General features: G+C 37.0%; 6 protein-coding genes across 11 annotated transcripts; 2 read left to right on the forward strand and 4 right to left on the reverse strand.

Annotated features, from left to right (window-relative positions):
• The first annotated feature begins 2,491 nt into the window (after positions 1 to 2,491).
• On the forward strand, positions 2,492 to 3,475 carry LOC137936794 (glutathione transferase GST 23-like). Its single transcript, XM_068781678.1, has 2 exons — positions 2,492 to 2,817; positions 2,891 to 3,475. Exons 1-2 carry the CDS (start codon positions 2,503 to 2,505, stop codon positions 3,245 to 3,247), a joined length of 672 nt encoding a protein of 223 aa, XP_068637779.1. The 5' UTR covers positions 2,492 to 2,502; the 3' UTR covers positions 3,248 to 3,475.
• A 6,070-nt stretch (positions 3,476 to 9,545) lies between these two features.
• Positions 9,546 to 21,941, forward strand: LOC137936448 (chaperone protein dnaJ 1, mitochondrial). 5 transcript variants are annotated; one of them, XM_068781125.1, is made up of 19 exons: positions 9,546 to 9,712; positions 9,810 to 9,970; positions 10,050 to 10,112; positions 10,247 to 10,326; positions 10,968 to 11,051; positions 11,140 to 11,178; positions 11,266 to 11,427; positions 11,533 to 11,577; positions 11,662 to 11,749; positions 12,027 to 12,091; positions 12,180 to 12,242; positions 12,331 to 12,403; positions 12,523 to 12,614; positions 18,434 to 18,505; positions 19,130 to 19,186; positions 20,467 to 20,515; positions 20,613 to 20,682; positions 20,882 to 20,968; positions 21,365 to 21,941. In XM_068781125.1, exons 2-19 carry the CDS (start codon positions 9,820 to 9,822, stop codon positions 21,459 to 21,461), a joined length of 1,437 nt encoding a protein of 478 aa, XP_068637226.1. In that variant the 5' UTR covers positions 9,546 to 9,712; positions 9,810 to 9,819; the 3' UTR covers positions 21,462 to 21,941. The 5 variants fall into 5 exon arrangements, with proteins under 5 accessions (XP_068637226.1, XP_068637225.1, XP_068637227.1 ...); XM_068781124.1 differs by having other exon boundaries at positions 9,546 to 9,970; XM_068781126.1 differs by having other exon boundaries at positions 9,546 to 9,970; positions 11,272 to 11,427.
• A 2,075-nt stretch (positions 21,942 to 24,016) lies between these two features.
• On the reverse strand, positions 24,017 to 25,868 carry LOC137937771 (purine permease 1-like). The gene is made up of 2 exons (XM_068782939.1): positions 25,185 to 25,868; positions 24,017 to 24,526 (listed from the first exon to the last, which is right to left on the reverse strand). The coding sequence occupies exons 1-2, from the start codon at positions 25,866 to 25,868 to the stop codon at positions 24,191 to 24,193; spliced, it is 1,020 nt and encodes a 339-aa protein (XP_068639040.1). The 3' UTR covers positions 24,017 to 24,190.
• A 6,017-nt stretch (positions 25,869 to 31,885) lies between these two features.
• On the reverse strand, positions 31,886 to 33,217 carry LOC137936300 (purine permease 3-like). Its single transcript, XM_068780886.1, has 2 exons — positions 32,435 to 33,217; positions 31,886 to 32,366 (listed from the first exon to the last, which is right to left on the reverse strand). Exons 1-2 carry the CDS (start codon positions 33,215 to 33,217, stop codon positions 32,031 to 32,033), a joined length of 1,119 nt encoding a protein of 372 aa, XP_068636987.1. The 3' UTR covers positions 31,886 to 32,030.
• Positions 33,218 to 35,827: 2,610 nt separating this feature from the next.
• Positions 35,828 to 38,201, reverse strand: LOC137937026 (purine permease 1-like). Of its 2 annotated transcripts, XM_068782043.1 has the most exons (3): positions 37,443 to 38,201; positions 36,407 to 36,460; positions 35,828 to 36,286 (listed from the first exon to the last, which is right to left on the reverse strand). In XM_068782043.1, the coding sequence occupies exons 1-3, from the start codon at positions 38,199 to 38,201 to the stop codon at positions 36,122 to 36,124; spliced, it is 978 nt and encodes a 325-aa protein (XP_068638144.1). In that variant the 3' UTR covers positions 35,828 to 36,121. The 2 variants fall into 2 exon arrangements, with proteins under 2 accessions (XP_068638144.1, XP_068638143.1); XM_068782042.1 differs by having other exon boundaries at positions 35,828 to 36,460.
• A 10,993-nt stretch (positions 38,202 to 49,194) lies between these two features.
• On the reverse strand, positions 49,195 to 49,668 carry LOC137936301 (classical arabinogalactan protein 10-like). The gene has a single exon (XM_068780887.1). The coding sequence runs from the start codon at positions 49,666 to 49,668 to the stop codon at positions 49,195 to 49,197; it is 474 nt and encodes a 157-aa protein (XP_068636988.1).
• Positions 49,669 to 68,694: the final 19,026 nt, after the last annotated feature.

Genomic DNA, 68,694 nt, shown 5'->3' on the forward strand with positions numbered 1-68,694 from the left:
TTTATAATAGAGGAAAGTAGTAAAGCCCAACTACAATTAAACTACTTTTATCCCAATTACACTCAAACTCAACACTTAAAGATAAATCCTAGTATAATTAAATAACCCAATATAAATAGAGGATTCTAAAACACATTTAAACTGAAACTCCTCTATGAGACCTTTTCCCATAATAATTGTGACTCTGTTAGACTTCTTATTGTGTAAGACTTTTTATGCCACCTCACGTGATCATGGTGGGTCTCATATCTTATGGGTTTGGGCTCATCTTCCAATACTCTTGGATATATGGGCTTTCCTTGGTCTTATGGGTTTAAGCCCATTTTCCAACACATTCGGATATGTGGGCCTTCCTTAGTCGTGTGGGTTTGGGCTCATCTTCCAACAAGGGGAAAGGAGAAAGGGATTGAATAGGTTTATCAATTGTCTATGGCAAAATTAAAGTTTATTGCTTTCAAAGTATCCAAAAAATAGAGAAAACAAGTTATCAAACACTATATGGTGAATTTTTATAGTGGTTTATAACCAACTTTTTATATTGTTACTCTACTCCCAAAGAGCCTTTGTCCTAGAATTAAAGTTTTCACTATGATAAGCTAAACGACATCTATAGCAAGAAGTATCAAACAATACCTATCTAAACACATTGGGGTTTATACTCAACAACTTCTAGGTATAAAACACCTACACATAATTAAGAGAATTTTCACTTCCAATCAACTTATAGAAATCTTGATTAGTTATCACGCAAGGATGACTTACTTTTCTAGTTGAAGCATAAATAAGCCTCTTATTCCTCAAATATGACAATCAAACATATAAAAATGATTACACAAAAGGTGAATCTCCCAGTGATTCAATAGCTCTACTAATTTAAATTTTAAAATAAGTATTGTGGAGAATCTTGTTAATCTTGGCTTATATGAAAAGGTTTTCAAATTTGACAATTGATGTGACAATCAGAGGTTATAATGATGTGACAATGTAAGACCTAACTTTCACAAATCAAAAACCAAGTATTGTAAATTGATATTAAAATCAATGCTTTTAAATAATTTTCGATGAGAAACTCTACTGAAAGTATTTCCTTTTGAACTCTTAATAGCAATAGCATTAGAAAAGCACTTTGGGGACACTTAGAAGCTTTAAAATTATGTGGACAAGGATATGTTGAAGTTTGGGGGTCAGGTTTGATATATATAATACTTTTCCCAACATTAAAAAAATATTTTTTTATGAATGGATAAGGTTATTTTGGTATTTTATAATAATAGGTGAAAACTAGGATAAAAAATTTATAGAAAATAATTAATAAATTATATTGGTTCTGTTGAACATGTTGATACATTACTTACAAAATTTGGAGACCTATAACCTCCGGGATATGTCTCTAACATTCTTAAAAGTTGAATTTATGTTGTTTGATATTGACTCCTTTTCATGGAGTCGAATCGTTTTTGCGTCAATTGTTCTTTTTCTCATCAAATCCTTTTCTTTGCTCTACTACACTGGCTTCTATTCCCTATAGGGATTGACTCCTCTTCTCATTTTAATCCAAAACTTATTGGTAGCCAAATTTGACTCATTCTATTGAAGAAAATTAAAAAAATAATCATGAAAATAGAAAAAAGCTAGTTGTTTACCAATAACATCATAAACCTAAACAGTATCATAATAAGCATTGAGATCAATTGTGATTTTTAAACCCCTCAAAATAAAGTACCCTTGATAAATTAAGTATTATGAGAAAGTATTGCTACAAAATGAATGGATGAGGTATAGGCATGGATTCACTAACTGCATGAAGAACATACCTAACATTTTAGACGAATAGTTGTCAAATTTGCAGAGAGACCTGCTTGCAGTATCGTATTAGAATCATATTTCATTTCAATTGAAATATAATAAATGCTTGTGACAGAAAGTAGACTTCAATACCTAGAAAATAAGTCAATATGAAAAATTATTCCATTTCATAATATGTACACGAGTCTACTTGGAATATCCCATATTTGAATAAGTGCCCTTTATAATCCAAAACTTTCAAAATAGATCACCTTCAAATTCACTTTCATTAATTGGTTTCTAACAGAAACGATAATATCCATTTGACTTGGAGACGGCATTAGAAAAAAACGATCCCCATAACGTTATCTTGCCGAGGGAGATAAACAATTAACAATCTCACCTCGTGTAATCGTAAAATAAAACTACAGAAGTGGTTGGCGTTGGGAGTAACTGAAAAGAGGTGAGCTTGGTCAAACTGTAAGAGCCTACAACTGAAAAATGCCCCCTTGATCATGACTAGTAAATGCCATTAAATACACACGGCAGTGTGGTGGCACCTTTACAGCCTCAATCCATGCCTGAAGCAAGAGCCACAAACTTCAGTCAGCAATCCTGAAAAATCTGCTTTAGCTTCTCGTCTCTTGAAAAAGATTAAACTCTATATATTGCAGCAACCGTCTGAGACCCTCAGTTACCAGCAGGAAAGCAAAGCCTATGGCCGGAGAAGCAGTGAAGCTTTTGGGCATGTGGGCAAGTCCCTTTTCTTTGCGAGTCCGGTGGGTTCTGCATCTGAAGGAGATAGAGTACGAGTATGTGGAAGAAGACCTCCAAAACAAGAGTCCCCGCCTCTTGCAATATAATCCTGTTTATAAGAAGATTCCAGTTCTCTTACACGGGGAGAAAAATATAGCCGAGTCCCTTGTGATCATTGAGTACCTGGATGAGGTATGGAAGAACAATCCGATCTTGCCAGAGGATCCTTACGAGAGGGCAATGGCTCGGTTCTGGGCGAAGTATGCAGACGAAAAGGTTAGAACTTAATAATTTGGCACGACCCTTTGAAAGAACTCTTTAACTTATTTCAGCTTCTTTCTACTCGCAGTGCTTTCCAGCAATTTTTGGTGCTTTTGCTAAGACCGGGGAAGATCAGGAGAAATGCATCAAAGAAGGCCAGGAATGTTTGAAGGTACTAGAAGGTGCCCTTCATGGGAAAAAGTTCTTTGGGGGTGAGACGATAGGGTTAGTGGATATAGCCGTTGGTCTGTACGGTTATTGGATTCCTCTTGTGGAAGAAACCGTTGGCATCAAAATAATTGAGGACAGCAACTTACCTTTGCTGACAACATGGTTCCAAGACTTCCTTGCACTTGAAGTCGTGAAAGAAATCCTACCTCCAAGGGAGAATCTGATTTCGGTTCTCAAAGCTTTAAGAACTAAACTGGGTGCTGTACCAGTTTAACACTAAGGCCTTGTTAGTGTTGCCTATAATTAATTACTTTTGGTTGTAGCAGCTGCTCTCTTATTGAAAATTTACTGTGTCAACAATGGTCCGAACATATCGATGCCTATAATTATGAGCTATATGGTAAAGGGCTTCAGGGTGATTTAAGATTATGCCTGCAGTTAAAACAATGTAATGATGCACTTTCCCTAGTCTAGAATCCCTTGTTTAACCTCTACAGCCTCATTAAGAAAAAAGAAAAAAGAACAACATACATAGCCAAAAGCTCTGCAACGAAATGAGCAAACAACTACAACACTAGGCTTTTTTTGGAGATTTTATCAGGCATTTTTATCAGATTTAATTTTCTTACTTATAGATTCCTCTTACAACGATCACAGATTAAAGAATAGTAAAAAACTCGTGTAAAGATTAAAATTTCACCTACGTCGAGAGTGTGTTTGTACCTCTGAGCTCGCTTCAACTCCTTGGCCATTGTCAAAGCTCTTGAAGAGATACTTCGTTCCCTTCATTAACTCACTGTTGGAGAGCATTTGTCGAGCTTCATTTGGTGAATCCTAGTCGAAAGAATTGGCTTTTGAGATCATCCGTTGTGTAAGTTTTTAATGAAAAAATCTTTATTCACCATGATTATAAACAAGGTTACAAGGTGTGTTTATACATAAATTTGGTAACAGTAAAAGACTATTTTTGGCACTCAGAGATTCGTCGGTTCCGGTGATGGAAGCCTGGTCTGCAGGCTTCCGTTACGGCACCATATCGTTCACACGCCCTGCAAGTTGAGCGTCAGATTGGAACAAACGTGAAGTTTGGAACAAAAAAATTCAAAAAGAGGGCTTGGAATACTTTTGGTGAAAATATCGGCAACTTGCAAGTGAGATGACACATATTGTGTGTGACGTTTATCAACAACAACAAATTTTCGAAGGAAGTGATAATCTAATTCAATATGCTTAACTCTCTTGTGAGAAATTGGATTGAAACTTAGGAAGATGCACTTTTTTTGTCACATAAGAGAAGAGGTGGCCGTAGAATAGGAACATGTAAATCACAAAGGAGATGCGCAAGAGCACAATTTTCAAATTCACAGTTGGAACGTGATACCGTTGGTTACTTTTTAACACTCCAATAAATCAAATTGTCTCCAAGATAAGTGGAGTAACCAAAGGTGGAGCAACGAGTGTCAGGATAGCCAGCCCAGTCAGCATTAGAATAAGAACCTACAGCACCAAGAGTAGCAGATGGGCGAAAGGTAAGGCCAAAGTGAATGGTGCCTTTGACATAGCGAAGAATATGCTTAACGGTAAGAAAATGATCTACGGTGGGAGCATGCAAGAATTGGCTAACAAAGTTGATCGCATGGTCTATGTCAGGGCGAGTGATGGTCAAGTATTGAAGGGTGCCAACGAGAGACCTGTAAAGAGTGGGATCCGAAAATAGAGAACCATCAATGGATAGATGCTAGGAAATTACCATAGACGTAGTCATATGTTTTCTATCAAGTAGTTAAGCTCGAGTAAGAATATCTTGTGCATATTTGAGTTGACTGATAAACAGTGCATCGGTAGTTGGCGAATCTTCAAGGCCAAGAAAGTAACTAAGAGAACCCAAATATTTGGTGGCAAACTCAGAATTGAGCTTATGAGTGAATCTGGTGATAAGAGTGGAGTTGTTTCCAGTAATAATGATGTCATCAACATAAAGGAGTAGATAGATAGTTTTTGAGTGTTTATGAAAGACAAACAGATAAGTGTTAGCACGACTGCAAAAGAATCCAAGTTGAGTGATAAAAGAGTTGAAACATTGGAACCAGGCACGAGGAGCTTGCTTGAGACCATAAAGAGTTTTCTGCAACTGAAAAATGTGATGAGGAAAACGAGGATCAATGTACTCAGGAGGTTGTTCCATATAAACATTTTCAGTGATTATGCCATTGAGGAACGCATTCTTGACGTCAAGTTGGTGAAGAGGCCATTTGTTGGTCACGACAATAGAGAGCACTACTTTGATTGTGGTAACTTTTACAATAGGACTAAGAGTGTCAGTGTAGTCAAGACCAGGTAGTTGAGTGTAACCCTTGGCAATGAGGTGTACTTTGAGACACTTAATGGATCCATTAAGCAGATATTTTGTCTGAAACACTCATTTGGAGCCCACAATGTTGGTGTTGGCAGGTCGAGGGACTAAAATCCAGGTCTGATTATTTTTCAAAGCTTGAATTTCTTCATCCATGGCAGGAAGCCAAGCAGGATTCTTAGCGGTAGATTTGAATCCTTTAGGCGTAGTAGAGACAAGGAGATCAGAGAGAAGTTTAGAGGATCCTACGATACTAAGGTTGGTTGGTTGGCATGGTTTGAAAATACCAGTTTTGCCTAGTATAAGCATAGGGTGAAAACCCAATGGTAGTGTAAAAGCAGGAGTTAGAGTGATTCGTGTCTTAGTAGGTTCTGGACTGGAAGTCTGGTGTGGCGAGGAGGGACCTACAAATGAATTAGTGGCCTACATGGACTCATCGACCGGATCAGTACAAATAGAATATGGGGTAAATCCGGATTGAGTAATTTGCTGAGAATGATAAGAGGAGGACGGAGGGGTTGTTGTTTGGATAAGACTGGGTTCCAGAAAGTTGGAAAAATGGAGAGAGGAAGGGGGTTGATCCTAAGATGATTTTTTGAAAGGAAAGTTGTATTCATCAAATTGAGCATGACAGGTGATGTAGATCCAAGAGGTGATGAGATAAAGGCAGTGAAACCCTTTAAAGAGGGACTGTAACCTAAAAAAATACAGGGAATACTATGAGGTGAAAATTTATTAGACATATAATCATGTAAGCAAGGATAAACCCGACAACAAAAGAAATAAAAAATTTCATAATTTGGAAAAGAGCCATATAAAAGTTCAAACGGTGATTTACCTTCAAGAAGTGATGTGGGCAAATGGTTGATGATGTAAGCTGTAGTACTGAAAGCTTCAACCCATAAGCAAGGAGGGAGATGGGAGTGAAAAAGAATGCTAGACCAGTCTCAGTCACATGACGATGTTTGTATTTTGTACGTACATTTTGGGCAGGTGGATATGGGCAAGAAATTTAATGTTGGATGCCAGAGGTACGAAGATGAGTTTGGAAGTAAGTGCTAGAAAATTCTCCCTCGCCATCACTTTGGAAAATTTTAATATGGGCCGAATATTGATTTTTCACAAGTTTTAAAAATATAATAAAAATTATATTTGAATTTCAAAAGATAAAGCTAGGTGAAACGGGAAAAATCATCAATAAAAATTACATAATATGCAAATCCTAAATGAGATTTGACTAGTGAAGGGTCCCATATGTCACAATGAATAAGATCTAACACATTAGAAGATTTATGTTCATGATGTGGATAAGGCATTCAATGATTTTTCACAAGTTGACATGAACTACATAATGATGGAGAGGACAATAAAGAGGTAAGATAAAAATGTCCTTATTTATGTAAAGAAGAAATAACAAAATGATTTACATGTCCAAGGCAAGCACGTCATAAATCATAGGAAGCATGTAAAGGTTTATTCTTAAGGATAGAAAGAAGGGCAGGGTTGCCACGCTCCAACACATATAAGCTTCCATCTCTCTTATTGATTGCCACCACTACTCCTGTGTGACGATTTTGAATAGTGAAAAATATTATTAGTAAATGTAACGGTTAAAGGAAAATCAGATATCAATTTACTGATGGAGAGAATTTTTTTTGTAAGATGAGGAACAACTAAAACATCTAACAACTGAATATTGGGGGTAGGAGAGATAATATCAGTGTGAGAAAGGTAAGGAGGCACCATTCCCCACAATTACATAGTTCTTACCCGTGTACGGAGTGGATAGATCCAGAAACTTCAATGTCCAATAACCAGTCAAAGGGTGCAAATCCATTGAGAGTGCACGATTTAGAGAAAGCTTCAACAAAATGGGCACGAGACTCACTGGACTTACTGTGGGCATGACATTTGTTGCAATGATTAGCGTAGTGACTGTCAAAACAGTATATCTAGCAACGAGGAGGGTGGCACCCTAGACTAGAATGAGTGCGGCCACGATTGACATAATGGCGGCCAGAACCGTTGGTGCGGCCTTGGGTGAGATTTGAGCCGCGGCAAGTCGACCGGTCCGAACCACAAGAGGTAGCAGCAGGAGAAACAGGGCTCTCAAGAGATTTCTGGAAGAGCTCAAAGCTCTCAACTCTGGAGACGAGGTCAGAGAAATGGGGGAGAGGCGTGAGGGCCATTTGTACGACGGAGAAGGTGGAAAATTCGGCCCCGAGTCCACGGAGAAACCGGTGGAGTTTGTCAATGTTGTTGACAAGTTTGTCAATCGCTTGAAGCTAATCGTAGAGACCCTTGAAAACACAGGTGTAAGCGACAACGAATTGATTGCAGCGCTTTAGCTGTTGGAGATCGTCTTTGAGACGGATTTCTCGAGCCTTCGACCAATGACTGAAGACATTTTTCATTGCAAGCCAGACCTCATGTGTAGTGGAGAGGCCAACGGCTTTGGCCATTGCCTCCTTGGCGAGGGAGGAAAGGAGGAGGCTGAGAAAACATTGATCCATTACTCTCCATGCCAAATATTCGGCAGTATGGTTGGTAGAATCTGAGGTGACAAATTGAGGTGGTGGCTCAAGGGTTCCTTCTACATAATTAAGGAGATTTTGACTTTTCAAAAGAGGAAGAAGTTGGTTTTTCCATAGGAGGTAAGTTGTAGAGGAGATTTTGATGGTGATCATGTGGATTAGAGTATGAAATGAAAGAAGATGAGAAAATGATTCAGCAACCATTGAGGTTTGACCTGATTTTTTTTAAACCTTTGTGAACTGGGCTGGGCACAAAATTGAACCATAGGCCGATGCTAACCCAAGTTCCCTGCCCTAAGGATGGACGAAGGCGGCTATGAGAAATTATCCCTCGGGCTCTAAGAAAAAATAAAGATGACAATTAAAATTTGGGAACGTTGGTGGTCTCTTGATAGAGGAAGCAGCACCGCAGGACGCGAGGAGGATGCATCGGCGAAGAAAGGTGGAATGCCAGGGGCTGTCGTGTCTGGATAAAAGCTGAGGGGCGATGACTATGCTGGTGCATAGAGGTGGGCAACAGTGGAAGCAGAGCAATGATGCACTGAGGGAAAGCTTCTCGCCAAAAAAATGGATATCAGAGAAACAAGGGATCAATGGCCTCTGATACCATGCAAGTTTTTAATGAAAAACTCTTTATTCCCACAATTATAAACAAAGTTACAAGGTGTATTTATACATAAATTTGGTAACTGAAAAAAACTATTTTTGGCACTCGGAGATCCGTCGATTCTGGTGATGGAAGCCTGATCATTTACACGTTGAAGAGGTGAGGGGAGAGGATTCTACCGCGGAATCAACTTCCAAAGCAAAAAGAAGAGAACCATCTCAGTGGAGTTTGATCTTTACGAAGAACAAGGCTGGGGACCTGTGATTGTTGTGGCGGGTTCCTACGGTTTTTGTTCATTACTTTCAATAGATTTAGTCATTTTGGAGCTTATAAAATGAAAGAAAGAGAGATATAGAGATGTAATTATAATTTGAGGAGGAAGAATAGTGAGTGAGTTAACATGGTTTTGCAACTGGCTTGCAACTACTACAACTTCTTATGATCGTTCTTGCTTGTTGAGCTCAAAGTCACGATAATAGTATGTGTTTGATAGAAACTAGAATGCAAGGTTTAATCGAATAATCAGTGAGGTGTCAGAGTTTGCTAAACCACCATGCACTGGGTTTCATAGCCAATATGCATAGGAAGAGAATAGTTTTTTCTTTATGGAAAGAAAGAATAGTTGAAAAAAAATTATATTGAATATTTTAATTTTTATATGTTTATATTTATATCCATTTGAAATCTATAATAAGTAATTAGCATAATCAACAAATAAAAATATTTTGAATTAAAAAAAGTACTTATTTAAAGTTGTAGCATAGTATTCAAACTAAGTCTACTTATGAATTTACAACAAAAAAATCTTATTATAATAGAATTATTACGCAATCTATGATTTCTATTTCAAAGAAAAATTTCATATTTCAATAACACAACTGATTTTATTTATTGGAAATTTCTCATGTTATTTTGTCTTCTTCATATTTAATTATGCCATTTTTCGTATCTAAACAAATCGGATATATGTTGTAATTGTCCCTTTCTCTAGTTGCTCTGCATTAGTACATGATCACATGGTCATGCATTTGAGAGGCTCAATCTCGCATTGTTCCATTTTGCCGCGAACTACCGAAAATTTCCCTCTACTAAACCCTCGAGAATGCAGGTGCCGCATTTGAGAGTAATATAGCAGAAAATAGAAATATAATGTGTTGTGTTACTGCTCTCTCTTGCCACGCCCCTGCGATTTCTGCGATTTCTGCGATTTTTCCTCTCACCGGACCCCTTGATCCTTGATCGATTGTGAGACCGTCCTCAACTATTCTATCCATATCTTACTTCTCATCTTCCTGTTATCGATATTCTCTACTTCGCCTCTGATGCGTGGGGAAACTTACAGTTAGTTCCCGATGGGAAGACTTGGCCGCCTGGTGTTTTCGACGAATTTGATTTGGCAGCGACATCGTTACCTGTTATCTTCCGTCTCCGATTCGTACTTCAATCACCTAGACAAAAATCGTGGGGCTTCTTCATTTTTTCGATCAATTTCGTCCGCACCGTGTTAGTCTTTCTCTGTCATATCGGTGTGTTAAGTTACTTACTCTTGTTGTTTTACTGAAACACGGCGTTTTAATTCCAGCATTACATGGTTACAAGTTTGATATTGGGAGAGGACCATTCAGCCGTCATTTCCATACTACCGGTATGATACTTTGTCTCTGTAGGTTAATTAATTATTTTTGAGGTTTTTTTCATCGTCCGAGTCGTTTGGTTTTCTATTTCAGTTTCTTTCGTGAATATTGAATTCTGTTCATCTCGTTTTTTTTTTTTTTTCAGGCAAAGAACGAGACTTGTATGAGATACTTGGTGTCCCAAAAACTGCTTCTCGAGATGAAATTAAGAAGGCATTCCGTGAAGTGAGTACATGTACCGGCTTGAGATTAATGCTGGGTACCTTTCATTTTTACTATCCAAAGTCTATATGTATCTGTTGTAATACTGCCCCAATCTCATGATGTGTATATCAAGGTACAAGTTATTCCAGCATTCCCACTGATAGATATGGATTGCAATTCGACATGCTAATGCAAAGTGTACACGATCTTTCTCCTAATTGGAATCTCTATGTTTGTGCTTGTATTTAATTTGTTTAGTGTAGCTCTGTTCCTCTCATTCTTATTTCGGATGTAAATGTCAAATGAAGTGCCATGTGGTGTTACTTTTTCTATCTTCTGTCGGTTGAGAATAAAATATTTTACCCCTATGAATAAATCAGATTTAACAAAATAAGTTTCTTAAAAATAAAAAAAATCTGAAGGAATTAGATGTGAAATCTGCTTTAGATACTCCTTTTCTGGAACATTCTTTTTTTATTACCTCTTGTTTCAAGTCTGTAATATCCAACTGTGAGGAATATGGAAATGTGGTAGCTACTTTTGATCTGAAATCTGTTGGTTCATTTATTTATACTTCATATCTTAGATGTGATGTTTATGTTCTTTGTATATCACTTAAAAATTGTTTTTTCAATTTGTAAGCTAATACAATAGTTATGCAGCTTGCGAAGAAGTATCATCCAGACAGAAATAAGAACAACCTTTCAGCCAAGAGAAAGTTCCAAGAAATAAGAGACGCTTACGAGGTTTGTATGTAGAATATCATTGAAGCTTCTGCTTATGTTTAGCAACGTTTGGTAAATTAGTCCATCATCTGTGAAAGGTAAACTGCAGACTTTGCAAGATCCAGAAAAGAGAGCAATATATGATGAGGTAAAAATTATCTGGCCATTTTCTGTCCCAAATGCATCCCCTTTTACTACACCTGCCTAACGCTTGTTGCCTCTATGCAATTTGAAGCAACAGTCTGGTGGCGATGAGACCAGACAATACTCTCATGATGCTGAACCCGGAGAATACTCTCATGATGCTGGAACTCGAGCATACTATCACGGTTCAAGGGGCTTTGGTTATGGCCATCAGGAACCTTTCTCAGATACCTTCTACAAAATTTTTTCTGAGGTGTGTTATGGTTCAAAAGATACAACAAACCTGTGCTTTGCCCTTCTTGTTTTCTTCACATATGGCTTGCAATTTATGCTTAAAACAACTTCAACGCTTCTGCAGATATTTGAAGATGGTGTAACAACAAACTTTGCGAAGGATGTAGAGGTTGATTATTATCTTTTGAGCAAGTGGAAGCTTAATTTGAAGTGGCATTTAAAATATATTGAGCTTTTCTCATGGAATTTATAGGTGGAGCTTTCTCTTTCATTTGTTGAAGCTACTACTGGGTGCACAAAGCATCTATCTTTTGATGCAGATGTCCCTTGCGATTCTTGTCGTGAGTAAACACAATGCCTTCAAGTTTTGGTTGATTACGATCCTGCATATGGAAAAGAAAGCTTTTAAATTTCAGTGTTTTTTGTTTTCACAAGGAGTTAAGATCACACATTAGAAGGCATTCATGTTATTATTGTGAGTGTTATATTTTTCTGATAAAAGACTTGGAAGATATCACTAACCGAACAAGCAAGAAAGAAACCGACAACATTTTAACTAATTTGGTCCTACTATATCGATTTACTTTTTTCTGTTCTTGTTTCACTTTGGAAATGCAGATGGAAGTGGGCATCCTCCTACAGCTAAACCAAACATATGTCCAGCTTGTAGAGGCAAAGGCAGAGTAAATACTTTTATATAAACATATATGTGGCATTAATTCACTTCTCACAGAAATTAATAAATTGCTGCTGATTCAAATACCTCATCAGGTTACTGTTCCACCTTTCACATCAACATGCGGTACTTGTAAAGGAGTTGGTCGAGTTATTAAGGTCTGCTGCTAATTTTGGTGAAGAATGGCAATTTCTAGATCTGGTTAAGTAGTTTCACTGACTTATGGAGCTGATATTTTGTATAAAGGAATATTGTTTGGCATGCAAAGGATCTGGGGTGGTTGAAGGTGTCAAGGACGTCAAAGTTGTCATCCCTGCAGGTGTTTTTCATTGTTAATAAGTGGATAATGTGAAATATAGTGTTTCCCATTTATTTATTTATGGAGAAGTCCTAAATTGTACTGGTTGTATATTTGATTGTTAATTTTCTTTGCTGAAGGAGTGGAATCTGGAGACACAATTCGAGTGCTAGGGGCTGGAAATAGTGGAGGTCGTGGTTTTCATTCTGGGAACCTATATATTAAGCTGAAGGTACCTGATTTTGTTATTCTAATAGTCCCTGTGGTTTTGATAGGCTATGGAAACGACTACATTCTTTCGATTATTTTGGGGTTAGGTTGTGATGTTACCGTTAATGATTTTTTTTGAATTATTATGATGCTCTGAACTTCATATCATGGTTGTACATCTCACCAAGTTGGCTTGTGTCTTAGGCGATTTATCTCGGGTTAGAATGGAAGATGAGTCAGAATGTCTGAATTGGATACATGAGACCACTGTTTGATGCATTGCAATAATTTGTAAAATATGGTCTGCATTTTAGATAATTTGATTGACCTAGTGAACCATTATATGAAACTATTGTCAATTTCTGGACCAAAATTAATGACCAAAAAATTATCTTTGAAGTGATCTGAGCCATTAAATTATGTAGTAACAGCTTCAGTTAGTAAAGTATTTGTATTGAAGAAAGAAATCTTTTTTTTTTTTGTGTTTTGGTTGACAGTGAGAAAAAAAGAAATCCATTGAAAAAAAAACCCAGGCGAGCAAGGAGTACAAGATCTGGGCAACAACAATACAAAACCAGAAGGCTAGAAGGGGTCAAAGGGGAAGAAAAGATTAGGGACCCCTTCCCTAGCTAAAGAGTCAGCTAGGCCATTATCACTTCTAGGAATATGCTGCCAAGTGACATTCAAATTTTTATAGAGGTATTCAATTTTATCAAAATACATTATGAAGCGCCAAGGAGGGTCTTCCTTCCTGCTTGCCCAACTAATTATGACTGTACGAGTCCCCTTCTTTGACTAGAGGGGCTGAGAATCTTCCTGTATATAGCCAGAGGCCCTGAATTAGGCTCTCAACTTTTCCATGATCGCATCACCATGACCAAAGGGAGCAAAGTAGACCAGAATGATGTTACCTGAGGAGTCTCTGATCATGTCACCTCCTCTAGCTGGGCCCAAGTTGCACCACGAGCTACCATCAAAGCTGAGTCTTAGCCACCCCCTTTGAGGAGGAGACTAGGCAATATTAAGCTGCAGAGGACAAAATATAAAGAACTTATAATAGTTTTCTAGTTTCTTCTTATTAAGGAGTTGGGAAGGTGGGACATGTTTTGCAGTTTGCTTACTCAAAAAAGGATGGAGTGCATTGTAGCTTCCTCGAGACGTCTGACGGTCTTTAGTCTACCTTCAAAAGTATGATAGTTTTGTGCTTTCCATATGTCCCAAAGAACAACAGCAAGGGTTATCATCTGAAAGTTTCTCCCGACTGCCCCCAGGGCGTGAAGGAAGCTTGGAAGAAAAGAGAGCTAAGGGTGGAGCTGAAACAAAGTTGAAGTCCAAACTTGAGGATGCAAGTGCTCCATAATCTGTCCCAAGACGGGATAGTGGAGGAAGAAGTGTCAGGCTGGTCATCATAGCACTTGCAAGTTTGGTCTTCAATGTTGTTTCCCCTTTAGTGCAGTTGGTCAACTATGAAAATTCTATCTTTAGCTGTGCACTACAAAAAAAGATTGATTCAAGGGATAGCGGGGATATTCTGGACTCTTGTCTCAGAGCCTTTTACTTAAGGTCATAGCCACCAAGATATGAGTATTGGGAGGTGACCGTGCACGATCCCGAGATGTCATCCCTCCCGACCATAAGGTACTCTCCTGAACCTCTTATGTATATTCTAGGAGTGACTAGAGGTTCATGGCACAAGCTCTATGCCCTCCTTGCGTTCAAATCTCAAATGCGGGCACTGTTTGTGTTGTTGAATGAATTTCCAACTTCTGTGCTTTGGTCTATGGCAAGCCAAAAGGTTGATGGAAATGCAGCTCCAAGACTCTACTCCCCCACCCATGTGTCCAGCTAGAAATAGGTGTATAATGATGTTCTCCTCATGTTGGTTTTTTTATTTCCAATTTTTTAGAGCCATTTCGACAGGAGTGGAGGCTTATGAACCTTATGTTTTTTATGCTAGTCCAACTATGCTCTTGGATTTACTAACTTCCTCCTCATTTACTAATTGGTAGTTGAAATTAAAAGAGGTGCCTGTTATAGGAATCTTCTCTCAATGGCTTCAATCCTGTTTACTACGAGACAGGGAAGTGGAGAAAGGAGAGGAAGTAGTCAGGCAAGCCCGTCAAAGTAGATTTAATGAGAGTGGCTAACTCACCAAGTGAGAGGAGATTACAATGCCAATGCGCTGAACACATCTCAGAATGCTCAATGATTGGGCTCCGAAGGAATTTCATGGCTTTCTGATAGAGAGAGGGAGACAAAGGTAAGCAGTTCGGAGGGCATGCATTTTACACCCAATAACATCCGGGAATAAGGCTGCAAGGTCTAATTCTATGTTGAGCCTAAAGAGTGAGGGTTTTAACCAATTGATGCGTTGGTCAAAAATCATTTCATATACAACTAGTAATGCCTTGATACTTGTCATTTGGTTAATGTCCTTAATTTTTTGTTGAGCCCAAAGATTGAGGGTTTTAACCAATTGATACGTTGGCCAGAAATCATTTCATATGCTTCTTTTCAAAAAACAAAAAAAAGAAGTAAAGAAATCATTTCATATGCAGTTTAGTAATGCGTTGAATCTTCTCATTTGGTTAATGTCTGATGTGGGACAATTACGGATTTAAACATACCTGATTTGGAGATGATTGAGTGATAGTTTTCGCTGCTGGAAGGAGAGAAAAAGAAGAAGTAGATGAAGAATTGAGATGGAGAAGAAGAAGAAGAACAGGAAAGGAAAAGGAGAGATAATAGTAGAAGAAATTTTTATCATCCATATAAAAAACTACTTTAGTTGTTCTGTTACGGTCTATTAATAACAAATTTCTAAATTTAAAATTCAAAAACAAATAAATTCCATAACTGAATAAATCTATAAAAAATCGTAAAATGGGAAAAATGAATGAAATAAAATAAAATAAAAATAAATCATCAAAAAGGAATAATGGTGGGTCCCGTTGGATGTCGATGGGCATACGGGTGTCCCCACCAATTCTATCAGGGTGAATAAAATTGGACCTTGAGGAGTGCTCGGATTACACTTCAACAAATCGGTGTTCTAAGTTATTATTCGAATGCAAGAGTAAGGGTAGAGGTGGAGCAAGATCGAGAGAGAGCGATTAAAAAGGCTGGGAAAAGAAGTAAACAATTTCATGGGAGAAAAGTAGAAAACAATTGAGAAGATAAGAGAAAAGAAGGGAAAATATTAGGCTTGTGAGGGAGAAGAGATAAGGGGAAGGAGTTTAGGATTAGGTGATGAGTAGGGAGAGAGCATAGAGGAGACCAAAGGAGAGAGTTAGAGTGCACAAGAAGAGACCGGGGGGGGGGGGGGGGGGGGGGGGGGGAGGGGACTATAAAAGGAGTGTAGAGAGGGAGAGAAGGTGATTTTTTTTTTTTCATGTTTTGTTTTTTCATTTTTCTTTCTTTTTCATGTTTTTTTCCCCACATGCGAGTCGTGCATGTGCGTGTCAAAGAAGCACGAGACTTTTTCCCTTTTTGGCGCAACATGATTTATTTTTGAATCTTATGTTTGGGATTGAGTTGGGGACGTTGAAGAGGAAGAAGGCTTAGGTGGTGGAATGGCAAGCCGACGATGTTGGAACTGGTGGCAAGCAATCAAGATCTGCGGCTTGGCCGGCGTGTAGTTCAGCGATGATTTTGGAATGGTTTTGCAACGCCAGCCGGAAGAGGGAACGACAGAGGGGAATGGTGAGCTGACGGCGGAGAGGTCAGTAGGAAGGGAGGCGACGGTAGGCAGCGAATTTGGGTCGGTGCATAGCTTTTCTGCAACGTTCTTAGTTTTGATTGGACATTGGTGTTGTTATTGTTAAGGAAGGGGCTCGGAAGGGTCTTAGGTAAGTCGGCAATGGTTGGACCACAATGTTGAGGGTTCGACGACAGTGCGATGGTGTGCGACTGTAGGCGGCGATTGTATTTGGAGATGATGGCTGGATGATGGAATGATGAAGGACTAGAAGTTGGGAAAGTGCCTGTTAGCGAAGATGGCTCAAAGGGCTTAGAGGCTGTGACATTGGGACGATTTTGGGTTTCTGGAATTGGAAAAACCCCACAAAAATGTACGAGATAGAGAGCATTGACCTTTTTTTTTTTTATTTCTGATTTGGGCATTTTGATGACATTTGAGCCGAATCGCTTGACAGTTTGCTGGTAGAAGATCTTTGGAATAATTTTTGCTCTTGAGGGTCCGTTGTGAAGCAACCGTTATTTGGTTTTGCATGCTTCCTCGTGGATGTTGTTGCAGCTGTAAGGAAGGATAATTTGTGTAATCGTGAAATTTGAGAAAGGACAAAGAGGGAGAAGCTTTTCACGGCTCGTGGAATTTGGCTTGGACGATTGAGAATGTGTTTGGCGATGGCGATGGTGATGGCGATGGCGACTGGTTGGAGAAGGCGACTGAAGACACTCGAGAAGGGGAGTCGTGAGGCTGTGATCTTCCATAAGTGACGAGGATAATTCTCTGATGTAGAGGAAGATGATCTTTGCACGCGTGATCTTACCCGCTCTGATACCAAATTGATGCGAGACAATTAATTGGTTCTAAATGTACCTGATTTGGAGATGATTGAGTGATGGGTTTCATTGCTGGAATGAGAAGAAGAAGGGAGAAGGACACAACAGAAGAAATTTTTATTCATCTATCTTCAAAAACTCTTCGACCATTCTGGTACAGTCTATTACTAGCAAAATTCTAAATTTAAAATTCAAAAAGGGATAAAATCCTTAACTGAATAAATCAATAACAAATTCATAAAATCAGGAAAAATGAAATAAAAAATAAAAATAAATTATAAAAAAAGAATAATCCCAACCACAATGTTGTGGGTCCAATTGGGGCTCGATGGGCATACGGTTGTCCCCACCAATGTCTCTACTACAAAAGAAAATAGTGTCATTCGAAATTGGACTAAAAAGGATCCTATCAAAAAGTCAATTGAGGACGGAAAGAAAGAAAAAATATGATTAAATCAGAAGATTATCTTATCTATGTTTACTTTTTCTTATAATTTCACTTATATACTTAATATAGCTAGGACAAATACGAAGACAGTTTGTTTTTTACTTTTTCGTTATTTTGGGAATTATGGGTAAAATTTTATAATATTCTGGATGAGATCTGAGGCATTCATTTATTTCATTTGGAACAGTAAGAGATGTGTCAGATTTTAGGTCCTTCAATTTGGTGCCTAAGACTGAGATGGACAACCTATATATTACTGGGGTAATGGAGCAAATAAGCTTTCATTTTGATTTTTATAACTTTTTCTTTTTTTCCCTTCTTGTTTTTGAGAGAATGGAGGTGTTTTATTAACCAAAGACAAAGTGAAACTAGGGGAGGGAGATAAAAAGCCTCAAGCCTCAGGATACTTGGCAAGGAAGTTATCTGCAGCCAAGCACTGATGAACAACCCTTCTTTGACTAATCCATTAGCAATACAATTTGCAGGCCCAGGAGTCTGTTATCATTACAAATAAGAGGATTGCAAACATCCACAATTTCTTGGAAAAATATTAGTACTTCCAAACGCCTTTTAGGCTTCCAACTGTCTTTTATGTCTTCTATCTTGAAGTACCTATTGATTTTTGCTTATGAAATTTGTGTGTCCTCTTCTCTTGTTAGGACCTGTTCATTGTTGATGAATGGATGTTAAATTATTATTTTTTAATCTACTATACACCAATTGCTTTGTTTTATGGAAGAGGACTTAGTGACCAAAATAAACATGGTAGTCTAGGTTTACTATTTTATTTTCTAAGTTTAGAGCTGTATAGCAAGATTTTGGCATCTGACCTCTCTCTTTTCTTATGTATTTTTTCATCCTTTCTTTAGGTTTCTGAAGATCCTATCTTCAAGAGGGATGGTGCAGATATATATGTGGACTCCCATATTAGCTTTACTCAAGTGAGGATCAGCTTGCTTTCTGTTTGTTATGTTCAGTAAAGAATTTTAATTAGATGAGTTTAAAAGTTGCATAAGAAAAAGCTAGAAATTTTCTTTTTTGTAGTCTTTATATATCATGTGTATTTGCTTAAAAGTATCTTGAGTTGATAGCTAACAAAGGCTGTCACTTGGACCAGATTGTAGAGTGCTTTTCTGAAAGTTGCTTGGTTGCTTTACATGCTTGCAAAGTTATTCTTGTAATTAGCAAACAAAAGTAACACTTGGATCAGGTTGGCTATGTAGGTGAACTGTTACTTGCTAATTGCTGTTGCTTGACATTTAGATCTAAGAAAACGTTTTATTTTATTTTTGAAAAATTAGAGCTAAGAAAACTTAGTAGATAGGGGATCCGTGTACCCTCTCTCTCACACTGCTGTGTTTGTGTGGCTCTGTTAGCACAGAGTAATTCTTCATAGTTCTTTTACACTTTGCTGACTATCATTAGTTTTGGGTTTATATATTTCCAATTCTGTTTTAAAATTCTTACTGAGAATTGATGTCCATCTAACATGGTGAATGTCCCAGATTTTTCTCTATTAATTGTTTTGTGGTTTGTAAGCTTAGAGTGAATATTGTTTCTTCCAGGCTATTCTAGGTGGCAAAGTTGAGGTGCCGACCCTCTCTGGGAAGATACAAGTGAAAGTATTGTCTATTTCCTTATTTCTGTATATGATTTTAAAATATTATTTTCTATATGTATATGACGAGTTCATTTATATCTCTAGTTTGCTGCTCATTTCGTTTGAAAACATTATAGTTGAAATGGGAAGATACAAGTGAAAGTATCGTCTATTTCTAATTTCTGTACATGATCTTAAAATATTGTTTTCTAATGCATATCATGATTTCATTTATATCTCTAGTTTGCTACTTATTTTCTTTGAGAACATAATAGTTGAAATATAAAAAAAATGCTATATTACACACCTTGTTTGTGAAAGTGTATATTACTTTATCCTTAACTGTGTTAGTTTTATGACCTTAAATAACTAATATTAAATAAAACCTTAAAACAATTTTTTGTGTTCACCAATTTTTTAAAAAATAAAAATCTGTGTATTTCTTATCAGTTTATCTATGTTATAGACTCTGGCAGGATTTTTCACTTAAATGTCTTCATAAAGATAAAAAGTTCTATGATATAGATAAACATAGAGTACCTAATGCCATTACAAAAAAAAAATGAATCTCTTATTATATTGGAACTTACCAATGAGATCAACGGATCATCTATGACAAACATTTTTTTGTTAAACTTAGTAAAATTATGCAATGCATAATATTATCTAAGTTCTGCTTAATCATTTGATAGTCTTGTTCAGCACCGATTATTTGTTGATCTACCATCAACATAGCGAAAGCTGCAGTGTTCATATAATACAGAGTCCACATACAACAGCTAAACTACTGTAATTGAATTAAATTCTCTATTCGGTTTTCTTCTTAAAACTGTATAAGTATTTTTCCCTTACTTGCTTTAAATATGAGGGGAACATAGAGTAGATTATAAGGACCATATGCAGTTCTACATAATTTTAAATCTTCATCTGCTTGAGAAGCAGAAAGCTTTTTCAAGTAAATATGATCTAAGCAGTTATGACTACAATTTGCATCATGGTTCCTTAAAGATTAATTTCTTCAAAACTCATGATGATCTGTTATCCGGGGAGATAATGAGATCCTCGTAGTGATTTCTCTTGAAAAAACTGTGATGGATCCAGTCATTGAAGATTGTGGACATCTGCAGCTTTGTTCGATTGGACTATAGGCTTATAGATGGATGTGTCATTTGATCTCAAATAAACTGCTACTTTTCTTATAGTTGACGTAGGAACTGTGTGGGCTCATTGCCAAACTCGGATAATCAACCAACTTGTTGGCATTTTTTCTTTTGATTGCTTGAAGTTCTGGTGTTCTTTCAGATTCCAAAAGGAGTTCAACATGGCCAAACTATGGTACTAAGAGGAAAAGGTACTACATTCATGGCAATTAGATTTGTTTGTCAAGACTTTTGATGTCAATTCAGTCCTATTGTAATGAATTTTCCAACTTTTGTAAAATGAGGTAGGTCTGCCCAGACATAGTGTCCTTGTTGACCATGGTGACCAGTACGTGCGTTTTCACATTCATTTTCCTTTGTAAGTTCCTTTTGGCTTTTTACCTCTCACTTGCCAGGAAGATGTTTGTCACATTTCCTGTTTATCTTACTGTTTTATTAGTACCTTAATGGCCCAGATGAGTCCTACTTAAACTACTCTTTTAGTGCAACAAAGGTCTCTATTTTCTGGTTGAAGAAAAGCATATGGCTCAATTATTTTTCCTTTCAATTTCTACCAGGAAGGTTAGTGATCGTCAACAAATGCTGCTGGAAGAACTTGAGAAGGAGGAAGTAAACCGTGAAAACAGTGTCTTTGAAGGGAACTGGTATGTTGTATCATATTTGTTACTTCCAAAACAATTGCCAATTTTATAGGAGGTGTACTTTTTGCAACTAAAGTAAGGTACATTTGCCTGGTCGCTGATATGGAACTTTATGAGGGTGGCCTCTCTCGCCCACCTGCCTTGAAATTGGCAGAATCAGTTGCATTTATAAAATTTGTTGCGAAACAAAACACTGGGAGTTTTTGCTTGCTGAGTGAACTGTTTCCTTTTTAGGTTTCAATTCTATCATATCCTCAATATTTGTTGAGAATACTCCCTAAGATTATTACCAAAATAAGGTAGTCTAATTAGGTTATTGTACTGTTTTCGGACTAGTAATGGAGATTTTTAAATGAACAACAGGCTTTATCAGCAGCTATCTACTGGTTGAACTTACAGGTGGCGGCAGATCATCGATGGCCTGACTGATCCCCGTTTAATGTTTGGAGTGGCAGTCTTCTTGTTCATCTTAATGTCACTGAAAACGGCTGTCTGAGTGCTCTTTTGCATTTGGATCGTGGAATTGGAGGAAGTCCACCACAACTGCAGTCTGGACTGCAAGTGCTTGAGGTCCAATTCATGAAGAGAATTCATTCTTTCTGAGGTACTAACATGCCTCTAGAGCGCGCGGATTAGTCCACTCCCCAAAAGGAAGGGTAGAGTGGAGAGTTTTGGGAGAATTTCCTTTGTGATGTAATTAGGAAGGGGCTCTTCTTTTGACCCCTTTCCTATTTTTTTGGCAATGATGGGGGAGGAGCCCGAAGGCGGCGAGGGCGTTGTGCGTCCTAATCTTATCCTCGTCGGTGAACTAATTGCTGCTTGACATTCTTGTAGTTGAAAACTCTCACCAAGAAAATCGGTGCTTCTATTTTTCTATCGTCCCAAAAAGCTCTCACTATGGTTGTTAGTGTTATTACTGTGTAGCATTACTCAGAACACTTTGTCCAAATTTATTATATGCATGCATTTAAATGGTTCCTTGGAATGTATCCTTTTAGGTGATTCACCATTCAGAGGTGGGTCTCTATAAAAATTAAAGAAGTTCATCTAAACCTCGATAATGGTTATTTTGTTACCTATTTCATTTACCATACCTTTGATCCATTACTTGTTTGACTTTAATGAATAAGAGTTTATTCTATATCTGATTTTTTTTATCCGTTTACTTGTGAGTAAATGGGTAAACAGGTAAGTAAATGGATAATTTAATATATTATTTTAGAATTATATAAATATGATAATAAATAGCTTAAAATAATTAATAATTAAAATAAAACTATAACATAAAATAAGATTCATTCAAAAATTATAAAGTAATATGAAACCATAGAACTAATAAAATATCTTTATAATATTAAAAAAAATTGTTATCCTCTACTCTCATTTCTTTTAGGTTAGATACTAGTGTAAAAAATCATTAATCATTTGAATGTGTAATTGGGCTTTGACCTAAGGTGTTGATTTCAGGATTCCATGGTAATAAGATTCATCCTTGAAGCAATAAGAAGAAGGAGAGAAAGGGAAGAAGAGAGGAAGATGAAGAAAGGAGAGGCAGAAGCAGAGTGGAAAGAGAGAAGACTGATTAAGGTGAAGAGGACGATTGGTTAGGGAGAATGGAAAGAGAGAGGATAGGTTAAGGTGAAGAGGACGATTGGTTAGGGAGAAGAGAAGAACACGTTGGGGGAAAAAGAGGATTAGGGTTATGAGCTAATCCCTAATCCTCTTCCTTAAGCTTTATTTATACTCTAAAAGAGTAAGAATTACATCCATGCCCTTCACTCTAAAAGATGAGGAAAAAGACTAAGAATCTTAGAATTTTTACATCAATATCATTAATGGTAGATCATATCTTGTAACACTCCCCCTAAAGTTTGTAGAGAGAAAACATTATAGATTCCCAGTTTAGTGTATATAGTGGTTAAGTTCACCGGCTTTGTGAATATATCAACAACTTGTTTTTTAGATGAAACATGTTTGAGACTTATAAAATCAGCTCGTAATTTTTCCCTTAAAAATGACAGTCTACTTCAATATACTTTGTTCTCTTGTGGAATACCGGGTTGGAGGCGCTTGAGTTCCATAGGATCCTTTTTTCAAATCTCAATTCCGCTAGAAGATATTTAAACCATAGAAACTCACTTAACCTTCATGGGATTTTTTTTTTTCATAAACATCCATTTTGTTGGGAGAAATTTTGCCTCTACTAGAGTATTTATAATTCATTGGTAAAGGTTTCTCCATCAACGAATTTTATTTCGCCGGTGGTTTTTTTTTTTTATTACAAATCCCAATTCTCTTTTAGCGGTTGAAGTAGATGAGTCAAGTTCAGTTAAGGTGGACGAGCCACCTTTGTTTGAAGTGGTTAAGCCGGTGGTGCAGAATACCATGGTTGAGAAGAAGGGTACCCTTGAGTAGTAGACAATTTGTTACTATTTTAACATTATTTTTAATTAATATCAACCAAAATTGATATGAAGTATTTCTTTAATTTATTTGCATACCAAAAACATAGTTAAGCAATTGCTTATTGATAGTTGATAAGGAGGATAATGAGATTGGGTTTGAGATTAGGGAGACAATATTAGGGTTTTCTAAGTTATCATATTACTAAATTAAAATTATAAAATTAAATTTAAATATTTTGGATAATCAAGTAATCAATTATGAAATAATCATTATCTATATCTTCTACATTTAATAAGAATTACCTATTTTTTTATTTTATATCTATTTATCAATCAAGTAAGAGGGTTATCTAATTCAAAAAACCATTTGGTGCAAAACATGCGAAATACTATTTCAGTCATCCGATTATGATCAACGGCTATCTTAACCGTCCGATCACCAATTGAGATAGCTGTTTCGCATATTTTGTACAAAATAGTTTTTCGTATTGGATAAACCGTATACCACCCATTATATAAAGTGTAATGGGTAATAAGGTAAAATACTTAAGTGAGGTTAAAAAACAAACCACGTGGACTAGTATATCTGCAAAATCCGACTGACCCATTTCAATTTCTATGTTTCCATCAATGGCGCCCTCGAATTTCAAGCCTAAAAGGGAAAAAGTAATTATTCCAAAATATTCATCAGGATCGAACATAAAAATTACAAGATGGAAGGCAAAGTCGACATTTTCAATGTCGTGTTGATCTTCTTCTTCCTTCATTATAGGGCTGCCAATCACGCAAGCGCTGCATGCAAGGGGTAGCTCCTCCGAGTCTATGCAAGCTCAGTTTCTTTCACGAGTTTCGCGTTCTGTTTCTCTTTTGCCATTTTCTTTTTCTCTCCATACAAGTACGAACCGAAACCCCAGAGAGATAAAGCGAGAGAAACACCCTTTTCAGCACCGAATTTCTCCCGGAAGAAGAAGACAGCCAGTACCTCCGTAACAGGGATGAAAGCTGCAATTAGTACTCCGGCGTGTAAAGACGAGGAACAAGAGATAACACCCACCATTCCAAGGAAGAAAAATTGCCACATTATAGCCGCTGATACGACAGCAACATAGTACTTCACCTCACCCAGCTCGTATTCACTTGCTTCTCTTGGAATTGCCTGCAACCAAACGACAAACAGTTGATGGAGAGAGAAGATGAATGGCGGATTCGTAGCCTAGTGGGAGGCAAGCGATAGAACGTGAGATCTGTTTTTATCTAAATTATTTGGCGTGATGCTCAACTGGGAATACTTCTTTTTTCCCCATAGCCACGGAACTTTTCGGCGCTTCTTTGTATCTTTCCCCACAAACCACTGATGAAAGAAACACCGTAAGAGAAGAGGAGGAGATATTTGACTAACTTCGTATAGAGATTGTAGCAAACATTAAAAATATCTGCTCAATTTGTTCATTGTCAGTATCTTATTGAGCCATCATCTATGTCTTGGACCCGACTCCACTCTATCGGGTCTATTTTCCACGAAAATGATTGGTTATTTGTTGTTTAAAATAAAAGAGCATCCAAAGTGTTAGATGAATACACAAAGAGGTAACCAATTATTAAGTTTTTGTCATACGAAACGGCTATCTCGGCTGTTATAGATGTTGATGGGATGACTGCGGTAGCGTTTGATAGCATTTCATATGTTTCTCACCAAATTCGGACTTTTCGTATACATCAGCGATATAAAATTCTTTGATCAACTAATATATAAAGAGGTAACCAACTATGTTTGACATGTAATGATAATTTATATTGACAAGATGAGGATCTACCTGGAAATCATGATTGATTAGCATGCCCATGGTGCAAAATGCAGTGGCAAAGAAGGACATCACCATTTGCATCTCAACAACTAAGGTGTAAGTAATCTCCTGCGTTGCCTTCATATAAGTGAGCTCAATTAATGGCAGAACCATTCCATACAGAGCAGCTGCTCCAATGGTCATGACAAATCCCAGCATATAGTGCAAGTGCGACTCGTTCGCCGGCCGGTCCCCGCTGGTATGGAGCCCCAGAACAACGGCTCCCAGTGTTAACAGAAAAACAGAATTGATTGAATAGGAAGAGAACTTGTGCTTGACGATGAGAAAAGCAAAAATCGCATTAAACATCAACTGGGTCGAGATGAGGAGAGAGGAAGTTGAGACGGGCAGATAGTCAGAACCGTAAGCGTACATATAATCGTCACACCCAGTGAGGATGCCCAGAAAAGCTGAAGCTATGAAGAGACGAGGAGTGATGAAGAAGAGCTTCGTATTATGCGCCGTGGTCCTTCGACGGTAGAAATAAGAGATAAAGAGGGGGATAATCATGATGGGCCAGCCCCCTGTTTCGAGCCAGCTCGAGAACCACAACCGCTTGCCGCCTAGGATGAAGTAGAGACGGAGGAGGAGAGGAGCGGCGGTGTTGCCGAGGGCTAAAAGAGCGGAATTCATCAGGAGGAGAGCCAGCTTCATCGCCTTTGTGGGCTCACTTCCTCTCACTGCCACTGCACTGCCTGCCTCCATCTCCATGTCGAAGAGTTTTCTCTAGCTGTGGAGTGGGATACTGAGAAGCAATTTAAGAAGCGGTGGCACTGGAATGCTTTAAATTTAATGGGAAAACTCGACCAAGAACATTAGCTACTGGCGAAGAATAGTAGGTTCGGATTGGGAAAAGTAAGATTAAATGGAATAAGAGTAGAATCACTTTTCATGCACCAGCCTGTGACAGTGGTCGCCCATGTTAAGAGGCTGGACCCGGCAGATATTATTAGTGCGCTTGGAAATTTATCGTGGCTAATAAAGAAGAGACCCTAAAGAATTAATCTAATGTAACTGATTAATCACTCTCAACTTTATTTGATTATTATAATCTTCAAGGACTTATTGGTGATAATTTCTTCTAAGTGCTTGTCACCAATAGATATGATACTTCTTTGATTCTTGTGCGTTCTTCTATTTCTTTTATTTAATGCTCCTAATGCCTACAAATTAGAATTCAACACCTCTAGGGGCATCATAGCCGGCATAATAGTTTACCAATTTCATGTCATTTTCTTGCCTTTAGCTCCTTGTCAATTGGGAAAATTACAAACTTTAGCAAAAATGAAAACCAATCCCAGTTTGATAAGTTAGTGTCAAGTGTAAGTCAGTTTCCATAACTGACCCATTCACAGGGTGGTTTCCCTGAGTGGATGGTGGTCGTCGGTTGTAACTGGTAGCAAGTACAACCTCTCCTCCTTTGATGGAAAATAGTAGTTAAGTTAATGGATTTGGTCTAGCAGAGGATGCCTGGACATTGCCATCGACGAGCCTCTGTGATAGACGAGACATCTTCGATCGTCGAAAATTGATGGCCATGATGGGAGGTACGTTTCTAATTCAATTTGTATGAATTTAATTTGTTAAATTGGGTCGAACGCCTTATCCCAAAATGACTAGCCACTTACGATACTTTTTTCCCATCTAATAAATACAAAATCTTTATACTCACTAATGTATGTGGGGCTATCCTTTTAACACTCCCCCTCACGTGTAGGCACGTGGATAATTTGGGTAGAGGTCTCCCACGTGGTGGCACATGGATAATTTTGGGTGGATGCCCACATATGAGAACCTTGCTCTGATACCATGTTAAATTTGGGTCGAAGGCCCTATCCCAAAATGACTAGCCACTTAGGAAGCCTTTTTCCCAACTTATAAACTCAAAATCTTTGTATCCACTAATCCATGTGAGACTATTTCTTATCAATCCCCCTCACGTGTAGGCCCGCTCTCTTTTGTGGCTCTACAAGTGGATAATTTAGGTGGAGGCCCACATACTGAGTGGCTTGCTCTGATACCATGTTAAATTTGGGTCGAAGGCCCTAATCATTTATGTTTAAAAGTTCATGATTATGAAGTCTTACATCAACAATAGGAAACAATCTTTCATTTCCTCTTTTTTTCCTTTTCTTCATTTTTTTTTGTTCTAATTCAGTTTATTATCTCTCCTTTTAACATATAGTGTAAGTGAAAATGGTGACTTACTTCTTAATCCAAAAGGTCCCAGTGGCTTGTTAGATTGGCTAATAATCTAGAATCAGCGTGGTTTCATCTCTAGGCAAATTGAGTGATCTCGCCTCTAGATTCTTTCTCACACTCACGACAAACTTGAGCAAATCAAAACAGATTGCAGACGCAAACCGATAAGAGTCAAGATACTCTCATTTAGATTCATGCTACTCCGATAGAAACTTCTCAATTTGTGGCAGAGATTTGTCTGGAGTTATTTGAATGACGGTTAAAAACTGGAAGGTTTTTGTCTCCAATCTTCTCATGTATTCTTTTTCATTCTGTAATCCAATTTCGACTGAGCATTTAAGGTTTTTATCTTTCGTGATATCTTCTTGCAATTATGTTTTGATCCAACGACTATTATTTCTAAGCAATATCCACACTCCTTGGTTTTAGCCATAGACTTACAACTTGTAGCACCGAGTCTTGGTTTGAAATTTGATTGGGTGAACTCAAATTTGGAATTGAGTGAGTTGCATCGGGGTCAACCTCCGCCCTTCTCAGGGGCGAGTTCCTCTAAGTCTGCCCTACTCTAAATATATTGTGTAGCTCAAAAAGCCCTTAAAAGAAAATTTTCGGTAGCATATCTGTTCTAATGGGAAAAAATAAAATTGCTAGCCTTGAGTGGTTGGAGCATAGAGGCCCCCAGTTGGAGAAGAGTGGATCGTCAATTGTCTGAGCACCAAATGGGGAGAGGGCTGGGGAAGAAAATCGCTTAGTAGTGGAGAGAGGAAGAAAATTGGGGAAGAAAGAAGAGAGGAAATTTTATTCCCAAAACCCTAAAAAACGTTTTTGACAAATTATTTTTCATGGGCAAAGGTGTCTTCAATTGTTGGCAAAGTTAAGTTTCTCCTAGAAAGATTTTAAAAAATCCTTTCTAGGAAGATTAATTCTGTGGGGGAAAAATCATTCCATGGAAAAATGTTTTCCCCAATAATTATTTTTCTTCAGGATGTATTGATGTATACTAACAAGAAATTAACCAAATTTTTAACTATTTGCGTGGAGTCCTCTTAAGTGTCCTTTGTTTCACTCTTGCCATTTGAATTTTGCTAACCCTACTATATTTACCACAAAGAAGATACTTAGGAAGAAAAGGTTTCTTAAGATAGCTAGTCATTTTGGGATAGGCTTTGAACCCAACTTCACATGGTATCATATGTGGGCTCTCACCCAAATCATCCACATGTAAGAACCCAGAGGACCTACACGTGAGGGGGAGTTTTAAGAAATAGTTTCACATGGATTAATGTATACAAAGATCTTGAGTTTCTTAGTTATAAAATAGGTTTTCTAAGATAAAATAGGCTTCTCTCTAATTCAGTTTATTATCTCTCCTTTTAACATATAGTGTAAGTGAAGACGGTGACTTACTTCTTAATCCAAAAGGTCCCAGTGGCTTGTTAGATCGGCTAATAATCTAGAACCAGTGTGGTCTCATCTCTAGGCAAATTGAGTGATCTCGCCTCCAGATTCTTTCTCACACTCACGACAAACTTGAGCAAATCAAAACAGATTGCAGACGCAAACCGATAAGAGTCAAGATACTCTCATTTAGATTCATGCTACTCCGATAGAAACTTCTCAATTTGTGGCAGAGATTTGTCTAGAGTTATTTCAATGACGGCTAAAAACTGGAAGGTTTTTGTCTCCAATCTTCTCATGTATTCTTTTTCATTATGTAATCCAATTTCGACCGAGCATTTTGTTACTTACCATTGCGCCAAAAGACCGGTCTTTTAGCGAAGGCGCAACATGCATATTAAAGACAAGTCATTCCAACACTCCCCTGCACGGGGAACACCCGTGTACAAATGCAAATGCACAATCCCACCTATACGGGGACGGCCAAAGACAAAGTCCCACCTATGCGGGGACGAAACAAAGACAAAGTCCCACCTATGCGGGGACGAAACAAACGGGGGGAGCGGGACTCGAACTCGAGACCACCTGCTCTGATACCATGTTACTAACCATTGCGCCAAAAGACCGGTCTTTTAGCGAAGGCGCAACATGCATATTAAAGACAAGTCATTCCAACACATTTAAGGTTTTTATCTTTCGTGATATCTTCTTGAAATTATGTTTTGATCCAACGACTATTATTTCTAAGTAATATCCACACTCCTTTGGTTTTAGCCATAGACTTATAACTTGTAGCACCGAGTCTTGGTTTGAAATTTGATTGGGTGAACACAAATTTGGAATTGAGTGAGTTGCATCAGGGTCAACCTCCGCCCTTCTCAGGGGCGAGTTCCTCTAAGTCTGCCCTACTCTAAATATATTGTGTAGCTCAAAAAACCCTTAAAAGAAAATTTTCGGTAGCATATCTGTTCTAATGGGAAAAAATAAAATTGCTAGCCTTGAGTGGCTGGAGCATAGAGGCCCCCAGTTGGAGAAGAGTGGATCGTCAATTGTCTGAGCACCAAGTGGGGAGAGGGCTGGGGAAGAAAATCGCTTAGTAGTGGAGAGGAAGAAAATTGGGGAAGAAAGAAGAGAGAAAATTTTATTCCCAAAACCCTAAAAAACTTTTTTGACAAATTATTTTTCATGGGCAAAGGTGTCTTCAATTGTCGGCAAAGTTAAGTTTCTCCTAGAAAGATTTTAAAAATCCTTTCTAGGAAGATTAATTATGTGGGGGAAAAATCATTCCATGGAAAAATGTTTTCCCCAATAATTATTTTTCTTCAGGATGTATTGATGTATACTAACAAGAAATTAACCAAATTTTTAACTATTTGCGTGGAGTCCTCTTAAGTGTCCTTTGTTTCACTCTTGCCATTTGAATTTTGCTAACCCTACTATATTTACCACAAAGAAGATATTTAGGAAGAAAAGGTTTCTTAAGATAGCTAATCATTTTGGGATAGGCTTTGAACCCAACTTCACATGGTATCATATGTGGGCTCTCACCCAAATTATCCACATGTAAGAACCCAGAGGACCTACACGTGAGGGAGAGTGTTAAGAAATAGTTTCACATGGATTAATGTATACAAAGATCTTGAGTTTCTTAGTTATAAAATAGGTTTTCTAAGATAAAATAGGCTTCTCTCTAATTCAGTTTATTATCTCTCCTTTTAACATATAGTGTAAGTGAAGACGGTGACTTACTTCTTAATCCAAAAGGTCCCAGTGGCTTGTTAGATTGGCTAATAATCTAGAACCAGCGTGGTCTCATCTCTAGGCAAATTGAGTGATCTCGCCTCCAGATTCTTTCTCACACTCACGACAAACTTGAGCAAATCAAAACAGATTGCAGACGCAAACCGATAAGAGTCAAGATACTCTCATATAGATTCATGCTACTCCGATAGAAACTTCTCAATTTGTGGCAGAGATTTGTCTAGAGTTATTTCAATGACGGCTAAAAACTGGAAGGTTTTTGTCTCCAATCTTCTCATGTATTCTTTTTCATTATGTAATCCAATTTCAACCGAGCATTTAAGGTTTTTATCTTTCGTGATATCTTCTTGCAATTATGTTTTGATCCAACGACTATTATTTCTAAGTAATATCCACACTCCTTGGTTTTAGCCATAGACTTACAACTTGTAGCACCGAGTCTTGGTTTGAAATTTGATTGGGTGAACTCAAATTTGGAATTGAGTGAGTTGCATCGGGGTCAACCTCCGCCCTTCTCAGGGGCGAGTTCCTCTAAGTCTGCCCTACTCTAAATATGTTGTGTAGCTCAAAAAGCCCTTAAAAGAAAATTTTCGGTAGCATATCTGTTCTAATGGGAAAAAATAAAATTGCTAGCCTTGAGTGGCTGGAGCATAGAGGCCCCCAGTTGGAGAAGAGTGGATCGTCAATTGTCTGAGCACCAAGTGGGGAGAGGGCTGGGGAAGAAAATCGCTTAGTAGTGGAGAGAGGAAGAAAAATGGGGAAGAAAGAAGGGAGGAAATTTTATTCCCAAAACCCTAAAAAACTTTTTTGACATATTATTTTTCATGGGCAAAGGTTTCTTCAATTATCGGCTAAGTTAAGTTTCTTCTAGAAAGGATTTTAAAAATCCTTTCTAGGAAGATTAATTTTGTGGGGAAAACTCATTCCGTGGAAAAATGTTTTCCCCAAAAATTATTTTTCTTTAAGATGTATTGATGTATACTAACAAGAAATTATAGAAAAAATAACTGACCAAATTTTTATCTACTTGGGTGGAGTCCTCTTAAGTGTCCTTTGTTTCACTCTTGCCATTCAAATTTTGCTAACCCTGCTATATTTACCACAAAGAAGATATTTAGGAAGAAGAGGTTTCCTAAGATAGCTAATTATTTTGGGATAGGTTTTCAACTCAACTTCACATTGTATCAGAGTAGGTACTAATATCTACGCCTCCACCCAAATTATCCACATGCAAGAACCCAGAGGGTCTACACTTGAGGGGGTGTTAAAAAATAGTCTCACATGGATTAATATGTACAAATCATCTTGAGTTTATTAGTTGGAAAATAGGTTTCCTAAGATAACTAGTCATTTTGGGATAGCTTTGGACCCAACTTTACATAAAGTTATTCCGTTCCAATTGGCATTCTAACTATTTTACATTGGGAAAAGCATATCACAGAACGAGACAAGCAATCACGGGTCACTCGCATCTGATACAAGAGCTGGAGGAGTTTGTAGCTTCTTTTTCATCTGATATTCTCCATAGAAGTAAGAAGTAAAACCCCAAAGGCACAAAGCTAGGGCCATGCCTTTCTCAGCTGTAAACTTCTCTCCAAATACTATGACAGCAGCCACCTCTGTAAGAGGAAGGAAGACTGAAGAGAGGATGCCACTGAAGAGAGATGAAACACAAAATATAACCCCTAATGATCCCAGAGACAGCATCTGGAAAACGATTGCATTTGATATGAGGACAAGATAGTACTTCGTCTCTCCCAGTTCATACTCCCTTGCTTCCCTTGTAATCGCCTGCAAACAACAAAATCAAATGTGAAAAGTTTGTTTAAGTAATCGGAAGCTATGAGATTGCTGTATACCTTGAAGTCATTGTTTATGAGCATCCCTATGGAGCAGAATACTGTCGCAGAAATGTTAAGGGCGAGTTGAAACTGTAGCACTCTCGTGTAGGTGATAGCTTTGCTCGCCTTAAGATAAGCAAGCTCTACACAAGGCAACGTGAAACCGAAGAGTGCTGCACCAGCCAGAGTGACGAAGAAACCCAACAAGTACTGAGCATAGGAGACACCCGGTGGGCGGTCGTTATTTTCGTGCACGCATAGAATGATCGATCCAAGGATCATCAGCACGATGGAGTTCACAGAATAGTGCGTAAACTTCTGCTTGACGATAATTAACGCGAAAATCGCCGTGAAAGCGAGTTGTGTTGCAAAGAGGAGGGAGGAAGTGGAGACTGGTATGTAGGATAAGCCAAGTGAATACATGTAGTTGTCCAACCCAATCAAAACACCTATCAAGACACCGGTAATAAGCAGCTTTGGCTCTGCCAGAAACTTGGATGGTCTTTCATGGAACCTATATCGGATGTACAAGATGAGGACAGGGATGAGTACGAGGGGAAATCCGGCCGTTTGCAGCCAGCTCGGAACCCATTTTCTCTTCCCTCCATGGACATAATAGAGCCTGATAAGCAGAGGTCCTCCAATGCTGCCTATGGCCATGCATGTAACACTTAACAAAATCAACCACCACTTGACTCTTACATTGTTAGCCGGAGGGTCAGGGAAATGGCTATTTGGTGTCTGTTCCGATCCTTCCTCCACGGCCTTCATGTTGCTGGTAGCTGTTGCAGCTGAACCCATAGATAACCAGCCTAGGGGATGTGAGTACATATATATAGAGATAACCAGCCGGACTGGTAGTTGAATTTACGCAGACCAAAATGCCCTAGGCTGCCAGAGTAGAAGTTCCCTATTGATTCAGACTGAAAGACCCCTGTCGCCATTTTCATGGATTGACAACTATAACCAAGGCTTGGGATCAGGTTGATCAGATCAGCCTATGTCCAACCCGATGAATAAATAAATCTTATAAGCTCTCATTTTCAGTTCTAGCTAACATTCTCCCTACAAAGATAAATAGATGATAAGCAATTTGTTCGAAGAAAATGTCCACACCCTTCGCAGAGTTAGCATGCTAAATCTTGTGGCTCATATGTACTTGTTTTGTATAAAGGCTTATCTCAACTTGACTGGTTGTTGTATGGAAGTGACAGCTGAGATCCCATGGCTATGCAAGACTCCGGAGCTTATCACCTAGGGTGACAAACAAGCTCATCCTCATGTTTGGAAATTGTCCCACATATGGCTAAGAAATTTTACAAATTTTCAATTATGATTGACACATCTTGTGCTCATTGTCAAAATTGCGGAATGTTTTTTTCAATTAAAAATCTGAGATTGCATCCGGTAACATTACATTTGTAACTATATCTAGATGTTACAGGTCTCCAAATTTTATAAGTGACTAGCCAACATTGCAGTAGTAAAAATATGATTTGTTGATTATTTTTTTATAACTTTTGGCGCTTATTTTCATGTATTTTTATAAAAAACCAAAAACAACTTATCAATTCATGACAACTAGTTTTTAGGACATTGGGAAATATCCTATATACATCAAACACGTTACAAACCTTAAGATATCCCTATATTGATTTGTAAGTGCTAGTGCCATTAAGAGCTAAAGAATAGATAAGTATATTTGCATATCAAGAGGTTTAAATGTGCTTCAAGAGTTTTTTTTTACTCTTAAGATTAGTATTTATGCACATTTATTTTAATATAAGTTTTTAATACTTTGTTTTGATTGGTGAAAGGTTGATCACGAATTGTCCTATCATAATATGATTTTCACATCAACTGTTTAATTTGAAAAACTTCCCATATAGCCAGCTTGAACATAGTAATTAGAATACATTTATTTTAATAATCTTGCATAATATAAGATATTGAATCTCTGGTAGATTCACCTTTGAATTGGGCGTAATCATTTTTACGTACTTGCATAATATAAGATATTGAATTGCTGGTACTCAGACTAAGTCAACTCGGTCCGAGTCAACTTGACTCAACCCACTTGCTCCTTGCATCTACTATACGGGCCTGGGTCCCGAGTTCTTTACTTATTCCTTCCATGACTCAGCTAGATTGGTTTGATACCTTACTCGTATTGATTTGGTTGCTTGCCTCAGTCTGACTCAATCCCTTTGCTCCGACTTGATTATTATCTTGAACTTTTAGTACCTTATTACTCAGTTCTTTATTCAATGATAGACTCGTTGCAAATTATTCCATGTATCCTTATTAAGAACTTTCATAATTTGGGCATTGGCCCATATCCGAGCCTACACGACCAAGGAAGGCCCACATGTACATGAGAGGTGGTATGATGGTAAATAAGAAGTCATATCATAAAGATAACACTAATGTAATTAGTTTGAGTTCTTGTATCTTCTCCACTCTTCTAGGGTGAAGGGCATAAGTATAATATTATACTTTTTATCATTTATAAATAAAACTTTAGGAAGAGGCTTTGGACCCAAGTCCATAACTTCATTCTTCCTCTTGTTTTCTCCCTAACATGCTTTCTTTCATTTTCTCCATGATAATCAACCGGTCGGCTCCCCGCACAGTTGCTTCCAAAGAATATTTTTTAGCTACAAGGTATGCTTAATACACATTATTAGTAATATAAATATTTATTTTCATCAAAAGTATCTCAATGGGGATCTTTAGACTACTAGGATTAGGAGGTATTGTGTGCCATATGTAATCAATATTAAAAAAATGATGAAACAGTTATAAAAAGAAAAAAGAAAATTTGGGAAGGACCTAATGTACCTCATTTACTTTTAATGATACTATAGACAAATTATAAGGAATACGGTTTGTGTGCAAAAGATCTTATCCTACTTGGTATTCAAATCGTTCATAACCCTGACATCTATCTCATGAGCCCTTAACTGCAAAGTAAAGATGTCATTACACGTCACGATTAGCTCAAGCTGTGGCTATTTTCAAAAAAACGTCCATTACGGCATTGAAGTCTTTGCTTCTTAGATTTGATGGACTAACGAAGAGGACTTTGCACAAATCAAATTTCTTCATTGCATATGTTAGGAATACCGACATCTCTCCCACTGAAAGGGCTATCCTTTTCCTCGCCATTCATCACCAGTTTCAGTAAGGATGTTCTTTCTTCTTTCTCACGAGTTTCTCTGAGGAAGAGAACCAAGACAGAGGAACAACGAGCTGGGATTTCCTCGGATGAATTGTTAAGAATGTCACAAGGGTTAGTTTTTTTTTTTCAGTTTACTACTTGAGATCTGATTTCGAAGCTCTGTCGATTATAAATTTTATTCTTTCCATCCCGTCCGAACAAAAACAAACACGTCAACCCGTTATCTTCAATTACTTTAACGAGAGAGGATAGAGATCCAAAACTCTTCACCACACAAGCAGGGGAACACGACGGTAAAATTAAAAATTTGTCACTACTACTGAATGGATTTGCATTAACGACATATACAGAAGAAAGAGAGAAATTACTTAACATGGTCTCTTGAACCTATGGCTCCAATTAATAGTTCCACTTGAACTCCAAAGTAATTGGCAGTCCATTTCACAGCATTTTGTTTCCACATAATGAGCTCCATTATCCTGTCATTCATCGTCTTTTTCTCTCTTGTGGGGTTCCTTCATGATTTAAAAACCGTCATCCTCCACCTCTTCTGGTTCAATTGAAGGCACTTGCCTCCCTGCTCTCTTGTACTCTCCCACGAAGTAAGAGGTGAAACCCCACAAGCATAAAGCTAAGGAGATCCCCTTCTCCCCTGTGAACTTCTCATCAAAGGCTATGACCGCTGCTACCTGTGTCAATGGGAGTAACACAGAGGATAGTATTCCAGCAAAAAGGGATGAGCTGCAGTAAACAATTCCCAGAGTTCCAATGAATAAGAATTGCCAAACTATCGCACTTGAGACGATTACCACATAGTACTTCACCTCCCCCATTTCGAAGTCCTTCGCCTCTCTAGGGATGATCTGCAAGTCACAACGACGTTTAATGAAAACCAGGAAAAAGAAGAAAAAGGGAATAAAAAACAAAGCCTGATGTAGATATAATATGAGGAAAATCTGGTTTCATCGATCATTTAATTGACAGGATGAGTAGTTGTTAAGCTTAAACGTCATGGTATTATTATACAATTTCAAGTACGAAAACATTAACGGAAAGCTGTTAAATATTGATTTTGTGCTGAAGCGGCGAGCTCCGAAATTATTGAATCGTTTAAAGATTGGTAGTTGTTAAGCTTAAACAAGAGCCAGCACAAGTGATGTGAACTATGATTTTCACTTTAAACAAATTAGATCTCCTCATATTTCTTTTTTCATATGATAAGAATGTTTTTATGTTAATGTCCTCGCTTAATCCTTTTAAGGATTAGCTTTGATGTATTCCCTGTTGACCGTATGGAGTATTAGCTAGGAGTAGTGAGGTAAGAACAAGGCAAGCTCCGCAAAGTTATCTATTAGGAAATAAATAAATAAAAATATCTCAGAAAATTTTGGAGCAAGGAGATAAAATATCCAACAACTCTGGTGAATTGCATGAAGATAGAATAAATAATTGAAGAGGAGAGAGAAAGAAACGACTGCTTGGAGTTAGAGATGAACACAGATGGGGGTCATGGAGATCTGCAATTTCATTGAGTAACTTTCCATGAGAGAACTGTCCCTGATTGAGCTAGCAATGGTAGTAGAAGTATAGAACAAAACAAGAACGAATTCTTTGTTCCGGTGGGAAGAAGAGCGAGAAAGGAAATAAGGAAGAGACAAGAAAAGCTCCATGGAGAAACCCAAACGAAGACAATCTGGCGCATGTGTTTGAGAAGGGTCCTCGAAGATAAGCCAAGGGAACTAATCGATTTGCGAATGGGACTCGAAAAAGAAACAGAGAGTCAGGAAATGAAGTAAAGATGGGCGAGAAAGAGGTTGGCATCATCACTCAGGAAGAGATACGTACCTGGAAATCATTGTTTATGGCCATTCCGATCAAGCAGAAAATGGTTCCAGACAAGGTAAACACCACTTGAAATTGCATGACCACTGTATAGGTGACAGCTTGACCGGCCTTACTGTAACAGAATTCAATGCAGGGAAGGATGAAACCGAGGAGAACGGCGCCTGCTAAGGTGAAGAAGAAACCCATGAAGTATTTCCCATGGCTGACCCCTGGCGGTCGGTCGTTGTTAGTGTGAAGAGCTAGCACCACTGCCCCGAGTGTCATCAGTATAACAGAGTTGATAGAATAGAAGGTGAATTTCTGCCGGACAATGATAAAGGCGAAGATGGCGGTAAAGGCGAGCTGAGTGGCGAACAGCAGAGAAGAGGTGGAGACCGGGAGAGAGGCGAGTCCGGCGGAGTATAGATAGTTGTCCACGCCAACAAGCATTCCCATGAAAGCGCTAGCGAAGAAAAGCTTGGGCCCGATGAAGAACTTCGTCTTCCTCCGTCCAAAACGCCTAGTGTAGAGATAAAACAAGGGGACAAACATGAATGGGAAGCCGATCGTCTGAAGGCAGCTGGATAGCCATTTTCGGCTGCCTCCGTGAATGAAGTAGAGCCTCTGCAACAGTGGGCCTCCGATGGTTCCGACGGCCATAAAGGCTGCATAAAACAGTAACAGACCCCATCGGATCTGTTTCTTTTTGGGGGGCACCATCGTATGACCTCTCTCGTCTGCTGCACCTCCAGAAGCCTCCACATCCATAGACGACGACATGATCCCGAGCTCTCCTCCTCCTGGATTTCTTCCTCCTCACAAGAGCTCTTATACAGATCCGTGGCATGCACTGGGTGTTCCACTACATTCCCAAAGTCGCAATGGTAATAGTAACTAGTAAGATAGAATAATGTAAAATTCCGGCCAGAATCTGTACCAGGATGATCAAACAGAGTAGGCAGCTCATTACCAGTCAGAGTATAGTTTACCAGTCCTCGTAAAAGTAGTCTAGTGAAGAGGGATCTACAGCAAATAAATGGTTGACTACAGCACAAGAATCACTATAAATTGGTCACCTGGGCCTAGCCTTTTTGAAGCATTATTGTACTTGATGTTCCACAAAAATTGAAAATTGAGATGCCACGTGTGGTTCTTAGCTCTCTCGGTTGAAATTGTGGGAAATTGGGTGGTGTAAAATCTTTGACAAAACTGTGAGGAAAGAAGTGCACATTGAGTGGACATAAGGGTCAATAATCATGCTGACAAGGTTAGTCTAGGGTAAGTAAGATCCCATAAGGCAAATGGGATAAAAATTTGGGTGGTTCTTCTTGAAGCAATGTCATGTTAGGTGCCTCTGATGAAACGATAAAAGTTTGTACTATATTTCATAGGGTACTTTCTGCACGTCTCCAGTAACATGTCGCCTCCAAGCAGGTAAATGTGACTCCAACTTACAAGAACCACCCAATCAATCTATTTACTATCCCCTCTATTACATTTCAAGATTCAAAACAACTCAAAATTGAATAAGACAAGGAGTGGAAAGGGAGTAGAAATTCTGATATTTTCAAGCCAATGGATTGGATCTGATGTTTCTTTCCCTGGCTTTTGGAACAAAATAGAAATGAAATTTTGGTATTCATACACATGTTTGGAAGCTTTAATTTGAAAGCAATGTTACAACAACTAGGATAGTCCCATGGTGCAAAATCTATTTGAGTGTGAATTAGGAAAATCCTAAAAGTGTAATAAGACAACATTGCCTCTTCAATTCCGAGTGGTCCTCTTGTATGTACCATGGTGAGAGAGTGTACAAATCTAACTGAAAAAGGACGTGGAGGTCCTTGACGAAGCTTGAAGTCATGGGCAAAGGGGCTAATCCGCCAAAAAGTGGAGGACGAGAGAAGGAAGTTTTTTGGAGGCTAGGGATGGCTCAAAATGATCGAATAGGGTTTTTAAATTGATTTCTAAGCCTTTGTAAGCTAGGGTTTCTCCATGACTGATCGATCATACCATATAAAAATGTCTGTTTTTTTACTTGTACAATGATTCTTATGGGTTATACTTTTAAATCTGCTCATTTTAAATTATTTAGACATAGAAGGGTTGCACATGTCTAGTTCCCCTCTGAGCTTAGATAATCGATCAAATCCTAATGGTTTTATCAAATTATCCACTAATTGATTTTCTATAGGAATAATTTCCACTTTGGTTACCTTGATTTGAACCAGCTCTTCTATGAAGTGATGTAGAATTTCAAAGTGTTTCGATCGAGATTGGTGAATTGGATTCTTACTTACACCAATAACACTCATGTTATCACAATAGGTGGGCATTTCAATTTTCTCCAAGCCATAGTCCTCTAATTGTTGTTTGCATAACAACTTTTAACCTCTATATACTTAATTTCGGTGTTAGATAAAGCAATAGAATGTTGTTTCATGGAAAAGTAAGAAACAAACATATTTTTAAGTAATTGGCAGCTACTGCTAGTACTCTTTTTATAAATTTTGCATCCGACAAAGTCAACATCAAAATACCAGATTAAGTCGATGGTAGAGGTGTTCAAGTACCAAAGTCCCAAGTTAGGTATTCCAAGAAACTATCAGAAAATTCTCTTCACCACAACTAAGTGTGATTCTCTAAGATCTTATTGAAGTCTAGCACTTAGGCAAACTGAGACATGATGCTCGGTTTACTAGTTGATAAATAAAGTAAGGACCCTATCATACTAAAATTTCTGCTCTATGGGTCAACTTGAGTTGTCCAAGTTCAACTACAGGGAGGAACTCATGGGAGTTCTTATTGATTTTAGGTTTTCTAAGTTAAATATTTTAGTAATCCTTTTGTATACTTGGATGAAGGTTCAATGTTCTATTTCCATCACTTAAAATCCAAGGAAGAATGTAAGTTCACCCATCAAACTCCTTTCAAACTCTTTTAACATTCATTTTTCATCACTTTAACGAATTATTCACATAGTGAGGTGTTGGTAGAGCCAAAGATGATATTATCCACATAAATTTAGACGATAATGAAATTTTGATCATAACTCTTCGTAAATAAGGTCTTATCCACAGTATCTCTTGTATATCCATTTTCTCTAAAAATTCACTATGTCTTTGATACCAAGATCTAGGAACTTGCTTGAAACTATATAAGTTTTTATATAATTTATTGATTTTCAGGACTCCATGGATTTGGTTCATAGAGAAAAGGAGAGACACCCATTATGAGAAAACAGGAGGAAGAGTGGTTATGGACTTATTGTCCTAACCTTCCCCTGAAGTTCAATTTATAGATTTATGAAACTACAATATTATAATAATGCCCTTGGAACTTAACCTAATTATATCAATGTAATCTCTATGAGACGACTCTTTATTAACCATCTTATACTCATTATGTGGGTCTATGGGCCTTCTCCTTGATCTATGGGCCTTGAGCCCATCTTCAACATCTCTTGGATGTGTAGGCCTTCCTTGGTCTTATGGGTTTTAGCTCATCTTATATCACACTTAGAGGTGTGGGCCTTCCTTGGTTGTGTGTGTTTGGGCCCATCTTCCAATACTCCCCCTCAAATTGGGAGTGCAAAAACATCATGAACGTCCATCTTGCTGCAAATGGTGTATAAGATCTTTTCGTATAAAAAGACAGTCCTCCATATCTTCCAAATGGTGTATAAGATCTTCTCGTATAAAAAGAAATAAGTATAGAACTCGGGGCCCGAACACGCATACCGAGGTAAAAACAAATGGGTCGAGTCAGGTTGACTCAGACCCGAGTTGACCTGGACCGGGTTGAGCCGAGTTAACTCGGCAGAACATAAGCGGAGCTCGGGTCGGCAGTGTTGATGGGTTAACTCAGCTTTGTCCGGGTTGGGTCAGAACAGGCGCGGCTGGATTTAATCCACCACTTCCTAACTTCGGAAAACATATAATTTGGCAAGTGCGTCTTCTTCCCCGACGCCGAATGACTCGGCGGAAACAGTACCTCGACATAACGGCAAGGCAGCACCTGATAAGTTGGAAATTTAATTCTGAAAAATCATCGTCTTCCCCACTTCCGAACGGAATTATCGTTGACTCGCTGGAATTCGGGAGGCGAACTAGGGAGTTATTCTCGGCAAAATTAAGGAAACTTTTCGAAAATAATTCAATCTAGCATGGAGCTTCCAGAAAAATAAAATGTCCGAAGATGAAGGTGGCTAATGGCTTCAGGGAAAGATGGAAAGATGACTCAGCGGTGTCCGAAAAAACTGTTGTCGATGCTGTTAATAGATTCGCCAGCGAAGGAGACCAAGGAGACAGCAGAGACGGAGTTGTCTGCTCGAAGCCTCTGCTGCAATGCCGCCAATTCTTTCTATTCTCAGCAACTCAAATAATCCACGTGGATAATCACTTGACAAGTCCGAGCCTGGAAGAAATCGGCAAGCAATCGGCAACACAGAGGAAGGCCACGAGATTTTCTTAAAAAAAAAAGGTAACAGCACCGTGTTTTCTGTGAGGATAGACAGAAGGCACCTCTGGTTGCCAATGAAGACCTTTTAGAAATAGAACAGTCCAGCTCAGATACTTTCAAATTCGAAAAGGCTCCGAACTCATTATTCTGGATCCTGTCTGAACCTTATGTTTCTTCGCTATGCGCCCCTCCGCCTCCACTTCTTCCTTATCTTCCCCGGAAGATTTACCATTCTCGGTCTCGAGTTCTTCGGCGGTTTCATTTGATCCAGGAAACAAAGGACGAAGAGCAAAGCACTGCCCAGAAGGTTCCCCCGTCGCTAAGTCAGTTTGTACGGTGAAATCGATTTTTCGGTGTCGTCTTCTCCGGCAACAGCAATGTTCCAGTCCTCTGCTTGATGAAGAATCCAAATGGTGCACAAGCCAGAACAAAAGCAATACAAACTGCTCTAACGTATCTATTTCAGCCAATGTGGATGCAAGACCACAAAAAACTCCCATCTTTCAACTGTATCTGAGAAGATCATATAGCAATGCACGTTTAAAGGCATTACTATCGTAACCCATAGAAGACGAGCCAGAAGCAGCTGCACTGTAATGCATCCAACCGAAGGTATCTCTCACGTATTCCATTGACTTGAAGCTCTGCATTAGCTTAGTCACTTGAGGGTTGGAGACATCAATTTCTGGATGTTTTGATAGATTAAAGTCCTTTTATGCGTATAGTACTCTTGGAAGACTGCCTTGGGGATACTCCGCAGGGAAATGATCACCGTAGACCCGGAAGATCCCTACTGTTGTATCTCATTTCTCGAATGTTTTGAAAACTGCGAGACAAAAGGCTGATCTATTTTCTGATCTGAACGTATACGATCCAAGCCCAAAAGAGAGAATCGGTAATGGTAGAATAATTCCGGGGCAAAAGGATAAATCTACCAACAAAATAAAAAAATGAATTTCTAGTAACTAAGAAAAATGAATCAATTTATAGATTTATGAAATTACAATATTATACTAAAAGTTTTTGGGCTACAATATATTATGTGTGTGCCCTATTATACTACAATATTATACCGACTCTCTTCCTCCTCTCTTCGAAAAAGTTTTTGGGCTCTAATTTAGAGATGAAGACCCTATTTACCATACTCATGAACTATTCTTCTAATTCTAATTTTAGTTATTGGGTCACCAGATATTTGTTCCAAGGGGTGATTAGCCATGACCCTAAAGTTCTTTGTTCCTTAGCCTCATGGTCATTCGTGCCATGTGGTTTCTCATCAAGATTTTGATCTTGAGGTTGGGAATCTCTTACTGAATCAAGAGGGATTCCCTCTTCAACATCAAAATTTGGGGTTGGTGTTGCATTTGAAGGATCTGATTCATCAAATTCAACATGTTTCAACTCTTAAACTCTCATAGATGTTTTGTTATATACTCTATATGATTTGTTGTAATATGAATTAGACATGAATTACTACCGCATTATTTCAGGAGTATCTGTTTAGGCATATGTTCTATTTAAGCATATTATAAAAAGTTACTCATTCTCTTGTTTATATCATATTTTTATTTTGCGGCACTAACACTGAAATTTGTTTTTCAGGGCACTTGAACTCGTCTATACTAACACCCAAGGATGAGTTGAAGTTGAATCAATTCATTTCAGATGAATTGAAATCTTCACTTTATTTCAAGTTCATTATGGACTGACTAAGTCCCCCAAGTGTTGAAAATGTTTCATCTTTTTTGCCAAAAAATATACCCATGTGAACCTCAAGTAATCAACCCAAACCACTAAGGTGTGGTGTTTTCCGTTTAGGCTTAAGGTAAGGGTAGGTGCAACAAAGTCCATGTGGACTAGCTAAAGTGGTCTTGAGGTTGAGACTACATTTGTATATTTAAATGATTCTTTGTATTGCTTTCCAAGTTTGCAAACATTACCATGTTTCTCCCATGAGAGTTCGGGTTTGGTAGTCATCTCACAAAGTTCTTCTCTCTAGTTTGTTCAATGAATTTATTCCTATATGTCCTAATCGTTGCCATAACCAAGAATCACCAATGTTTGCACCCAAAACAAATAGCACTAGTAGAGGGTAAGTCAATGATATTTACAAAATGGAGATTTTTATTGTTTGGACCATCTAACAAGATTTCATCTTGTTCATTTTTTACCATGCATTTATCTTTTTCAAATGAAACAATATTACTTTTACAATAAAATTGACTAATACTCAATAAATCGTACATCAACCCTTCTATATAAGGTACATTAGATATAAAAGAGTTAGAGGTATCTACTCTAAATTGACTAAATGCTAATAAATCATGCAACAACACTCCTGTGTGCTCTTGTGAGATGATAAGACTTTGAGCTTTTTCTGTAACTCTATACATTTCTTTTCAAAGTCCAATCTATCACAAGAAATCTTGTCTATCACACCTTACTGCCTTGAAGCTTTTATCTTGTGGTTTTCATTCACTTCATTCAAAGCAACCCACTCACTTTTGAACAAGGCTAGGTCATGGTTTTGGACATCACTTTTTTTTTGTATTTATTTAGCTAAAAATTGATTTATCAAGCGAAAGATTGTTCAATCTATCCCAAGAGATTGTTCAATTTCAACGAAAAAGGTATGATCAAACAATTGTTCATAATAGCTATATTTGTTTAGTTCCTTAAGGCTGTGTTTGGAACACAGAACTTAGAGAAAGAGAAAGAGATAGAGCAAAGAAAAGAAAAGAAAAAAAGGTTTTTTTTCTCTTGTTTGGATACCCATGAAAAAAATGAGAGAGAAAATGGAAGAGAAATATAATTTATCTCTCTAGTTTGGAAACAAGTGGAAAAAAAATGAAAAATCTTATTGATTTTGATTTCTTAAATTAAGAAAATTTGAATATTTAATTAAATAATTAAATAATCCTTATTTACCGTATAAATAAGATTGTAATAATTGTAAAAATTCATTTTGTTTCAATAAAATTTCTCTCTTTAGGCTCTCTTTAGGCTACTATGGCTAAACCACGTAAAATTAACCATCCACTTTGCAAAGGGGGAGATCTTGAGTCACCAACTTGAACCCAACCCATTCGAACCAAGCGGCCAAATAATTCGTAGATGATATCTTGAGTCACGCGAGTTTCGGCAACAAAACGGGTCCAGTCCAGCGACGGTAGATCTCATTATCTTTTAATCTAATCAAACTCGTCATGTCTAATCGTCTTTTTTCGAAAGACCGCAAGTTTCTCTCCGACATGACCAACTTTCTCCACTCTCAAACACAATTCGGCTCGGTGCCAGCTCGATTCGATTCATTATATTTTGAGCTTGAGCTGAGCTCGAGCTCAGAAATGGGCTCGTTTAGATTAACGAGCCGAGCTCGAGCAAAGCCAGGTTCAGCTCGCGAGCCGAATCATTAATTTAACGAGCGTTTCGGGGATCAGGGGATTTGAAAAATTTTCGGGAAACCTCTCTTCCATTTCGTCTTGCCGCCTACGAAACCCATACTTCTCTCTGGCATTTCCATCCCGTTTTAGCATGATTTCTAGTGGAAATCACTATCCGTCGGTAGGTATTCTGGGAAATGGGGGATTTAGTCTTCTAATCCCTCATTCTCCCTCTCCCTCTTCGATTCCTCAATTTCTTCCTCTGCGATTTCTTTCTCTTCTTCCTCTTCGATTTCTTCATCCAAAGTTCTTCCTCGCCGACAAGACGAAAGTGATGGTCCAACGGAAGGAGGTAAGATTTTTATTTAATCTTCTGTTTTTTTTTTTTGTCGCTGACCTAACCCTACAAAATCTCTAATTCTTGCTTCATTTCAGCAGTGCTCCTTCATTCTTGGAAAGTCTTTTTGGATATCCGAACGGCGAACACTCTGTTTCTATAAGTGAAATGTTCTGTATTAGAATGCAGTTATGCCTAATCAAAGATAACGGTCTGTCTTTTTTTTTTTTTTTTTTTTTGCAGATATTTGTAGCTGACAGTTTTCTTGAACTTACAGAGTACACTCGGGAAGAAATCCTTGGAAGAAACTACCGGTATGAGTTTTATTTAATGATTTTGAGTGTTGATAACATATTTTGTTGGTTGTTTGATATATTGTCATGGTTTAGGGATTTTTTTGGTTCCAGTCCAGTCTTGTGTCTTAGATTTGTAAAAGGTTTATATTTGTTCTATAGTACATAATTAAACAGGAATATAAGAAAATTGTTTGCTGCATAAGAAATGGATGTTGGACTGTTATGTTTTTGTAAGATGTTCAAACCAACTTATAATTTCGAACAAATGCAATTTCATTAGTTATTCCACATAAAATAATTTAAAAAATTTTCTGTTCAATGTCAGGTCTTGGTGTGTGATAAGATATTCATTGTAAGTCTCAGTACATCAAAACTTTCCTTGATGTTGTTAACATGTACAGAATTAAAAACATAAGGATTAGAGAGGAGATAAGAGATGGACAGGTGAAAGGAAATGAGAGAAGGAAAAATGCTTTGAGTTTAAGAGGTCACGTGTATTTCTGTTATGATTTATTTATCCGTTATGCTTATAATGTACTTTGTTGGCTTACACGGTTTCATACACTTTTCATGTAATGTATTTGGTGGCTGGTCATGTCTCTTGATTTATCTATCTTCTCTTCATTCACCGTTTGTTATTGAGGAAACATAAATTTCCTATTTGTGTAAAGTTGGCTTTCACATGAAAAACATAATTTGAAGGTATTATTTTCTTATCATCAAATTGTTGGATAAAACTATTTCAGTCCAAGTGTTTCTGAAAGTCATTATAATATTTTAAAAACCATTTTTTTTCCTTTCACTTCACTTGCATGTATCTAGGGAAATAAACAATAGTTGGGTTAGAGTTCTGGAATTCAAATGAACAGTAAACAAGGAGAAACAACAGATAAACTATCCACAGGCACAGAAAGTCATACTGAATCTAGATTATTATCCTAGGTATTGCTTTTTACTTGTATCTGTCTGAAGAACAAAGGTCATCATTATATTATTGTGAATTGAAATATGCTATTATTACTTTATACTGATTCTTTGTACATCATTACTCGGCCTTAGTACACAACAGTTCCTTTTGATATTTTTCTAGTTTAATATGTAAGCAGGCGGGCATTCATGATTGCCGATAATCTCTGAGCATTGAAAAGTTTCATACTGTGGTTGAAGATGCAGGAAAAGTTGTTGGTTTGTGGGTCAGATGGAAACTCTTTGTGTTTAACTTTGAGCTCTTGCATTTTTTTAAGGAAGAGATATAATGATCTAAATTACCATTAATTCAGAGGACCAGTCTATACTGTGAGGATGGTGGATGGTACAGGGATTCTTCTCAGGCATTAGATTTCATAATGTTTATAGCATTTATAATTAGTATGTTTGAAGTGCTAATTAGCATTTCCACCTTTTCATGTTAAACCGAGATTGGCTAGTGAAAGATCCAAATATTAGAAACTCAAATGGAATATTTTATGTTCTCTATCGGTGAGACATGATTTTGCTTTATTGTTCCCGATATTATGCTGAAGTGTACATGACTGAATTGACAAACCATTTTAGTCCGCTTACCCACCATTGTTGTTGATGGTTCTTGAAGGCCACTAGTGTTGTTGATGGTTCTTGAAGGAACAAATAGCTTTCGTTCACCAGCTTTTTTTTTTTTGTTCTGTTTCTGTTCACTGTCATTATATTATGCTTAGGCTATTAAGTTAAAGTTTGTAGCGGAGTTGTTCTACTGTAATGTGTTGATTGTTATGGGATTCAAATTGGTTACTGTAATAATCATGTAAAAGATCAGTGATGGTGGTAGAGTAATAGACTCATATCGTTCTTCCTTGGCACTAAATACAGTTCAAGCTTTGATTTTTGGCAGTAATTGGGTTCGGGTTCTTCATGGTGTAAAGAAAAAACAAAAGGTGAATTTCTTTGATTAATTATTTATTATGATATTTTTTAGTTTTATTTATTAAAATTTTGTTTTATGATTACAGCCTGAGAAGAAGAGTGTAGAGATAATGCTACCAGCTACATGATTTTTCATGTTTATCTCATCATAGTAATTTTAATATTTTTAACGTCATTAAGTAACTAGTAGTGGAAGAGTATTTTTTTATCTGATAATAACTAATTTTATTTTTTTGTTTTTGTCATAGGTAGAGATTTTGCTCATGCAGGGACATATATTATTTTCTAGCATGAAGAGAAATAATTATAGTTTGTAAATTTATAATGGATTTATAGTTTTTATTTGGGTGATTGTAAATTGATAATGATATTTCATTTAATTTTGTTGTGTTTGATTATTGTATGAAGTTTATTTATAATTTTATACAGTATATAAAGTGTTTAGACTATTTTATGGAGTGTTTATGGAGTATTTATGTAGGTATTATGTATATTGATTATACCCAATTTTAAATAGAGGTCATGCCGAATTTTATACAGATATTATATACATAGATTATGCTGAATTTTAAGAAGAGGTTATGCCCCAACTTATATATGTATTATATATATATAAATTATACCTAATTTTATGTAGAGGTCATACCCAATTATATGTAAAATATATACAGAATTTTATATATAATTTATTTGATATTAATTTTAAAAAAAAAAATTAAATATATGTTTAGGCCCCGGTTTACGCTCTGCTCAAAATATTTACATCAAACTCCGCAGCAATAGACCGGTTCTGGCTAGGCGCACCTCGATGCCACCAACAGACTCCTAACGGGGAGACAGCGGAGCGAGTCGTGCATCAATAATGGAGTATGCAAGACAAACGCACCGTGGCCAGCTGCCTCCCATATTTTCCACCTTTTCTGACAAAGACAAGCCCACGAAACGTGGCAACCTTCTGTGACCTCGTGGAGTCCCAGTCAAGATCCAAGATAGTGGAACTAAGAAATTGTTCTCGATGGTCTCCAGTTTCTCCCCTCTATCGTCACCTGACAAATTACATAACACCTAATTCCAATGTAGATCATCTCCAGCTTGCTTCCCCTTGAGAACTAAATCTTTTGCTATTTGCGCTCTTCTTCGGATCGATTTGCAGAGAATCGAAATAATATATTGAAAGAAAAACAGGTAAATCGAAGAATATAATTTATTCATCTACACAAGAATCATCATCCTCACAAATGAAATGTCACAAGAATATGAACATCCAGAACAGAGAAAAAGAAAAAGAGACAAAAGGAAAGAAAAAAAAAAAAACAGATCGGGTGAATTAGAGGACATAAAAAGCTAAATTGAATGAAGATCCTACGAGCAAGCGCAAGTACTCCATCAGCTCAGGTCTAAAACAACATGGCAACAGCGAAGATGCCAGATCCAGCAACTACGACTCTACTCAAGGAGTAAGCAACAGCGCCGTTGGAGCCACCATCGGCCGGTGATCCGGATGGACCGGGAGGAGTAGCGCCAGGAGGAGTGGCGCCTGGAGGAGGAGCGCCTTGGGAGGACGGAGTGGGAGCCGAAGGAGACGGAGAGGAAGCTGGAGTGGTGGTGGTCGGGGCAGGGGAGGATGCCGGTGGAACGATGGTCGGAGCCGGAGCAGGAGTCCGGGAAGGAGTGGGAGCTGGTGAGAGTGGAGCCGGAGCGGGAGCAGGAGTTCGGGAAGGAGTGGGAGCCGGCACGGGCGTAGGAGGCGTGGATGGAGCGGGTGTAGGGGTGGGGGGAGCGGTCGGGGAGGCGGCGGGTGCCTGAGCAAGAGCTTGCCCGGAAACGAGCGCGAGTACCAAGAGAAGGGTGACGAATACTGAGGCAGCCATCGCTTTTTCCTTGTAAAGCAGAGAGATCTGTGGTTAGGGTTTGATGGGAGGAAGCAGCAGTACAGCGGGTTTTTATAGAGACGGACAAAGAAGAAAGTCTCTCTAAGACAACAAATATGAGAAAGGAAGGAAACAAGAAAAAGAAAAAAACTAGAAATTCCAAAGAGGTGGCCAACTAAACGAAACGCGGTGAAGGGCTTCTTCGAGGAAACTCTCTCCAGACTTCTCTTCCCTTGTCCTTTACGCAGCGTTTGGTGCGATTTCGATTCTCTCGATCGCTTTCTCTGCTTACTATCGCCGCGGGAGAGCCAATTTTTATATCCGACTTTGTCCACTCTGACGACCGTTTCTTCGCGGATTTATTCCCGGATTCGCATTTTGCCCTTGTCTTGGGCCCACTTCTCGCCGGGACCCAGACACAGTCGGGGCGGGCCCACAGAAGAGGTCAAAGGCAGACTAAACAGTCTAGACATAGGCAGCATGTGGGGCCCAGCGGATTATGTAAGTTTTGTTTTTTTCTAGAAATACAGATTAGTGGGTCCAGGAAGTACACGTGGTAACATTTGTTTGTTATAAAAAGCCCTTGAAATGACACGACCATTTTATTACACATTTTAAGCTTTTCCATTTTCTAGAACAAATGGGAGATTCCAAAGCCTAATCATGGCTTTCAGAAATGAAGACCTCTTCTCCCAAATTTCTATTAAGAAGCCGTCACCTGACTCGGAAGCTGACTCAGTACTTAACTGAGTCCCGCTACTTAACAAAAACTTCAGTATTTGAAAGAAAAAAGAAAAAAATGAAGAAGGATTGAATATGATATGGTCAACATTGCAAGTTTAGAAACCGAGTCGGAGTGAAAACAGGACACATTCAACCAAACAAGAGTAGAAAGGAAATTCTGGATCCAGTTGAATGAGTCCATCGAGTCAGAAATGAGGTTCAATATATTCAGTTTAACCCAACTTGGACTTTCTTCATTGTTGGGTTTGCCGAGTACCCAACAAATTATTAACTGCTGATGATCTTCCACTGGTAATGCTTTCTGCTTCTCCAAAACCAAGCATGCGCTGAATCGAGAAATGCCAATTATTCTCTTTGATAGTTGAAGATGCTTTGGAAATAAGAAAATCCAGCAAACAGGTCTGGCGACATGCCAGAAGCCACTGCGGTATTTCATCATTCAGAACATGGGCACTAATAATTGGCAACTACTCTTCGCTTGCCTGTTTCTCTGTGATTCCTGCCTCTTGTTCTCCTTGTCATCTTCTCGTTTTAAAATAACAAACAGATACCAACACGGGAGCGTGAAAACATCTCTCACCCTTTCTGGATTAAAAAACACTGTTTCAAACTTCGCGAGCACCAGCTGTGATACGGGTTTCTTTATGAATTCACAACGGCAGTCTGGTGAGAGGATCGTTTCATCTTTCTTTCTGGTAAAAGAAAAGGGCAAGAAGCGTGTCTTTGTGGTAAACGACAGAGTCCGGCCTGGCTCGCAAGCTCATGGCGGTAGGTTCAAAAGAGAAGTTCAAACGGCCGTATATGTGGTTATGGGTAGCATCGAGCCGAGCCGAGCCCGAACTTGCCTATGTTCGAGCCGAGCTTGATTTAAATATTTCGAGCCGAGCCTCGTCTCGAGCCTAAAATTGTTATCGAGCTCGAGCCCAAAAATCTTAACCGAGCTCGAGCCGAGCTTCGAGCCGAACTCGAGCCTCTACATACATTTAAAAATTTTCAAAAAATATATATCAAATTAATTATATATAAAATTATATATACATTTTACATAAAATTGGACATGACCTCTACAAAAAATTAAGTATAACCTATATATATAATACATGTATAAGATTGAGGTATAACCTCTTCTTAAAATTGAATATAATCTATGTATATAATACCTGTATAAAATTCGGCATGACCTCTACTTAAAATTGGACATAATCAATGTACATAATACCTGCATAAATACTCCATAAACACTTCATAAACACTCCATACATATTCCATAAATACTCCATAAAATTATCTATACATTCCATAAACACTTCATAAAATAGTCTAAACACTTCATACAATGCATAATATTATAAATAAACTTCATACAATAATCAAACACAACAAAATTAAATAAAATATCACTATCAATTTACAATCACCCAAATAAAAACTATAAATCCATTATAAAATTAAAAACTATAATTGTTTCTCTTAATGCTAGAAAATAATATACATCCCTGCATGAGCAAAATCTCCACCTACGACAAAAACAAAAAAATAAAATTAGTTATTGTCAGATAAAAAAATACTCTTCCATTACTAGTTACTTAATGTCGTTAAAAATATTAAAATTACCATGATGAGAGAAACATGAAAAATCATGTAGCTGATAGCATTATCTCTACACTCTTCTTCTCAGGCTGTAATCATAAAACAAAATTTTAATAAATAAAACTAAAAAATATACTAAAAAATATCATAATAAATAATTGATCAAAGAAATTCACCTTTTGATTTTTCTTTACACCGTGAAGAACCCGAATCCAATCACTGCCACAAATCAAAGCTTGAACTGTACTTGGTGCCAAGGAAGAACGATATGAGTCTATTACTCTACCACCAGCACTAAATGTAGACTCTGAAGCTACTGTGGATATGGGAATTACAAGGATGTCTGCTGCCATCTTAGATAATACTCGAAATTTCATATGATTCACTTTCCACCATTCTAAAACATCAAAATCATATTGTGAAGTTTCCTCACAACTATATACACCTTCTTCAAGATAAATTTCCAATTCTGACCTTGGTAAATTAACTGCATCCTTTTGTTTCATATAACTCATCAACTTTGACCAACCTGAACTTGATGAAGGCCTACGACTTGTGGAAACACCCATAGAGCTACTAGTACTTGAAACAATCTCTTCATTTCTAATATCCACATTATATAAGGATACATATTCATCGTAGATCTCATATAAGGTGCGTCGAACTAAATTTATATTCATTGTAGCTTCCTCCATAGAATATATCACTGGAAAACACATTTCGATCAACTTTAATTTGACCCTTGGATCCAAAACTGAAGCAACAGCCATCAATAAATTGCATTCACCCCAATACTTCTCAAATTTCTCTTTCATTCTACTAACCATTGTCCTAATGAAAACATTTTCATTTGTAGAATGAAAACATTTTCATTTGTAGAATGAAAATCCAAAACTTCTTTTACCCTATATACCTCACTAAGGTACAAATTAGAAGTAGGGTAGTCACTCCCAGAAATTATATTTGTAACTGCATTAAAAACTTCTAAAATCTCACACACCATGTCAACTTTTTCCCATTCATCAAAACTTGGCAAACAATCATATGTTGGTTCTCTAACTTTAAATCTAGAGAATGCATCTTTGAATTTTAATGCAGAAGACAACATGTCATAAGTAGAGTTCCAACGAGTTGGACAATCAATAACCAACCTCTTTTCACCAAGTTCTAATTGTTGTACAATTTCAGAAAAAGTGCGAAGTCTAGCCTCAGACAGATTTATGAATTTGACACTTTCACGCACATTATCAATGATATCTTTAATCTGAACAAGACCATCTTGGACTAATAAGTTCAAAATATGAGCACAACAACGCACATGAAACAACTTTCCACCACACACCAAATTTTTTTTCCTTGAAAAATCTTGTTTCAAAACTCTGATACAAACATCATTATATACAGCATTATCAACTGAAATACTAAAAACTTTATTTTCAATCTCCCACTCTTTCAAACACTTGTAAATAGCATCTGCTATATCAACGCCACGACGAGGAGGAGGAACATGCACAAAACTCAAGACTCGTTTTTGTAGCTTCCAATTACTGTCAATAAAATGCCCAGTAATAACCATGTATTCAATTTTTTGATTTTGAGACTTCCAAAGATCCGTGGTAAGACTAATCTTGTTAATCTCTTTTAACAAAATTTTCAATTTCTTTTTCTCTGCCTCATACACCTCCATACACTCCTTCTTAATAGTCTTCCGGGATATTTTCTCATAATTCATATTTGCCATCTTCATTACAAAATTAAATCCCTCCTCTTCTACTATCATGAATGGATGCTCATGCATAAGAATCCAATGAGCAATGACTACTCTCATTTTAGCTTGATCATAATTTCCTCCAAAATCCATAAAAGGAAGTCCAGATGGATTCTGATCAACATTAGACCCCGCTCCCACTGGTTGAAAGTTTAAGGTTTTTTATTTTCTCATTGCCACTTTTCTACTAGTGCAACGTTTCAAATGTCGACTCATACGTGTAGTCACTCCACTACTAATAACACTCAAATTGATTTTACATTGAACACACTGAGCCTTTTTTGTACCATTAAGTGATACTTCTTTGAATTCCAACCACACATGAGACTTTTTTTGTCTTTTGGAGGTATGAGTAGAATCACCTTCATCCTCATTTATAGTAATTTCATCTGGGCCCACTTCTATGACAGAGGGTAGTGACTCTGGTGGAGTTGAGTCACTATTTATAGTTACACTAGAACTAGTGTTAATTATTGATGTCAATTGTGGAGGTGTTGACATTCTTACTTCTACAAAAAACAAAATTACAAATTAAAAACATAAAGAAAAGAAAGTTATCTGAACAACAAAGATCCTACACATAATTTAAGATACTTGTTTATTCTTAGAGGAAGGTACGTGACATTGTGACAATCGGGAACGACCCTTGTCTTTCAATGCAGCGGGGTCTCTTTGAGCCAGTAGCCCTGCACCCAATAGTTTCCAGTCCAATATACCGATCCTTTTTTTATATATAAATTTAAAAACTTCTAAGATAAGGAAATAAGCACACCAACATTCTCTTCTGATATTCTGATGAAATTCAACCTCAATACCAAGAAATTAATGATAAAAATGAAAAAAAATGAAATTCAACCTCAATACCCCACTATACCAAGAACAGCAGTAGATATAAGTTCAATGAGAATTAAGAAAGAATGACAAAAACTAACTTTTTTTATTCTTTTTGATAATAAAGAGAAGTTGGATGCAATTAAGAAAGCTCCTGATTCCATTAACTATAATAGAGTATTATTGAACAGAATATGTTATTAACACTCAAAATCATGAAATAAAATTTCATTGCTAAAATATATCAAGTAACAATTTGAATACCATTGATGTTTATTGCTGAAATATATGATAAACATACAAAATTTTATAAGAGGCCAGACACCTAAAAATAAGAAGGCAAAAAAGAAACAAGATCCCACAACATAAAAATATTTGAAAGTCTAGAATAATAACTTCATTTATGAAGAACAATGGAATTTGAGCAAAAAAATCATTGACAACCAACCAACTATTTTCCAAACATTATAGCAATTGAGCTTAGTAAGTCATTTTGAGATATACAAAAACATAACAAATGACAAAGTGGGGGATTTTTCTCCCCCACCCTTCCTTTCCTTCTTGAATGTTAGCTCAGTATGAAGTTTCCTGGCTCTCAACCAGCTAGAATGCAATTGATGGCACACTCAAGCAAAAAAATAAATTAAGAGAATAAAATAGGTCAACCTTATGCAATCTGTATAAAATGATCTTCTTGCATTTTACCCTTAAAATCATGAAATAAAATTCATACCAGTTTTCTTACAATGATTTCTTCCCGAGTGTATTTGAACTGTCAGCTGGAAATATCGGAAAAAAAAAAAAACAGAGCTGAGTTTGCTTACAGAAACAGAGTGTGCAGTTCGGATATCCAAAAAAGCTTTCCAATAATGAAGGAACACTGCTGAGAAACGAAGCTCAGAAACGAAGCCGAGAAACGAAGCTGAGAAACGAAGAGAGAGTTAGAGATTTTTTAGGTTAGTTCGGGGACGAAAAAAAAACAGAAAGATTAAATAAAAATCTTACCTCCTTCCGTCGGACCGTCGATTTCGTCTCGTCGGCGAGGAAAAGCTTGGATGAAGAAATCGAAGAGGAAGACGAGAAAGAAATCGAAGAGGAAGGAAGACAGAAATCGTAGAGGAATAAATCGAGGAATCGAAGAGGGAGAGGGAGAACGAGGGATTTGAAGACCAAATCCCCCATTTCCCCTGAATACCTGCCGACGGACAGCGATTTCCGCAAGAAATCACGCTGAAACGGCATGGAAATGGCAGACGGAGGTATGGGTTTCGCAGAGAAATTTCCCGAATCGAAGAGGTATCCCGATCCCCGATCCCGAATCGCTCGTTATATTAACGAGTCGGCTCGCGAGCCGACGAGCCGAACCGGGCTCTGTTCGAGCTCGACTCGTTAATGTAAACGAGCCCATCCCTGAGTTCGAGCTTGGCTCGAGCTCGAAATATAACGTTTCGAACCGAGCCGAACTCGAGCGGCTCGCGAGCCGGCGCGGTTCGAAGCCACCCTTATCCGTGGTAGAAGGTGGAGACTTTTTGGGCAATGGAAGTCGAAGACAAGTAAGCGCGCGGGAGGCAGTTCCACTGGAAGGCTGTGACACGTTAACTCAAGGAAAAATGAGCAATTTTAATTTTGAATCCAGTTTACCTACGAAGACTGAAATTTCACTATATTTAGCCTTTGTAACGTAGGCATATATGGAAAGGCTAGTTACATCCAGAGATTGGTAACGGAGCAGATTAATTAAATAATCTACCCAGATTCAATACATTTTTATGCGATGATTTACTTTAGGGTTAGTCAACAAATTGGAAATTTGATCTGATCTTTATCTTCATCTTCATCTTATGCATCTACAATATCTTCATCGTGTTAGTGTGGACAAGTTCATCTTCGAAATCTTCGAAATAGGGTGTTAGTGTGGACAAGTTCATCTTCGAAATCTTCGAAATAGGGTGTTAGTGTAGACAAATTCATCTTCAACTTCATCTTCGAAATTTAAAACCATTGATTTTATTAATTATAAAAATACGTTAATTAAACCAAGTGTTTGAGTTAACAATATTTTAATTACCACTATTAAATCACTAATACAATAGAGTAAATAAAAAATAAATATAATTAATAAATAAATAAGTATTATATTAATAACATAAGATAGATTTTTTACATGGTATTAATTAATAATATATTTTGACAAAATTAAAAGTAATTAATTAATCAAATGCATACTTTAATTAAATTTTATTTACCAGATACTTAAATATGAAGTTTAATATAGTAATAAAATTGAACAAAAATAATAAATAAATACATATACAACTTTATTAATAACCTAAAAAAAAGATTATTCTAATAACGAGTTTGTGCCTTTAATATTAAAATCATCAAGTTACAAGTTTAGTACATATAAACGACGAATGTTCAAAATTAATAAGATACAACCATCATTTATCGTTTCACATGGAAGTCGATATGGCATCTCTAAATTGTGCGGCTCTTGTGGATTCTAATGCACTCTGCCTTCGAAAGCATGTTACTTGGCTACCCACATACTCAAGACCATCGCAATCGTCACTGTCTGTATACATTTTACATAAAATTGGACATGACCTCTACATAAAATTAAGCATAACATATATATATAATACATTTATAAGATTGGGCATAACCTCTTCTTAAAATTATAATACCTGTATAAAATTCGGCATGACCTCTACTTAAAATTGGGCATAATCAATATACATAATACTTGCATAAACACTCCATAAATACTCCATAAAACTGTCTATACATTCCATAAACACTCCATGGAATTGTTTATATACACTCCAAAAAATAGTCTAAACACTCCATACACTGCATAACATTATAAATAAACTCCATACAATAATCAAACACAACAAAATTAAAATGAAATATCACTATCAATTTACAATCGCCTAAATAAAAACTATAAATCCATTATAAATTTACAAACTATAATTGTTTCTCTTCATGCTAGTTGTTCCTCGCCCATTTCCCCCTATGAACTAATCTCCAAATCTTCCCCTTGATTGATCTTTCTCTTGTAGAGGAGGCAACTCCTTCAATACTACAATTGTTACATCATCATCATTGCCCTGACATGCAAGTAAGAACATCCAGAATAAATCCGTAATTATGGTAAAAAAAGGGGGTCAATTCTTTACTAGTTTACTTTTAACAATCTAAAAATTCTGAATAGGGATATAAATATTAACCTGATGAGACATTCTCAAGCAGGCCTCCGGACTCAAAAGTCTCCTACTCCAAAAAAATAAGATTGGAAAACAAAATCGTAGAACAATGGTTGAAATGGCATTGGTCAACAAGTTCTCAACAATATCAAAAGTAGGATATATCAATCACAAGTAGTTGTCTATAAGGCAAATCAAATACAACACTAAATTAATAAAAAAAATAGAGTTTAGACTTACCTTATGAAATTTGAGAAAAATCAAAGCCGAAGGGTTAAATTTAAACCACAAAAAAAAAAAAAAATACCATGTGGTGGATATGTATAACACCCGAATCTCCTCACCACATGGCAAAAACATTTCATAGCACTTCAAAAATCCTCAACAACATTCTAAAACATTTCAAAATTAATTAATCTATTTTCACTACTGCATATACACTAAACATTGAAAAAACACACACATCAAGTTCAAATTCACCGAACACCCCTGGTAGAACCCCATATAACTTCGCAGTCACTATGAACTACACCTCGTCAGTGACAGGGGTCAGGTTTCGTTGGCTAATGGACGCCCGTGTAGGCGACTCAGCCTTGTTTGAATTGAACTAAAAAACCCCTAATAAAACCTAAACCATAAACCATCAAACCGTAAAGTCAAACCCTATCACCTACTAATCTCTAAACCCTAAACACACAGTACCCTAAACCTTAGAAGCCCTAAACTCTAAACCCTACACCAAAATTCCAGACCCTAAACCCAAAAAACCCTAGAGCTTAAAAACACAAAACCCCCCAAAACCTTAAAAACCCTATCACCTACTAAACTCTAAACCCTAAACACTAATTCCATAACTTAATACAATAAAAGCCCTAAACCCTAAACCCTAAACCCTACACCCTAATTCCAAACCCCAAACCCAAAAAACCTTATAGCTTAAAAACACAAAACTCCCAAAACCTTAAAAACCCTAAACCCCCTAAACCTTAAAAGCCCTAATTCCTAAAATACCCAAAATCCTTAACCATAAACCCTAAACCCTAATTACTGGACCCTTAAATACCGAGCAGCAAACCCTAAAAATAATCCATACACGAATCAAGAATTTAGACTATAAACCGTAACCCTAAATCCCAAAATAATGCACAAATAACCCCCAATTATGCACAAAAAATAAATTTAAATCAAATAAAACACTAATTTAATGAAAAAAAATTAGGGTTTAGGCATACCTTATGAAATATGGGGAAATCCGAAGCTGAAGGGTGAAATCGATGCCTAATCGAAGTAGATATTAAGCAATCGATGCCCAAATGTCCAAAATCGAAGAAAATCGAAATGGAAATGGGAAAATCGAACGAAATAGGATGGTATTTTCGGGGGAAAGGAGACTAGCCAGAGAGAGAAGGGAGTGGGAGGCCGAAAGGGAGAAGAGAGGGAGAAGACAGAGAAGAAAGGGAGGTCGAGAGGGAATAGAGAGAGAGAGAAGCGAGAGAGAGCGAGTCCGAGAGAAGAGAGGGAGTCACGGAGACGAGAGAGGGGGTGCGAGAGAGAGGGCGAGGCCGAGAGAAGACCGAGAGATGAGGCCGGAGACGAGAGGGAACTGAGACTGTGGCCGGAGACGAAGGACGAGATCGATTTTGGCAGCAGCGACATCGGGGGCGCAGGGAGACGAGAGAGGGAGTGCGGGAGAGAGGAAGAAAAAAATGAGAAATGACGACGCGCGAAGGGGGGTACGAAGAGTGAGAGGGGAAAAACCGAGCGTCACCCGTCCCTCAATTCAAAGAAGATCAAACAAGGCCTTCTTCCACATGATCGAAATTAAACTGTGGAGATGAAGGACCCCTTCATCCCCTGCAACGAGATGAAGCTCCATCTGCGCTCCACTAATGACTTCAAGTGTTGAAGGGCGTTATGCAGTTGAAGATCATCTCGTCCTTCAAGTTGACTAACCCCCCTTAGTGCACTTTGGTTAAAGATGCGGTGGAAGCACAAGAGAGTGAAAATGAAAGTGATGGGGCCAGAGCATGCGAACTTAGTGTAAGTGAAACCGTACTAGAAAACACTTTCCTGTGTTAATGCCAAAAATAAAAAATGTAGTGCAAATTAAAAAATGAGTTACTTTTTATAATATATCTAACAGATAATTAACCAAAACAAATATGGTAACTACGTAATAAGTAATTTGATGTAGTATTAAAATATATTAATATACAAATTAATCAAATATCTTATTTAATTAATAAATTAAGATAGATTGCAATTTAGTCTAAATTAATACCATAATTAAATGTGACAATTAACTTGTGCACTATTAATTATAAAAAATATATTTAAAAAAGAAAAAATAATTGTAATTAACAAAATAAATAAATAAATAAAATATTTTATTAATCACATAAGATATATTTACTTATAATAAATTAATATTATATTTCCACAAAATTAAAATTAATTAGTTTAATTAATGATAAAAAATAAAATAATTAAACAAAAATACATGATCAATTGCTTACGTTAACAATATTTTAATTACCACTCTTAAATCACTAATTTAATATAGTAATAAAAATAATAAATATAATATTTTATTGATAACATAAGATAGATTTTTACTTAGTATAAATTAATAATATATTTCCACTAAATTCAAAATTATTATAAAAATAAAATAATTAAACAAAAATACATGATCAAATGTTGATTTTAACAATATTTTAATTACTACTCTTAAATCACTAATTTAATATAGTAATAAAAATAATGAAAATAATAAATAAATATAATATTTTATTTTATTAACAGCATAAGAAAGATTTTCACAAAGTATAAATTTAATAATATATTTCCTCAAATTTAAAAATTAGCAGTTTAATTAATTATAGAAATAAAATAATTAAAGAAATACTTTATAATGAACTGAATTAATAATGACCGAGAGCAAGAGCGTCGAGAGGAGAGCGAGATTCACTTTAGGGGGGGTTAGTCCACAATGAATTGAATTGAAGTGAAGAATTGAATTGAATTTAAATGAATTGATTCCACTTCAATTCATCTTTGGGTACTAGTGTAGACAAGTTAAAGTATACTGGAAAACAAATTCCAGTGTTAGTGCCAAGAGGATGAGTAACCTTTTATAATATACTTAAATAGAATATATGCCTAAAGTGATAATTAACCAAAATAAACATGGTTACTACAATTAATAGTTATTTAACGTGTAGTATTAAAATAGGTTAATATCCTAATTAACGAAAAACTATATTATATTACTTAATGATTATAATTTATTATAAATTAATACAATAATTACATGTAACTAGAATATAATATTAAAAATAAAAAAAGTAAAAAATAACTTAAGCGAATATAATAAATAAATAAATTATTTTGTAATAATATAATATATATTTTAACATTAAAACTCACTAATTTAAGACAATAATAAATAAATAAATGTATTAATTTATCATTAATATAATATATATTTTTACGTATTATTAATTAATAATATATTGAGACAAAATGTAAAACCATTGGTTTAATTAATTATACCATTGGGATAATTATACCAATTAATGATTACAGTTTATTATAAATTAATATATTAATTACATTATTAATAATATATTTTTATAAAATAAAAAATGATTTGTTTATATAATTATAAAAATGATTAGTTTAAATAAATAATTAAAACTAAAAAAAAAACCTTGCTTCCAAATGAACCAAGTTACTTGTAATAGTCCCCAATTTATAGCATAAAAGCAAACGTTTATGCCTTGGAATATAACAACGAGTCCGTGCATTTAAAATCATTAACTTACTAGTTTTTAGTACATACGAACGACTACATACATGTTCAAAAACAATAAGATACAACCATCAATAATCACTCCACATGCTAGTCGCTATATCATTTCGAAATTGTGTGGCTCTAGTGGATTGTAATGCACGCCGCCTCTGCATGGTTGTTGGTACGTTGTCTTCATCCCCAAGATCATCGTTATCATCACTATCTTCATCCTCATTTACACCTGCTAATCGAAGCTCGTCATCCGAATCATCATCTTCCAATTCAAACATATCATTGTAATCCTCATTACGTATATAATTGTATAATAAGCAACAAGCCATTCCAATTTTTATCTGGATGTTATAAGAAAATGGAGGAGCACCTTTCAACATTTGGAATCGAGCTTTTAAAGCACCAAAAGTTCGTTCAATAGTATTCCTCAAATATGAGTGTCTTCGATTGAATAACTCTTTATCATTTCTAGGAAGGTTGTCTCCAAATTCTTGTAGATGATAACGAGTTCCTCGATATGGAGCCAAAAATCTTGGCATATTTGCATAACCAACATCCACCTAAGATATTTGAAGATAAAATCGAACAAAATTACTACATAAAAATATATTATTTACATTCAGGTAAAAATATTTTATCTCAGCGAGTCAATGCGTCATTCAGTACACGGGAATCGGCTGCTGATCCCTCCCATCCAACAAGTACATAAGTGGATTGCATGTCAAATGTACATGCTGCCATCACATTTTGTGAGAGATAGCCCTTTCAGTTCCAAAACCTTTGTTGTTCTTCAAGTGAGATGTTTTCTTTGATATGAGTTCCACCAATAGCCCCAATACAATCCTAATTATATCATTTCAATTAATGCAAAGTAACTCTAAAAATTGTTCATTAGAGGCAAGTGATGTTACTTTAAAATACGGATAAAATATTGGATTGTTTAAAATCTTCGAGTGAGTGCGTTCTGAAGGCCGTTTGATGTAATCAGACTAAAGTTTGATAATAGCATTCAACACCTTATTGAAATACCTACTTATGGTCCGGTTTGATCTATCAAACATCTCTACTGTGACACTATATGCTTCTTGTTGACCAACAATTAGGAGAAAATATGCAAGTTGTTCTTCCACTGAGATGGTCTTTGTGGGTGATAAAAATCATTTAATATAAAGTAACTCTGCCAATTTATGAAACACAATTTGATTCATCCTATAAACTTTTCAAAATTTAACAGCTGATTTAGCTAATGCCTTTTGCAAATAAATCAGACCACCAATCCCACGAGGACGTAGTGCACGTCTATTCCTATGGTTGAGATAATATCTTCCCATCATGTATGTAAGACATGTGAGCGGTATCATAAATACAATCCTTTTTTTGTCTTTCTTAATATCCATGGAAACCTGCAAATACAATCACCACATCACAATGACGACTATAAAAATAATTCAAGTTTTTTCCTAAATGTTATAAACACTAAAGCATACCCTTATCTTCAATCATAACCTATTTTCAATCACACATAGATATAACCATATCCAATCACACATCTACAATATTCATCCACACAATAAGAACACAACAATCATGAAAAGCCAAATCTGATCCATAATGATATTCATAATCTATTAATGATAAGTCTCATAATGTCATAGTTAAAAAACATAATTACAATTTAAAACAATCGTCCCAAAGTAGATAGTGTACTTAAAACTCATTACTACATTTCACTAGAACAATATTTAAGCCACTGGAGTCGCTCTTCCACTGTCATATTTATAAACATTTTCCTCTTAGTTTTCGTATCCAACCATTCAGGAGCACAAAACTTCCACTGTATCGAAATGTTCGGGATTTTCGATAGGGCTTCAATCCATTTATCTTCGTTGACATTATCATCATCCGGTTTTATAGCATCACGCAATACCGCGGCAATTTCTTTTATTGTATCAAGGAACACAAAACTGTCATCAGTGGACATTTTCGGTTTCTTTTTACGATGACTTGAAGTTGACGGGTTAGCACTTCGAGACTGATTAGGTGCCGAATCATTTTCTGTAAAGAATGGTGATGGAGTGTCTCTACTTAAATCGACATCCTGGAGCATGTCCAAATGTGAATTTTTTTCCTAATGTTGGACATCATTGGACATGTCTGTGTTAGTTTGAGTTACTGTCCCCATGGCTATTGAGTTTCCCACTACCAAAGCCAGTTTGTCATAAAAGGGGCAACCTTGTTGTCTATACTTTTTAGCATATTTATGCTCCTACAAGAATAAAACATCATTAAATGGCTTAGAAAAAAGTTCTAGTAATGTGAAAAACATTGGCATTCGTTGTACAATACATCATAATTTAATGACCTTGATATACTCTTGCCATACAGAATGGCATGCAGTAACTCGGTGTGTGGTTGCATCCCAACCAAACCCACTAGTGTTGAGACAACTCTTTACTGCTTGGTAAGTTTTCTTCCATGATCTTGTTCGATTCTTGAGTTGATCAACAGTTTTTTAGTTGTGTCTTCATTGAACCTATTGACACAGTCCAAATACGCCTCATGCTTCCAAACCCCATTGGGCATTCTGTTCCCCATATTGACTTGCTCAACCAAGAGATCGAGCATTTTGCTGTCATCATTGAAGGTCCAAATGTCATATGATCGAGAAGTTTGTTATCTTTTTCCAGCCATTTGTAATCTAAATCCGAGATGGTCCTCATGGAAATTTTGTTTATCAGACAACCATTACCCATCGTAGTAACTAGGGACACACGAAAACACAACAAAAAAAACAAAATACCATGTAGTGGATATTTATAACACCAAATCTCCTCACCACATAGCAAAATCATTCTATAGCACTTCAAAATTATTCAACAACATTTTACAACAATTAAAAATTAATCGAACTAATTCTATAATAGATGACTAGTCCTACCAATACAAAAACACACCTAAGTCCAAACACAACCTTGTTTGAATTGGACTAAACCCCCTAAATCCTAAACCCTAACCAATAACCCTAAACCCTAAGTCCCAAACGCTAGACCTTAAAACCCCTAAAAGCCCCAAACATTAAACCATAAGCCGTTAAAACACTATCACCCCAAAAACCGAGAACCCTTTTCTTTTTTGAAAAAACCATAAACCCTAATTCCGGACCTAAAGACTAAACCCTACACCTTAAAACTCTAAAAGTCCCAAACCCTAACTTTAATCCCGATATTAAACCCTATCAAGACGAAATTGAACCCTAAATCCCATAAACCCTAACCTTAAATCCCACAATTAGGCCACAATCAAGATAAATTACGCACATAAATTAAAATTAAATCAAATAGAACACTAAATTAGTTGAAAATAAAATAGGGTTTCGGCTTACCTTTTGAAATTTGGGGAAAACCACCGCTGAATGAGGAAATCTATGCCCAATCGAAGAAATTGACGCCTAAATGTAAAAAATTAAAGGAAATCGAAGGATATCGAAATCGGAATACGTTAAATCGAAGGAAACCTTTGTTGTTCTTCAAGTGAGATGTTTTCTTTGATATGAGTTCCACCAATAGCCCCAATACAATCCTAATTATATCATTTCAATTAATGCAAAGTAACTCTAAAAATTGTTCATTAGAGGCAAGTGATGTTACTTTAAAATACGGATAAAATATTGGATTGTTTAAAATCTTCGAGTGAGTGCGTTCTGAAGGCCGTTTGATGTAATCAGACTAAAGTTTGATAATAGCATTCAACACCTTATTGAAATACCTACTTATGGTCCGGTTTGATCTATCAAACATCTCTACTGTGACACTATATGCTTCTTGTTGACCAACAATTAGGAGAAAATATGCAAGTTGTTCTTCCACTGAGATGGTCTTTGTGGGTGATAAAAATCATTTAATATAAAGTAACTCTGCCAATTTATGAAACACAATTTGATTCATCCTATAAACTTTTCAAAATTTAACAGCTGATTTAGCTAATGCCTTTTGCAAATAAATCAGACCACCAATCCCACGAGGACGTAGTGCACGTCTATTCCTATGGTTGAGATAATATCTTCCCATCATGTATGTAAGACATGTGAGCGGTATCATAAATACAATCCTTTTTTTGTCTTTCTTAATATCCATGGAAACCTGCAAATACAATCACCACATCACAATGACGACTATAAAAATAATTCAAGTTTTTTCCTAAATGTTATAAACACTAAAGCATACCCTTATCTTCAATCATAACCTATTTTCAATCACACATAGATATAACCATATCCAATCACACATCTACAATATTCATCCACACAATAAGAACACAACAATCATGAAAAGCCAAATCTGATCCATAATGATATTCATAATCTATTAATGATAAGTCTCATAATGTCATAGTTAAAAAACATAATTACAATTTAAAACAATCGTCCCAAAGTAGATAGTGTACTTAAAACTCATTACTACATTTCACTAGAACAATATTTAAGCCACTGGAGTCGCTCTTCCACTGTCATATTTATAAACATTTTCCTCTTAGTTTTCGTATCCAACCATTCAGGAGCACAAAACTTCCACTGTATCGAAATGTTCGGGATTTTCGATAGGGCTTCAATCCATTTATCTTCGTTGACATTATCATCATCCGGTTTTATAGCATCACGCAATACCGCGGCAATTTCTTTTATTGTATCAAGGAACACAAAACTGTCATCAGTGGACATTTTCGGTTTCTTTTTACGATGACTTGAAGTTGACGGGTTAGCACTTCGAGACTGATTAGGTGCCGAATCATTTTCTGTAAAGAATGGTGATGGAGTGTCTCTACTTAAATCGACATCCTGGAGCATGTCCAAATGTGAATTTTTTTCCTAATGTTGGACATCATTGGACATGTCTGTGTTAGTTTGAGTTACTGTCCCCATGGCTATTGAGTTTCCCACTACCAAAGCCAGTTTGTCATAAAAGGGGCAACCTTGTTGTCTATACTTTTTAGCATATTTATGCTCCTACAAGAATAAAACATCATTAAATGGCTTAGAAAAAAGTTCTAGTAATGTGAAAAACATTGGCATTCGTTGTACAATACATCATAATTTAATGACCTTGATATACTCTTGCCATACAGAATGGCATGCAGTAACTCGGTGTGTGGTTGCATCCCAACCAAACCCACTAGTGTTGAGACAACTCTTTACTGCTTGGTAAGTTTTCTTCCATGATCTTGTTCGATTCTTGAGTTGATCAACAGTTTTTTAGTTGTGTCTTCATTGAACCTATTGACACAGTCCAAATACGCCTCATGCTTCCAAACCCCATTGGGCATTCTGTTCCCCATATTGACTTGCTCAACCAAGAGATCGAGCATTTTGCTGTCATCATTGAAGGTCCAAATGTCATATGATCGAGAAGTTTGTTATCTTTTTCCAGCCATTTGTAATCTAAATCCGAGATGGTCCTCATGGAAATTTTGTTTATCAGACAACCATTACCCATCGTAGTAACTAGGGACACACGAAAACACAACAAAAAAAACAAAATACCATGTAGTGGATATTTATAACACCAAATCTCCTCACCACATAGCAAAATCATTCTATAGCACTTCAAAATTATTCAACAACATTTTACAACAATTAAAAATTAATCGAACTAATTCTATAATAGATGACTAGTCCTACCAATACAAAAACACACCTAAGTCCAAACACAACCTTGTTTGAATTGGACTAAACCCCCTAAATCCTAAACCCTAACCAATAACCCTAAACCCTAAGTCCCAAACGCTAGACCTTAAAACCCCTAAAAGCCCCAAACATTAAACCATAAGCCGTTAAAACACTATCACCCCAAAAACCGAGAACCCTTTTCTTTTTTGAAAAAACCATAAACCCTAATTCCGGACCTAAAGACTAAACCCTACACCTTAAAACTCTAAAAGTCCCAAACCCTAACTTTAATCCCGATATTAAACCCTATCAAGACGAAATTGAACCCTAAATCCCATAAACCCTAACCTTAAATCCCACAATTAGGCCACAATCAAGATAAATTACGCACATAAATTAAAATTAAATCAAATAGAACACTAAATTAGTTGAAAATAAAATAGGGTTTCGGCTTACCTTTTGAAATTTGGGGAAAACCACCGCTGAATGAGGAAATCTATGCCCAATCGAAGAAATTGACGCCTAAATGTAAAAAATTAAAGGAAATCGAAGGATATCGAAATCGGAATACGTTAAATCGAAGGAAATGGGGGGGGGGGGGGGGGGGGGGGGGGGGGGGAGGAAGAGAAGAGCGAGACCGAGAAGGGAGAGGGAGACCGAGAGGGAAAAGAGAGAGGGAGAAGGAAGAAGATGGGGTAAAAAAAATCGAGCGATGACGAGAGAAAGCCGAAAGACGACGAAAGAAAGCAAAGAAAGCAGAGAGAACGAAGACGAGAACGAGAGGAAGAAGATGGGCAAAAAAATCGTTGGGAGATGATGGCCGAGGGAGAGGGAGAGGAGAAAGGGAAATGAGACGAATTTTTTCGTTTCGGGGGGGCAACGAATCAACACGTCGCGCGCTTCAAGTGGATGCTTCGGAAAAATGGGCTGAATCCAAATTCCGCGATTTTTACCTGAGAGAATGAAGTGATGTAATTTTACTTCAATTCAATTCATTTTACACTTCTTCAAATAAACTAAGTAATGCGGGGGGAATTCATTCCACTTCATCCCCCCTGTTTCATTGCGGGGATAATGAATCAAATTAATAATGAGCGAGAGCAAGAGCGTCGAGAGGATGGTGAGATCCACTTTTGCGAGCCGTGACGAGAGTTCAAGTGGATGAATCAGGATTTCAATGGGAATCCTGATTCACCCACTTTAGTTATGGGCGAGTTCAAGTGGATAAACCCATTTATCCATTTGAACTAACACCCAATGTGTGCACTAACGCATGTGTAATCTAATTCACTTTCACTTGACCTAGAGGCGCACTAATAAGCCATGAAAGTGAACTACCTAGTGAATGTAAAATTTTATTTTTTTTGGAGTGAAACGAGTGGGAGGCAGACGATCCCTCGTGTGAAACTAA

The sequence above is a fragment of the Aristolochia californica genome, unplaced genomic scaffold, assembly GCF_029961685.1.
Source record: "Aristolochia californica isolate CCGP_79_NKW_82.1479 unplaced genomic scaffold, dmAriCali1.0.hap1 SCAF_7, whole genome shotgun sequence".
Classification (NCBI taxonomy): Eukaryota; Viridiplantae; Streptophyta; class Magnoliopsida; order Piperales; family Aristolochiaceae; genus Aristolochia; species Aristolochia californica.

Excerpts from the sequence above, each read along its gene's own strand:
- LOC137936794 (XM_068781678.1), top strand. The coding sequence starts at position 2,503 with ATGGCCGGAGAAGCAGTGAAGCTTTTGGGCATGTGGGCAAGTCCCTTT. Across the intron at positions 2,818-2,890 it reads CGAAGTATGCAGACGAAAAG|TGCTTTCCAGCAATTTTTGG; the intron begins GTTAGAACTTAA and ends TTCTACTCGCAG.
- LOC137936448 (XM_068781124.1), top strand. The coding sequence starts at position 9,820 with ATGGGAAGACTTGGCCGCCTGGTGTTTTCGACGAATTTGATTTGGCAG. Across the intron at positions 11,428-11,532 it reads TCTACAAAATTTTTTCTGAG|ATATTTGAAGATGGTGTAAC; the intron begins GTGTGTTATGGT and ends ACGCTTCTGCAG. Across the intron at positions 18,506-19,129 it reads CCCATATTAGCTTTACTCAA|GCTATTCTAGGTGGCAAAGT; the intron begins GTGAGGATCAGC and ends TGTTTCTTCCAG.
- LOC137937771 (XM_068782939.1), bottom strand. The coding sequence starts at position 25,868 with ATGAAGCTGGCTCTCCTCCTGATGAATTCCGCTCTTTTAGCCCTCGGC. Across the intron at positions 24,527-25,184 it reads TAATCAATCATGATTTCCAG|GCAATTCCAAGAGAAGCAAG; the intron begins GTAGATCCTCAT and ends GTTTGGTTGCAG.
- LOC137936300 (XM_068780886.1), bottom strand. The coding sequence starts at position 33,217 with ATGGGTTCAGCTGCAACAGCTACCAGCAACATGAAGGCCGTGGAGGAA. Across the intron at positions 32,367-32,434 it reads TCATAAACAATGACTTCAAG|GCGATTACAAGGGAAGCAAG; the intron begins GTATACAGCAAT and ends TGTTGTTTGCAG.
- LOC137937026 (XM_068782042.1), bottom strand. The coding sequence starts at position 38,201 with ATGTCGTCGTCTATGGATGTGGAGGCTTCTGGAGGTGCAGCAGACGAG. Across the intron at positions 36,461-37,442 it reads CCATAAACAATGATTTCCAG|ATCATCCCTAGAGAGGCGAA; the intron begins GTACGTATCTCT and ends TGTGACTTGCAG.
- LOC137936301 (XM_068780887.1), bottom strand. The coding sequence starts at position 49,668 with ATGGCTGCCTCAGTATTCGTCACCCTTCTCTTGGTACTCGCGCTCGTT.